Source organism: Melopsittacus undulatus, chromosome 1 (assembly GCF_012275295.1).
Source record: "Melopsittacus undulatus isolate bMelUnd1 chromosome 1, bMelUnd1.mat.Z, whole genome shotgun sequence".
In the NCBI taxonomy this organism is placed as follows: domain Eukaryota; kingdom Metazoa; phylum Chordata; class Aves; order Psittaciformes; family Psittaculidae; genus Melopsittacus; species Melopsittacus undulatus.
Window position 1 is genome coordinate 104,334,831 of NC_047527.1, and position 63,966 is coordinate 104,398,796.

Consider the following 63,966-nt stretch of genomic DNA (forward strand, 5'->3'; position numbering starts at 1 on the left):
GATTCCTTGTATGAGATCTTGGATGCTATCAAAGTAGGAATTTATCTCCTATTAGTAGAAGTAACCTTGTCATATATTGCCAGTTGTGTGAGGAAATAATCTCTGTCTCAGACAGGATGGCCTTACTTTGAATGGAGTTGTTATGCTGTGGGAGAGGCAGGTGCCTTGGGTTGTAGTCAGGTAAACACAAGGAGCCCAATCCTGTTTGGAGCTGTTTACTTCAATAATACTATGGATCTGAGTAAGAAGGGCAGAATTGGGCTTTTGGTTTTTGAATCTAATTACAGACAATTAATGGGGATGTGTCACCTACATGAGATCCAGCCAGAATTCAGTCCTTTACTTATGTACTAATGTTTTAAACCAATTAGCTACATACCCATATGGAAACAATAGTAGAGCCTCCACAATCAAGGCTACACTGGGATTCAAAATTACATATATAATAAAGGCTGTGCATGTGTTTTCTGGCTGAGAACAATGCTATATTTCAGCCTCAAGCAGGAATTTTATCCAAGCTGTAGACCCTCAACAAAACACACTTTTTAATGAAAGTCCTGACACCACCTTAATTACAGTGCAGCAAACATTACCATCGTAATCCCATTTCATCCCTAGGCAAGGAGAGCATCCCTGGGGGCCTCCCTGCTTTTCTTTGCTAGTGATCAGTTTTGCAGAAACAGCCTTTTCCCCAGTGCATGTTTTTATTTAACCTCTACTGTGCTGCCTGGGGGAAGGTGCATGGGGAGCTGCTAGTCTTCATCTCCCTGTCACTCCCTGCAGGCCTGGGCCCAGAGGAGCAAACAGCACCCAGGGATGCCCAGCTTGCAGCTGCCAGTTTGGCTTACCCACAGCCCCTCTGCTTGTCTCCCATGGGAGCCCAGCAGGAGCCAAAATTCAGGTTCAGCCCCTTTTGTACCATGAGTTTCACTCTGACTTCTTCCGGCACCTTCCAGGCTGGCCGCTTTGTACATGCCAGTGGCCAGACACAATCCCATTTTTTGCTGGCCTGCCACACTCCAGCAAAATACCTGCTTTTGATCCAGTAATGCAGGGGGATGGCTCTCCCTGTTGCAGTTCCCAATCCGGGTAGGTGAGAAGAAGGAATGTGGGCACACATGAGCAGCCTGCAGTGCGCCCAGTTGTAACACATTCATTTGAATCAGTGTTGCAGTGTCTCCTGGCTTTCCCAGCCTTGGGATCGGTAAGTAGAATGTGATTAGTTTCTCACTACCATATTGATTCAGTGCGTGTATTTTGTGTGGGGACTGCCAATATTCACTGGACATATCTGCAAGGCTATTCAAAGCTGGGTTCTCTTTCTAACAGAAATATTGGGAAAAATATATGTGCATATATAAACACAAGGGTATACTTGTGGTTCTTAACATTTTTTCTCCTGCCTTCTTAAAGTAATACATCTGTATGATCAAAAGAGCTAGAATAATCAATCTCTCTTTACATAACTGATCTGAAAGTCCTAATCAAGGCCAGGGAAAAATTAAACATAGTTCTCTCTACAATGTTATTAAGCAGTACAGTCTTCTATTATGGAACTCCTACAATTCTTATGTACAGACTAAAATAATGCAGCTGAGATGCTTCCCCTAAAGCCAAATAGAAGCCCTATATCTGCTGGGAGGACATTTCTGTTATCCTGTTCCCTTCTATTTACGTTCTCATATGGTGTTAATCACCATGGTATCTTACAGCTTTATAAAAATACAGTGCACCATATGTGATAAATCATTAATATTAAGAATGAAGATGCTGGATAAAAATATTCTTCATAAATATAATGCAGAAGACGTGCATTAATGGACATTCCCAGACAAGCAGCCCAAGTAAAAGGAGCATGTTTATGAACACAAGAGATATGGTCAAAATCATTCCTTAGGTATGTATGTGAGTGTGAATGGTATACTCACTTCTGTCTTCCCTAAACTGTGCTATAACACACTAAAGCAGAAGAACTGCATGCAGCCATATCCTGGTCTCTGCTTGCACTGCAGAAGAGTGTCTGCCTGTCTTGCAGTGTTCAAGGTCATCAGTGAAAACAATTTGCCAATAAATGTAAAGTAAGATTATGCATTTATTGTTAAATAAGCACACATAATCACAATCTAAACATAAAGCATAATGAGGGACTATACTCCCATGGACACAATGCACTAGAGTGGTCATAAGTTATCCCCCCAGTTGGTAATCTCAGTTACATATTTTCTCATGTTTTTCGTTTCCCACTTAGTTACAGCCAGATCTGTTTTCTATTTATATTGTGTCAACACATAAGTAATTTTTTCTGTTTTATCCTGCACTACTAAGTTCTTTTTCTTGATGGAATAGCAAAAGTAATTATGTTTCTAAATGGAATGCCTGTTTTGCCTAAGTACCACATGTAATTCCCTTCTCTAAGAAGGATTTTTATAATTCCTTCAGAAATGTCTTGGCAAGAACCAACTCATCAGTTGGTAGTCTGGGTCCAGCCTTTTGGGACAGAACTCGGGATTCTGATCCCTTTGGCCAACAGTCAGGAGGGCACCACAGAAAAATGCTCTAGTTTGAGAGAATAGTGCTGATGTTAAGTATGTGCGGTTATTAAGCACCCCAGAAAGTTGCTTCCCACCTATGGATTTCGCTATTCAGCCCAGAATTATTTTGACAACTGGAACATTCTTCATTGTGGACGGCTGTGAGAAGATATTATGCCTACTCTTCATTACTCAGCGGTCCAGTCGACATGTTCCACCTTTACTGTATCATAGTGTGAAAGGAAACCAAACAAATCCCAAGTGAATGGAGGAGTAACCTTGTGGCCTTATTATCCCCTTTCTACCTTCTTTTTCAGTTGCTTTCCACAGACAAGTTCAGATGCCTTGCTGAATAGCAGTAGAGCAGAGGAAGTCTTTTGAGCCCTGTGTTAAGCGAAGTTCAGTTTTTCATCTCTGGGCACTCCCTGTAAAAACCTCAATCAAAATCATTGTATGGGGGTGGTGGATCCTAGCCATGAGCAGTTCACAGCTTGCTTGCTTGCTGGATGGAACAGTGATGGGCCTCCTGCAGCTTATCAGCATCTGGGGTTGTTCAGCTTGAGGAAGAGAAGGTTCCAGGGAGACCTCAGAGCAGCTTCCAGTGCCTAAAGGGGCTGACAAGAAAGCTGGAGAGGGTCTTTTGACAAGGACACGTAGCGATAGGAAAGGGGGATGATTTTAACCTGAGAGTGAGTACATTTAGATTAGTTATTAGGAAGAAGTTCTTTACTGTGAGGGTGCTGAGGCGCTGGCACAGGTTGCCCAGAGAAGCTGTGGCTGCCCCATCCCTGGCAGTGTCCAAGGCCAGGTTGGACAGGGTTTTGATCAAGCTGGTCTAATGGAAGGTGTCCCTGCTCATGGCAGTGGGGGTGGAACTGGGTAATTTTTAAGGTCTCTTCCAACTGAAACCATAAATTCCATGATATTACAATGTGATTCTATGAGGAGAAAATAATTATTTTCTTACTGGGTTGTGCTGTCTGTATATGCATTTGTATTCTTCTGTTATAGTTTCTGTACTATTTCCTTTGGTTAAAGGTTATTCCAGGACACCTACAAAGCAGTGAGATACTCTGTTCCTACAGATGTGGCAAGCTTGAGGAAGGTTGTATTGGAGCATTCAAAAGCCATGTCCCATATGGTTTAGAAGCTTCAAATTAGGGGTCTGTTTTTAAGAGACGTGGCTGACATAAGACAAGAGGTCCTTGGCCTTGGTGAAAAGAGTATGTAAGCCCTCTTAGAGTCGCATGGGGTTTGACAGAGGACCCTTCAGTGTGGTTAGCATTTCCATGGGTACCGTTCCTCAGCTGCTGGAGCTTCTATTACCCAGTTTTGACTGAAACTTTAGTATGATCAACAGAAAAAAACACATGCTGTTCCTGAAGCGCAGCAGCTCTCAGTCTGGTATCTTTAACATAAATCAGTTTAAACTAACAGGGAAGATTAATACCCACATCTGTGACTCAGCAACTAGCACATGTTTGCATTTACCATCTCTGCAGGAAGGGGTCGTCTGCTAGAAAGGCAGGGATGCCACATCTTGCCACTGCAATGAAATCCATAAGGGTAGTGAGTGTGAGTCCCAGGAGTGCCCATGCTGCAGTGCCCTAGTTTATGCAGATGCTTTGAACAAGCTAGCTCATGTGCCTCTTAACAGAGTTGTTCCAGCAGTGTCAGCTGCAGAATCCATCAAACTGGGTATGCTCCTGGGTCATTAGTCCTAGCACTCCGTGGCTCTATTGCTCTCCCTGTAGTAAGCCTGACTTAGCTCCTTTAAAGCTCTGGCTACAAAAGCTGCAGTCTCTGAAGTCCAAAGAAACCCAGTCCATTCCCACTTCATTATATATTTAATCAGAGGCCTCTCAGAAGTTTTAGGCTGTAGTGTTTCCTTATCCATGTATACTTTTGCTAAGGGTTTATGTGTATTTAAGATTTAACTTTATGAGCAGTTTTCCTTTATCTCAGTATACACAATACAAATTTGGTCTGTTCCCTCAGCTTTTGTAGTCAGCTGGTTTGAGTGATCTAACATTGCTGATTTCCTAGTATAAATCAGCTTCTCTGAAAAGAAGGAAGATCGATGTTGGCTGAAATAAAATTGTGAACTGCCTATGGTGTTTTATTGCCCTAGATTTTTGAAATTGCTGTTTATTTTAAAAAGTAGGCAGAACTCTGACTTTAGATTTTAAGGAATGCCTACATTATGTCTGTGTTGCTAATTCTTTGAGTCAAGTCATTGTGGTTAGCCGATCTTGTTTTCTGTCTCTGTGGTAAGATTTTCAATCCAGAAGGCTAACCTCAATGCTCCCCCAAGAAAGCAGGCAGAGATGACAGTGCATTTCCTTCTTTGACCTCTGTAGTCGAGTTTTATAGAAAGATGCAATCTATCAAATTGGACCGAACACCAAATCACCTGCATGAGAATGAAAGGGTCAGATGTTGTTCCTGTAGCAATATGTGGAACAAAGATGTACTGAAATGCATTTCTAAAACAAATTTCTCTTTTAAATTGTTTTTCTACTAAATTTCAGCTATGAACTGCAAAATTCTGTCATGCTTATGAGTTACACATGGTTATGTATCACATCAGAACAAATCTACAGTTATTTGGATTTTTGTGTTGTGCATTTCAGTACTGCAAGGTTGTGCATATATACTTGTCTTGAATTTCCTGAGTTTACTGATGGCGAGGGGGGAATAATTGTAATATTCTGATTTCTTTACGTAATTCTGGCATAACATCCTTTCTTTGGGGAAAGTTCTTTGCTCAGTATACACTTCGGATACAGGGAGGGGAGGAGGAAGGTTTAAGGGAGATGCTCCCCTGCATCAGTTTCTGCCTTCATCCTCTTTCCGAGCACTGATCCTAGTTCAGAGTACAGAGTTACAGCTCTGTGTGAGCAATGACAACATTGTAGCTGAAGGGGTGGGCAAAAATGCACCTTGTAGAGCCCCTGAACAACCTTGCTGCCTTCACACTGAGTGTGGTGCAGTGTGAGAAACAGATCTGTTCCTGCTGCGACAGCCCTGGGCTGAGTCACTTCTGCTGTGGCAAGGGCCACATTGCAGACCCTCAGCACCTCCTCTCGGTTTACACAGGGGTTGTGTTTCTCCCTGCAGTTAGCAACATAATCATCCCTGAGTGTCAACTAAAGAACTCAGTCCCACCCACATGGGACTGGAGGCTGTTTAGTGAGTGGAAGATATATAAGATCAGCATTACGTCATATAAAAACTTGGCTTGTCACCATGAAATTCACTTGCATGCTCTGTTGTGCATGTAGCTGATGTTGTACAAAGTAGCTGAAGTGAATTGGCCATTTGGACCAGGCTTAACTCCTACTTTAAATCACAGGATTATCATGGTAGAGCAGGAGTATTTGTTGTGCTGGAGCTGCCTCCTAACTGGCCACCGTGCAGCCCTGGCCTTTTTCAGATCAGTGACAGATCAGCCCAATGACAGCCAGTGGGTGGCCAAGAAAACTACTAATGACAACCCTTTGCATGTGGTTGAATGAACCAGTGAGTATATTCTAAGTAGTACATTCTAATCCCTCTAACTGCAGGATTTCAAACAGTAGAAACACAGTTTGGAAACTAATAGTGGAAGGACAGCTGACCATTTTGTCACTGCTGCCACTTTGGCATTACTTAAGACTGACCCAAATTCCTGATCTGGCCAGTCTGTTGATTTATAGTCATAGTGATCTGTTAATTACTTGGCTTAATTACAGCAAGTTTATTCTAGTGAAAGGTTTACCGATATACAGATGTGTAAGTTTCCATGTTACTCTCCACTGAGATAATTTTGAAGCATAAAAGATATAGCAAGCAATGTCTTGTAGCAAAGAATGTGGATCTTTACTGGTAAATTCTTGATACTGTATTCTTCACTTAGGCAGTAAATATCATGGCTGTGAGAAACATCCTGTATTCTTCACACACATGCAATAGGGAACTGGAATCCCTCTCAATACCATTTCAGTCATGCACTTATGACCTGTACTTCCATAATACCTCTTTGCTGTGGTAATAGCACCAGGTGTACCATCAGTACATGTACCTTTTCATGTTATCTCACATAGAAAGATGCAGTTAGCAAATGGCATCAGGTATTAATGCAGAAGTGACCTTTTAATGTCATGCACAGCTACATGAAGAAAGAACTGCCACTGAAAACTTCTGATTAAAGATAAAAGTAGGCAGGCTGTAAAAACATTAAGATAAAAAGTAAATCCATTTGCCCTGAGTTTCCCCTGCTATCCCACCTCCTACTCTAAATTGATGTTGTCAGCACTCATGATTTTATCACAAGTCTTGTGATGTTTGATGTTTCACTTACACTCTAGCTACTAGAGTTGTGTAATGAGGTTAGAAACTCAGCTTTCCTCTTTCTTTAATTTAAAGTAAGTTTCTAGTCCTAATGGTTAGAGTAAAAAGCTTGCAAGTGTGACCCAGGTGCACCCTAACGGCTCAGAAAACAGAAAGCAAAGTAAAAGAGCTCCACATTTATCATTTTACAGACAGGCTTATGATTTTGAGGGTCAAATGGTAATTCTTGAACCTTTGGAGCAGGCAATAGTGGCTTGGGGAAAAAAAGTGCCTGAACAAAGTATAACACTATGTTTCATTTTCCAGGGAAGCATAGGAGTCGTTGTATCAACAGTGATAATTCTCTTTTCAGACATGCATATTTTCCTGTTTAATTTGTTACGTAGCATCTCAGGTATACTGACTGGGCTGGAGGGGACCGTGTTGATGGTATGGTTACTGATATGTAGCCATACTCCTTGGTGTTGGAGAGCTCATACTGCTTCCTTGTGCTAACAAAGAGGAAAAGTCTTGCAGCACTCCTTAGTCCCCTGGCACACCTGTGCTTAACATTTGTAAACCCAGGGATTTTCTGACCTCCAGTCTCAGAAGGTGATCTGCCTTTTGTGAGGGTCCAGCAAGAAGCTAGGAATGCCCCAACCCTGCCAGTCCAGCAGCAAAGGAGAAAACCAACCAGGCAAATACAAAAATGTAAATACAGTAACACTGGAAATGTTTGGGTTGACTTAAGAAGCCCCAAATGTACCAAGTGTGAGGTTTGATGTACAGACCAAAAATACTCAGCTGTTGGCTTTGGAAAACCAAGCTCCACAATAGCAACAATGCAGAGTTGAAGGAGGCACAACATTTAAATGGGGTTCCAAATCATCAGAGACTTAGCAGTCTATCACTAAAAATATGGATTATACCTAGAACTGAAAAGTTATCCAAAGAAATGAGTGGAGCCTGAGTGTTGTATGGGCACATTGGTCAAAACTTCTCTGCACCCACAGACTGGTGGTCCCAAAGGTACCTTTCTGCTTGCCCTACATTATTGTGTAATCCACTCTAGAGGTGACAGAATTACAGGTAATTGTGACAGTCTAACTGCAAAGAAAAGGTGCAACTCTCTGAGACCCAACTACTACGGGGATGTCATGTTTCACAAATATAAATGTATATGACAATCTAAAATTTGGTAGTATTTTCAAATAAGTAGTATTTGAAACTGAACTAAAGAAGCTCAATTGATCCTACACTGACTCTGTTATTAATTTGGATGTTGAATTGAGCAGTTATTTCCATGTTGCAATTTCCATGAGGCTGCCACATTGCTTCTAAACTGCTTCCCCTGTAGAAAGCTGAAGAAACCACTACTGAATCTTGATCACTTTGCTGAGTGTTTCAAAGGGCATGTACATTTTTGTGCATGATGACCCACTTTCTTTTTAAGGCTATGGGTTTTTATCTCCATATTAAAGCACTGTGAAAAATCCATGTCTTGCAAGAGTTGCATTCTTCAGCCTTAGGAACTTCTAAATAACTTGGAAAAGGAAACCTAAAATTAATTTACAGGGCTTGCAAAACATTGGAGGAGGCTACGACTTTCTTGTGTTAGTTTCTGTGAAGAGGAGGTGCACTTTCTTTTTATGCTCCCAATCTTGCTTTCTAGTCTTTCCCAGCTTCTTTCTAGCTCGATTATCTCTAATTACTTTCAAATACACCCAAATCATCATCTCTGTATTGAAATGAACCTTCTCCTCAGCTATGCAGGCCTCTGCTGCTGTGATACCAAAGTCAGGTGTATTTCTAGAATCTAAAATGCGAAAGGATGAAAAGATTGTCCCACCTGTATTATTCCTGCTCTTATTGTCGCCTGTGGCAGGACATCTTTGGCTCTGGCAGGACAATTTAATGCTTGCCATGGATGTTTCTAAATAATGGGAAGCATGGTACAGCTCTGTTTAGATAAAGCTGCCCTCAAGCCGTTGATCTGACTTTGAAACTCCACATCATATGAATTAAAATGCTAGAATTGCCATCCTTATGTCTGTCTCCTTTTCTGCCTCACAAAGCATCAATTATTGTGGTCTTGACACTCTGTTCTGCCCTTTTCTTCTCTTTCCTCCTCGCCACTGTCACTCCCAATGGCTGGGGAGTTTTCCCAGCAAAGCAGTCCAGTTCATCTCCCAGTAAAGGGCCATCAGCCAACACATTCCAGGCCTAAATTCATCTCATAAATACTGGTACAGGCTTAAATAAATTCAGTCCCTCAGTTAATGTACTAGCTTTCAATGGAATTACATGGGGAATTAATTTTCCTCTGTCTGTAGTCTGAAAAACAATAAAATAGGGAAATGCTTAGAATCTATGGCTCAGTTTTCCAAAGTGGTTGAAAGACTGGTTCTTATATGTTGCTCATCTATACAGACTGTAGCAAGGTACTCCTGCTGTGCATGTCTTTTCTATACAAACATATAACATGTTAGGCCTTTCTGATAACAAAAGCACCCCTAGTTAGGCGCCAACCCAATTTGTAAGTCAGCCTGTAAACCTGTAGGGTTATTTGTGACAGGTCATGGCAGGTATTTTAGTATGTGTGTGTAATTTCTGCTACATGTGGCAACACCTATTGCTGTATGCTTATCTCTTTGTATAATAACAAGAATTATCATTTATGTAGCACTTTACAAAGAGGTGTACCAAAAGCAGTTGCAGGAGTTAATCTGACAAGGTCCAGCAGCATATACAGTTAGTCTGGCATATGTTAATTCTGTGTCTTGTGACTTACTATAGTACCTAAGTGAAAAGCCAAATATCAGGATTTTCTAGTACAACTAGATGGGAAGACACACAAATAAGGATCTTGTGATGAACTTTTCAGTTAAAACTTCATTCCCTTTTCTTATTCTTATTCCATTCATTCATGTCCCATCCTTTCTGTCTGCACATTATATGCTGTTCTCTACCAACTTTTCCCCATTTTCCTATGCCTTTTCCTTCCCAGGTGAAACATCCCTCTTTTTCCTATTCATTGCCCTTAGTAGGTTCTCTCCATATAGTTCATCATTTCTATCCCTCACTTCCTCCACTCATCAACATCTTCGGCAGAAGTGATTGAAGCAATGGTTTCTGAAAGAGCAAACCATTCTCTAGAGTAGCATTTCTCTCTCTCCAGAGAAACACTGCAGATCATTATCTTTCTCTCTCTGTTAATGGAGAAACAGAACATGTATGAAGTCAGTTGATGATAAAATAGTAAATGTGTAGATGAAAGTCCTTTTCTGCAAGAAGTATCATAAATAGAAGGTACCTACAGGTATTTGATCTGAGCCAAGCCTTCCTCGCATCTTAGTATTCTCATTCCATATCTATGTATAGCTGATGTCTGTAGGAGCACACTGAAAATACAGATCTGTGCATTAATTGAATTAATGGGGGGTTTAATGTGGAAGATGCATAAAAATATTTTTTTTATCTCTTCCAGAATGGGCAGCACACAAATTGTAATAATTCATATGCCGATTTTTACCATGATAAAACTGAATCTGCCCAAGAGCCTTTTGCTGACTTCATGGATTGGTTAGATCTGTTCTTGTAGTGGAAAGTGTTTGAACTGTAGCATTACCATTTCAAATTATTTTCTAACTGCTCACTGAAAAGAGAAGAAAAATAAGAATACAATAGTCAGGACCCCTTATAAAATCTTCCTAGAGGAGTGTATGGACACTCACCATTGGTCTCAATGGAGCTTTCACACATCCTTGAAAGGAATTCATTAAGCTGGAAAAGCTGGCTAGAAACCAGTCTTCCTATAATGTCTTCCATAATTTGCTTCAAGGGACACATTTATAGTCACTCAGCCTTTTTTATAGACCTTGTGCAAGATGAAGGGCTGGGTCACAATTGCAAGTCTTTAATGAATAAATGTTTGTTGCATGCCACAACCCAAATAATTTTTCAAGCATCTCAGCACAGTACAATCTTTTCAGTTTGGACTTTCCCAGGGATATGCGACAGGATGATGGCTGCAGCCTCTGGAATCACAGTGGCACAGTGACTGATTCTGTTGCAGGTGCTCCTTCTTCCATGCTGACCCATTTGAATGCAGAAGGAAAACATCCAGCAACTGCAATTTCTACTTTTGATATTTTTTTCAAGGACTTGATTTCAGTTATTTCCTTTTATTCACATTAAGTTGTCTACAGGCTTGTATGGAGACAGGTTACAATAGAAAGGTTACTCCAAATAACAAAACATCATTGAAATTTTACTATTTATCAGACATGACCAGATCTCAGGGTAACACACTGCTTTTCAAATACCCTGGGATCTTCTGTGGGAAGTCTGTTTCATTTATGAGAATTGTTTGTCATTCTGTCCTGGTTTGAGCAGTAGCAGTCATTTTTCTCCTTCTTGGTAGCTGGTGCAGTGCTGTGTTTTGACTTTCGGGCTGAGAACGGTTGCTGATAGTAAGTATGTTTTGAATTACTGCTCAAATGTTTGGTTTTGTCCAAGGCCTTTTCTGAGCTTATGCTCTGCCGGGGAGGAGGGGAGGCCGGGAGGAAGGAGAGACAGGACACCTGACCCAGGCTAGCCAAAGAGGTATTCCATACCATAGCACGTCATACCCAGGATGTAACCAGGAGAGACCTGGAAGGGCTGGAGCTCTGGGGGGATGGAGGAGGTATCACTCGGTGCTCGGTTGGGCAGGGTGGAGTGAGTTATGGGTCGGTGGCTGGTGAGGTGTTGTATTCTCTTCACTTGTTATTGGCTTTATCATCATTATTTGTAGTAGTAATGGCAGTAGTGATTTGTGTTATGCCTTAGCTATTAAACTGTGCTTATCTCAAGCCGTGGGGGCTACATTCTTTGAATTCTCCTTCCTAACTCTCCGGGAGTTGGGGGAGCAAGGGCGGGGGGGAGTGAGTAACGAGTTGTGCGGACTTGGTTTAAACCACGACACATTCCCATTCCACAAAATACTGCTTTTGGATTATAACTTTTAGAGAGAGAAGGAACAGACAAAAATAAGAGAGATGTTTCTGGTGTGTGAAGCTTATGGGAGTTTTGGAATAGGGTTAGATTTGTTAGATTTGGTTGCTGAACTTTTATTGCCTAATGCAAATTCATTCAGAAAATTTTTGTCTGAAAGTAGCCCAAATGAAGAACTAGCACCCTTCCTAATTCTCCTTATCTTTAAGAGAAAACCGGGCACACCAACACTGGACTTTTTTTTGCTGGACATTTACCACCTGGTCACAAACATTGGAAGTTATGTCTTAGCATGGTAAGCCAAGTAGCTATTGCACAAAGAAACACTGAATGCACTTACATATTGCAACGGGAACAGCCTTGAATCACCATATTGATATACAAAGGATCAGATAGTAAACCTTTAATTAGCAGCCAGGAATTGCTTTTGAAAATGATTCTTTTTCTTTGACATCCCTACATATGGGCTGAAGGATGCTGGTACAGTTCTCCTTCTATCAAAATAGGCTATAATGTGTGACTATGTTCTAGGAAAGTGTTACCTTTTTTAACAGATTTATAATTTTTTAATGTCAGACCACCATAAAGCTTTCAAGCAATAGCTGCTGGCCAAAATTACATTAGGAAAGTGCACATTATGCTCCATTTCCCTCAACGAAGGGAATGTAAACATAGGCAATCTGGGCTTGAAGGGCCAGAGCAGAGGTAAGGATGTGGCCAGCTCCCCAGTGTCTTGGCTTTTGCAGTACTCTTCCTAGGGTCTCTGCTGGATTCATCTGTGGCAGTTTCAAGCAAAGATAACAGGCCCTTACCTGATATCATCAGTCCTTTGCTTTCTTCCCTGTATCTGTATTTAAGAAGAATTTGTCTGTTATTCAAGAGAGGTAGCTGGTCCTCAGCTTTCCAGGGCAGGCCTGTTAGGCTCTGTGCAGACAGACACAAGCTTCCCCTGCCCATGCCTCTTCAGCAGGCGCATTAGCTCGGGCACTGAGCCATGCTAATACAGCTCTGTGGCTCCTAGACAGGGGCTGGCACAAGCTCGGTTGGCTTGGAGTAGGGGCTGGGTGAGCTCACATCTGTCTGCACCTGACTGTGCTGACAGAATAAAATTTGGGGTGGAAAAAGAAACAGGAGAAACCTAAACAAACACTTCTGAATCCACCTTGCGTTAGCAGCTGGAGTGCTGAAGTCGGGGGGATGCTGGGGTGCAGCCACATGCACAGGAGCTGTTGGCTGGATCTTGCCTCTGCAAGAGAGACAGAGGCTCTGGAGCCTGCTTGTGTCACATTGCCTGCAGGAACTCAGCAGGAACGATAGCTCTTGCTGACTTTCTGCAGGCAATCCAAACACCCATTTCTTCCCAAAATGGCAATACAAAAGTAGCAATGCAAAATGCCAGAGAAGGGATACAAAAGGACTTGGGGGTGTTGGTTGATGGGAAACTGAACATGGGCTGGCAGTGTGTGCTCAAAAGCGTGAGCAGCAGGTTGAAGGAGGTGATCCTGCCCCTCTACTCTGCTCTCCTGAGACCTCACCTGGAGTATTGTGTGCAGTTCTGGTGTCCTCAACATAAAAAGGACATGAAACTGTTGGAACAAGTCCAGAGGAGGGCCATGAGGATGATCAGGGGACTGGAGCACCTCCCATATGAAGACAGGCTGAGAAAGTTGGGGCTGTTCAGCCTGGAGAAGAGAAGGCTGCATGGAGACCTCATAGCAGCCTTCCAGTATCTGAAGGGGGCCTACAGGGGTGCTGGGGATATTCATTAGGGACTGCAGTGATAGGACAACAGATAATGAGTTTAAACTAAAACGGGAAGTTCAGGTGAGAAGGTATAAGGAAGAAGTTCTTTAGTGTGAGGATGGTGAGGTGTGGAACAGGCTGCCCAAGGAAGCTGTGAATGCTCCATCCCTATCAGTGTTCAAGGCCAGGTTGGACAGGGTGTTGGGCAGCCTGGTGTAGTAGGAGGTGTCCCTGTCCATTGCATGGTGGGGGTGGAACTAGAGGATCATAGAATCATATAATAGTTAGGATCGTAAGGTCGTTTCCAACCCAAGCTGTTCTGTGATGCTATGAATCTGTGAATACCACCCCAAGGAATGGGCAACACAGTGTGATTGTTGCATTCTGAAGGAGAGATTGAGACAGCACCCACAAAGGGGGAAACAATATTTATGACGAATGATCATTGTTGACAGACATAAGTTGTACATAGGGCTGGTGGGTGCTGTTCCTTCAATCTGCAGGGAAAAGCAATGCACTGTAAAGCTCAGTGGCATTTTGAAAATACTTGTAAAAGTCTGTGCAGCAGAACCTGAAACTATTATTATCCGTTTAGTCACAGTGCTGCTAGTTGCAAATCGCCTTATACCAGGGAAGTTGGGTTGAGGAACTGAGCTCAGGAAAGAGCCCACCTCATTAGGTCCCCATTAGTCATTGCAACAGCTGAAACTATGTGACTTGACTCCAGCGGGTCAAGCCAGGTCACTTAGGTTAGACATTTAGGCTTCATATGCAGAGAGTGAGTCAAAAAGCCAGTCTGCTTTCCTAGGTGAAGGAGGTGGTGGTGGGATGTAGCCAGTGCTAAATGCTGCATTTGCATTCACTCCCCAGAGCTCCAGCCCTTGCCTCAGGGCTGCCCATGGGAGCTGCTATCCTTTGGGCTCTTGGCTCTGGAGGAACCTCTTCTACTGGATTCCAAACTGAGCTAGGTTTCCTCTTTTCTAAGTGATGAGTGGCACTAAGCTGAGCAGAGCCCACAGGGCACTGCTCCTGCTTCCTGAGTGCGTGTCCAAATGGCTATGAAGAAAATGGGCAGAGATTTCACCTTCATCACTGTGTTTCTGCCAGCATTTGCCAGTGTCTTCCGTGTATGTCCCTCAAGTGATTCGAAGGATTTGGCCTAAATCTAGGTTGCAGAAGAGGTTTGGTGGGATACTGACCAGGCTCTCAAGCTGAGCAGAAGGGCCTCTTGAGGATTAGACAGTTCTGCCTTTGCACCTCTGGAGCTAAAGGGCCTAAATTCTGCCTAAATACAGAGGTTGAGGATAACACTCTCAGTACCTTTCTAAAAAGCAGTCCATACAGAAACTGCTTCTCCTGCCCACAGTCTGCATTGTTTGGTTCAGTGGCAGAAGGAAGCGGGGTCAGGTGTTTCTTTTGTGTTCAGTGAAATGATATCTGTGTGCCTGAGAAGCTGGAAGGGATATCTGAGGTCACCGAGTTCAGCCCTTCACTACTGCAAACAAACATGATGTAATCTCTTTTATTACATGAGCAAACTCCCATTCTAAAAGTAGTTTGCTCTGCTTGTTTTCCTTTTTTTTCTCCACTTGATTTGCTCTCCTGTCCTCCTTGAGTAAGGTTAGGCCCAACCTTACTTTTGATTTTGGAGCCTATGTTTATTCCAGGCTAGTTTTACCTATTATACTCTTGTGGCTAGCCTTTGTCTCCACATTTTTTGTGTTTCTGGTGAGTGGAAGTGGAAGATGAAATCCACAGAAAAAGAGTTCATAGCACTGTATTTGTGCATATTAACTACTCAGCCCACTAGTGCTTGATTAAACTATTTCGAGAAACAGGCAAATGGTAATTACATTGGTCACAATACATTGAATTGAACATCTGAAGTAGCCATTAAAAAGAAAACTCTTCTAGAACAAGAAGAACTTCTATTTTATTAAATGATTTATAATTCAGTCATATGGCTCTTGAAGATACTTAGAGCTAAATTATAAAGTAGCTTATTTCACTTAGTGTCACTTTATATTTTACCAGTTGGAAGATCTGCAAAGTGCTTCACAAGGCAGAGATAAGTCCCCTGGAACCTTCCAATTGCATCTGAAAGAGTTGGGCTCCTTTGCTCTTCCTTACTCTGGGCACATTCCAGCTACCAGTGATGTCCCAGTCAGCCAGAGCCCCCATCAGCAATCTGTCCTCTTCATCTCTGTCACATCTTGAGACAGGATTTGAAGCCAGTTTTGTAATGGAGGTAGAAAAGAAAAGCATCGGCGTGGGAGCAAAATGATGAGGGTAGAAAAATGTTCGCTAACAGTGTGCAGGTGACTGTGGTTAAAAGGAAGTGTGAACATTTGCTGGCTTGCCTAGCACAACAGAACACTTTGAGTGGCCTTCCCTTGTGATACATTCAAGACAATTTGATTTTGAATTTCTTTCCAAGTAAAATTTGAAAGTTGTTTATTGATCACTTTAACACATTGGTGCCTGGGACATTCTGCTCGATGCCATCAAGACTGCTGCTTCTTCCTGTACATCCTCAAAGTTTGGCTCTCCCCCATCAGCTATAAAATGTAAAAGCTTGGATAGGTGTAATCAAAAAATACATGTATTGATTCTCAAGAATACAAGACCAGCTGGAATTTGTATATATACGCAATCAGCACTATATGTATTGATTCACGATAACACAAAGTGAATTTGAATTTATGTATATGTGTAATCAGCATTGCATATATTGATTCACAATAATAAAAAATGATTTTCAAATATGCATATACTCCTGAATTGCACCTAGCCATTTGGCTGTCTTGACTCATAGTTGGTATGGAGTAGTCAGCTTTGTATGCCTATTCTCTCATGTGCATCCAGACCCTGGGGCAACAACAGCCTCTTTAAAAACCTCATCCTGCCTCTGAGTGGCTTCTGGTGATCAGGCCAGCTCGGATGCAGTACAACTGCAACCTGGGAGCAGGCTGCTGTGCATGGAGCTGTGTGAGATGAACTGGGAGAAACCCCAACAGGGGCTGATCCCTTTGCTCAGGTTCTGCCTGTGCTCCAGCCCTACCCTGGGTCTTTGCCTGGGTGATGCTGCAGCTACATCTGAGCCTGGCAATGTCCCTCACCTTCCTGGCTTGCCCTTGGAGCAGCCTCATCCTGTGCCCAGGCTGGTACTCCATGACCCTGTGCACAGGGTTTTCATCTGCGTGAAGCCAAGAGACATGGTCTCCTCGCCTGCACTGGGGCAGTGTGCAGTGAATGCTTTGGAGCAGGGGAAGCACAGGCACATATTCCCCACATTCAGGATTAGCAGTACTCGGCCCTGTTCCTGAGCAGGCACCTGAGTGCTGTGGTCATGTATCTTTCTATAAATAATTACTTCATCACTCGCAGCCTCTTTTCATCACCTCTTTTCCTTCAGACTGATGACTGTTTGGGGATGGAAGGCTGTTTTGGGATGGAAGCCTTTTTTCCTCTCTAGCTGGACCAAGGCCATTCAATGGAGTCAGCAGCAGGAGGTACTGAAAGAGAGATACTGTTAGCACTGTTTCCACATACCCGAAGACTGATCTTTATGCAGCTGACACTACAAGGGATATCCCTTAAAATAAAGGCCAGCTTATTACCCATCTTCTCCAACTCCTGTGGAACTAAATATCCTGAAGTCGAGAGAAGCTGTGCACAAAGCTTCTTTATAACTCTCAGTGTGCCTTCTTTGCTGGCTCCAGCTGCCCCTACACTCTGTTTTTCCTCAGTCTTTTCTTCAATATTTTTTCCAGTTGACTTAGTTATTACAGTACATGGACCAGACTGAGGAAAATACACTGAAGGTTGGAGCTGGCAGAGCGGGGAGAGCTGCGAGGGAAGTGCTCTTGCCATCCAATGACATCATCCGCGCGCTAATTGGTCACATTCCCGGGGATGGGAGGCACTGGCCAGTGTCCTTGGGCTTACTTCCGTGATACAGAACAGAGACGGTGCCTGTCTCCTGCCAGCCTCTTTCATTGCCAGCCTTCTGGCAAAGCTTAGGACATTTATAAAAACAGTACAGTACTTTATTTAGCCTCTAGTGAGAAAAAGTCACTTCACAGCTCCAGTTTAGGCACAAGGCACTAACAAGCAGATGAAAAAGAAAAAGAAGAAAAAAATCTCTTACATAAAAACATTTCAAATGAATACACGAAAGTTGATTTGTATTCCAGATGACCTCGCAGATCAGGAGATTGAGCTGTGCCTTTTATCTCCAGAGAAATGGGTTCAAATCCTGATTAGCCCATAGAGGAAATTCCATTTAATGGTCTAATTTTGGTGGGCTGAAAAGCTGTTCCCTGCCTAGAACCACCATCTATTATGGTGTGATTGGCACTCTGTGTTCAAGGCAGAACAAGAACTTCACCTCATCTCTACTCCTATTACTTCATCCTGCCATCAGCTCGCACTACCTAACCCTCCACTTCCAAAGAGCCTGAGAAAATCAACAGGGTTTGCAGCATGAACAGAATCACCACAGCTGTGCTGGGCAGAACTCTTGGAAGGAAGTTTCAATGGGAGGAGATGGAAAGAAGAACATGGAAAAAACACGGAATGAGGATGGACAGGGAAAGAATGCATGGATAAGCAAAGGGTGGGATGCAGGTACACCCAGAGCTGAAAGCAATGAGGGAAAATGAGTATAACTCTGCTTAAACAGCAGAAGGGAAAATCAACTGTGGGAGGCATTCCCTCAGGGTTACTTCCCTGAATGGTCTCACTGTGTCTGGTGGTCCTGACTGGTGTAGAAATGCCTCTAGTCCTTGGCTTCTGCTGTTCTGTGACAAAAGCATCTTAGCGTTGTGGTTTTCCCAAGCCTTCATTCTTCAGAGCACGAAACACACTGTTCTGCAGAGCAGCGCAGAATGTGAGCAACTGATCCACAGCCAGCTCAGACCGCCATCATATCTTTGCAGGAGCCACAGGTTGAGAAAATAAATGCTCATCTCCAGTCTTACCAGTACAGTATTTCCAAGTTGTTCAGTTGTAGTTTTCCTGCCAGGGTGAGAAGCCCAGGTGGTGTCCTGCTGAGTGTTCTCTATAGGCAGAGCAAGTGGAAGAAAGCAACAGAAATCTGTGTTGTGACACTGGTAAGCCTTATGAGTCTGTTGTGTGCGGTGCTGTGAGCAGGCACAGAACCTTGTCACCATAAGATGCCTGCAGAATTGGATGAGAAACTGTAGGTGAGGGCTATGAAGGTATTGCTATCACACAGGGATGGCGTTTCAGCCAGACTCGCTGTTGTCTCTGTCCTTTTTATAATGACCTTGGGTGTGAGAATGTGCTTACAAAATACCTCTTCTGGGTATTTTGGGGTGGTCTTACTCGGGATAACAAAATCCAAATCTAGAATGGCATTGACAATGGGGAAAGATGTTGCAAAATCAGCCTGATGATTAAATGCAAACTACTGCACTTAGGAGGAGAGATGCAAAACGAGGACCTCCCAGCTGGGCAGCAGCACTGGGAGGGATTGGGGGCACAGTGGACTAAAGGCTGGATATAAGGACAAAAGCAGATATCCTTTCTGGCTGCAGCTGCTCCAGCAGTGAAAGCCACTGCCCATAGCCCTGCTGCGCATCATCTCTTCCTACATCAGATCTCAGTTCCGTGGAATCACAGAATTGTAGAATAGTTTGGGTTGGAAAGGACCTAGTTCCAACCCCCTTGCCATGGACAGGGACACCTCACACTTCTTCATTCATGCTTATACTTCGGTCCTACCTGGCTCTGTTAAACTGAAGATCAGGAAAGACCTGTTATTTGAATGATTGACTGTAACCGGGATCCTTTACCCAGATTGTGTTAGGGAGCGATTATACGGCGGTTATGCTGGTTGACCTGGGAGGGGGAGAGCCTGCAGCTGAGCGGTGGTGATAAGCAGCTGGAGTGAGTGAAAAGAAATAAACTTTTCACCCAGCTCAGCTGCAGGCAGAACAGGAAGTGCGACTGCAACCTAAGACATAGGAGATAATTATTCTATTCCACTTGGCACCGGTGAGGCCTCAGCTGGAATACAGTGTCCAGTTTTGGGCACTGCACTGTAAGGAAAATGTAGACAAACTGGAGAGAGTCCAGCAGAGAGACACGAGAAATATCGGAGGCACAGAAGGAACAACCTAGGAGGAAATGTTGAAAGGATTGTTTGTTTAGTCTGGGAACAGCAGAGTCTAATGAGGAGACATGATAAAAATCTTACAATATGTTAAAGTTTATTGTAAGGAGGATAGCGATAAATCTTTCCCTATGGCTATGGGGGATAAGGAAATAAGGAACTGCTTTCATTTGCAGCTAGTAAAATTTAGGTTGGACGTTAGGAAAAACTTGCTAGATAACAGGGTGATGAAGTAAAGCTAGCTAGGGTGTGCATGGCTCTTGCTAAAATTCATAATGACCGTGTCTTAGTTTGATAATGAGCATAAGATGTTTCTTTAAATCACTATTTGGGGCTAATGCCTGGGACTGGATTTCCACACATCAACAGTACAGCCATGTGGATGCGCTTGCAAGAAATAGCTCTTGGGCTGACAGCTTCAGGGCATAGATCCTCGTTTCATGATCAGTGTGTACAAACCCCAGCATCTTGTGACCGATCTCTCATTGCAGGATCTCTACATATTGCTGCAACACAAATGAACCATCATGTAACACAAGGGTTGGTATAAAATTTTACAAATGCACGAATAACCTTTCTCTTGTGATTTCATTTCTGGCTCCCCTGTATTTTTCCCTTGCAGGTTTGTATCCTATATCTCTAATCCCTTCTTTGTAGATTTGCCGTGTGTGCACAGCTAGAGATATATCCCCTGATTGCTGTTAATCCTTTGAGTGTTTATACATTATATGGCATATGTCTAGTGAAAGTTCTGTCGTATGGTTGTAACGATACTCACCCTCCAGCAACACTACTGGAAACAGAAGATCACACCGTTGTGTTTCCAGCCCAGGGAGTTCTTGGGCTGTGAATTGGGTTTTCTTCCACAGGAGAGAATCAAAGAAACTCTGAATGTTTTCAGAAGTTCAGCCTAAGGTGTTTGCAAACTTAGGGAAGAAGCAGAAGGTTGGTCTAGAGGCTGGATGCAGGGGTAGGAAGGCAGCACACAAAGGTCTCACACTGGATCTTTGGACTTGCTTAAGACCTTGCAGAGGTCAAAATCCATGGCTGTAGCTGGTCAACATCTTTTCTCGAGACCTATGATAGAATCTCATGAAATAAACTCTAGCAGGGAATGTATCTGCTACAGAATGCACTTCCTAATCTTAACTGGTTTGCATTTTAAGTGTAATTTCAGCTATGAGAGCTTTTGGATTTTCTGCTGCTTGGTTTTAGTTTGGTTGCAAAATCTGCCAGAGGTATTTTACTTCCTGATATATGGGCCTAACCTTCATTCCACCTTGAGATCATTTATCCGTAAATGAACAGTAATCAAGCAACCTGAAGTCATGGCTACTGTGGGATACTTATAACATTTTGAAGATGAGTAATGTTAAGCCTAAATCCCATTTAAAGAGTACATTCATTGGAGTACTAAGACGCAAAATCAGCAAAACAAAAGAGCTAGTTAAGCTGGGTTTATAGTTGCTTTGCTTTCCATAAAAGCACAAAGCAGCCATGGGGTATCCATTACCATATTAATTAATACTCTTTTTACAGGTCTTTGCAGAAGATAGGTTCTGCAGCATCTGTTGCAAGGAACCAGAATGCAGTCAGTCTTGTCTATTAACGTAAGCTGAGAAAGGAAGCCCTGTCTCATGAACCAACTCTTCTACAGGATCTCTGGGTCACAGGAGAGCTTTTGGAGATGGTTTGAGCCCACATCACCATGGTGAGCCTTGTAACCCCTAATTCTGGGTTGTTCTGAAGGGGACTGGAATAACCGTGTGCTTCCAGGCCTTCCTGTTAGAGCTGTGACAACATGAGAGGTTTGCTGGGATAGAAGGAGAAGACAGGAGAGGGGTGGAGGGAGGAGAGGCGGACCTCATCTGCCCTGATTTAGATATTGAACAGCTGGACTTCAAAGACTGTGTTAGTCACCCCAGGCTCCATGTACAGTCAGTGGAGAGGAAAAAGGACTCAAGAGAGATATTTGTCTCCTTTCAGGACAGGAAATGCCTGTTTCTCTGCCGCATGTATGAGACATCTAGCTACTTGATATGAGAAGTTAGCCGAGATGACCTTACATGGCCTATTGGTTCTATGATTCTATTGGTTCTGGCACTCTCCTGAGAGGAGTGAGCCTGAGCTCTGGCCTCTGCTTTAGGGACTTTTGGTGGAGTTTGTGCAAATAGCTGGTCATACAGGCACTAGCAATGACAAACATGGTGTCTCTCTACCTCCTGCCCAGGACAGGGCATTGTCACAGGGGGTCAGATATTGCTGAGGAGAGTGGGAGATGCGTGTCTGAGTGTCCTCCTACAGGAGAAGGAACTTGGCCCATGTGCCACTTTCTGGAGAGTGCTTTTACTATTAAGCCACTGCCTAAAAGTGGGAACCACATCCTCTGCATTCCCTGCTCTGTCTGCAAGCAGCAGTGACTACCGTTACCTTTCATAAGGAGGAAGGCTCTACCAGTGAGGTCCTGCCATGCCCTAGAAGCCCTGACAGACTGATTGCTTTAGGGGTTTTAGGCTGAAGAACAATTTCAAAGGCACAGACAGACTTGGAAGTGAGCTTGGTGCTGAATTTTTCAGGCTTGTCAGGCCTGGGGCTCTACCTAGGCAGGACCATAAAACATCAAAGGTAAAAAGATGCCTCTTCACTCATCCATACCTAACACCTATGCAAAGCAAACCTGACACCCCTCACAAAAGGGTATCAACCCAAGCTCTTGCTGGCCTTCCCCTGGTTTCCTGACAACCCTTGGATGATCCATGGTAGATCACAGGGGTGAGGCACCAGCTGAGGGGCTCTCGGTGATGGCTACTCCAGGGCACTAGGTTTTTTCCAAAGCTTTGCAGCATGCCACCATAAAATGCAGAAGGCCATGCTGTGGGCTGGTGGGAGGGAAAGCAGGAGGTGGAGGAACAACTCAACACATTACAGCCAGAGAAGAGAAAAGGATTCTGCATGAGGGATTATGCAGCTTTTGACATGTCCTATATATCACGATCCAGTACGAGGGAGCAAGTGCTGTGCCGTGCCATGTCATAGAATCATAGAATAGTTAGGGTTGGAAAGGACCTTATGATCATCAAGTTCCAACCCCCCTGCCATGGGCAGGGACACCTCACACTAAACCGTATCACCCAAGGCTTCATCCAGCCTGGCCTTGAACACTGCCAGACAGTTGTTGTTAAATGACATCCTTGTCTTGTCAGAGGTTCACCAAGTCCATGTCTCCTGCATCCTCATGGAGCAGCTCCTTAGATAATGCCTGCTGCACAGCACCAGTGTTTGTGCCCAGACTGTGGCATGGGAAGTGACCCTTACCTCCTGCTTCAGCTCCTTGCAGAAGCAGCAAGGCTGATGGATGAACCCTTCACCCTGCTGCAGACCAACACCCATTTGGACATAGTTTGCATTTAATTGCAACTTATGGATAGGAATCCTCATCGTTTGAGAAGCAAAATCCTTTGGCGCTGTAACCAGACCAAACCCATCTTTGCCTGCTGTACAGCTGCTGATGGCTTTTCCACCTTTCACATGGGACCGGGCTCTCATATGCTTTTTACAAACCTGACCAACTCCCTCCAGTGTCTGGTGGGGTTTGCCTTCCCACCGATACTTCCCTTGTTCCAAATGAACTCCACACCTTCATTTATTCATTACTTCGTGTTTGCTTCAGCAGAAGGACAGGCGAGGGAAAACACCTCACGTGCACCCAGGCAGCCCATGCAGGGGTTTGGCACCTCACACGGCAATGAGCACATGCAGGTAGAATGCTATCCCACGGCTCCTGCTGCGTTCGGCAGCACGCTCTCTGCTGAAGCCCAAAGTCGAGCGAAAAGCAGCTGGTTAAGGTGGAATCTGAAAATCAGTCATAAGATAAACAGGTTGCAGCATTAAGCTCTCTCCGAGGGGAAGGCAGTGCGCAGCATATGTTCTTACTTTGGAAGGTATTAAAAAAGAAGTGGCTTTAATGGACCCTTCACTGGCTTATGCGAGTGGAGCTGTTAGTTAATTAAATAACTATATGTGAATGGCATCCATTGGGAAGGAGCCTCACAGCTTCCAGATGCCAGTTATTGGCCCCATTACGGGCCTAAAACTATTACAGTAAATCATTGCATGCTCCAAGATGAACTGGCACATGGTTGCTGGGAGGAAGGATGGAGCTATTCTCACTTGTGCCATTTTGTGCCAGTTTTTATCTAGCGAGATTAATTAGTACTTTTAGACGTGCGAGTCAGAGCTATAAAATATTAAAGGATATTCCATCAATGGAGTGGAGATATGCTTAAGCAGGGCTTTTAAAACTTTTGGATGTTGATGGATAGATGGGAGTTGGAAGACTGTTGGAAGATAGTGAGCAACATCTGATTTTGAATTTTTCCTTAAAAAAGGTCGGTTTTATAGCTAGTGGGACTGCACACAGTCTCCATTGCGTGTTGTGGGAATACTCAGAGGAGGACATTAAAGTTTATCACCGAGGTTCAGGTGCCAGGTAAGCAAACAGTTTCTTAGGCCAAAACCAATCATTTAAGGCAGTTATTCCAAATGCAAAATCAACCAGAAAGTATTAAATAACCTTTTAGCCTGGATCCCCTGCCGGGAGAGGAACATTTCCTGACATTGGATGGCAGCCCAGAATCTATGATCTGGCCTAGAAATGGTGCTTTTTTTTTTTTCTTTTTCCCCTTTTTTAATTAATAAGCTATAAATTTTCACCCCAAATGACCACTGTGGACATTTCTGTCTTTTTAGGCTGTGAGAGATAAAGCCACTGAGTCACCTACATCATCCCTTGCTCTGACAGGCAGTCTTTGCAACTCTTCTTGCCTGTTTGGCCTGGTTTGAGCCCAAAAGCTGAGTACTGAAGAGGCACTCCAGGGGCTGTTTATACAGCTTACCCAATAATTAGTTCTTAGAGACATTAATCCATGGGGAGACGCTTCCTCCGAGAGATTACTCCACAGCTGCATGGGGCAGGCTGAGCACATGGGCCCGTGGGTTTTACAGACCCATCAGACAGAGGTTGGGAGGAACAGAGCTGAGGGGCATTTGTGCTGACAACTTCCTGCTCCAAGCCCTCGTGCAAACCTGCACACCAGTTTGAGTGAGGTGAAGAGGGAGCCGCAGAGGTGCCTTTGGTGATGCTGATAACCAAAGATAGCTCTTGCAACAACCTGTTCGCCTAGAAGGACAGATGAGATCTCCCGTGGCTCAGTGGGAAAGCTCCAGCACAAAGAACCTCTGCATATACATCCCTCTCCTATGCCATGGTGCACAGGACACAGTGCAGACCACAATCCAGCACCATTTCACCACAGGTAGAAAAATTAGGTCTTTATTGCTTGTGAGGGGTCACAAGAGAATTGATACCTCAGGAAAACCAGTCTTGCTGCGTCTCCTGAAGCGAAGGCAAGGCCACAGTCAGAACCGCATTCACACAAATGCCACTGGGAAGTATAACTTATTTACTGTATGGGAAATGCATGAGTAAGAGTTTGCTGACTAACCCTTGGTTAAAGGAAATAAATTGATTTATTACACGAGCATGACAAATTAAGGCACTGGTCTTACAAGCTGAGCTGCGTGAGCTGAGCTCTGTGTCCACGTGGCTCTGATGGGGCCCAATGAGGCTGAGAATGGAGTGTTGCAGTTGCCAAACCAGCACTATAGCTGGCTTAGTAGCAAAAGGTTGGAAAGTTTGTGTTTATGCTTTTCTGACATGCCTGAGATTTGGGTGGGAGCCATGGGGCCTACGGCTCTTGGACATGGACGGCGTGGGACAGCTGCTTTGTCAGCAGGGCAGCCTTCCCCAGAGTGTGTGCTGGTAAGAAAGCACCGACTTTACTGGTTTTAACCGAAAACAAATTGCTTTTGGGACGTTGGAGCTGATGAGGGGAGTGGCACCATGTGTCCAACACAAACAAAAAACGCAGCCGAGCCAAGAGCAGCCCAGTGCTTGTCTCCCATTCCCTGGCTGTAACCACAAGAGACTCCTCTTGGCTTGTGTGAGAGTGGGAGGGAATGCAATCACCGAGCAAAAAATGCTGTTTCTACTTGGTAGTTTAATGTTATGTAGGCAGCAGTTGTGCTTTTCCACTAAGCTTACTTCTCTTCTCTATTGACTCTTAGACTGGCCCAGCCTTGCAATAGGGAAAAATGGAACTGGGATAGGAAAAATACAGCTACTTTTTTACCTGTGACACAGATTGTTATATGTTGTTGGGTTTTTTTTCTGACTGGAACATTTATACCAAAAGATTAGTGTGCTGTTAAGCCATCAACACGATGACTGATGTTTGATGTGATAAGTGACTGGGCCATGAAGGATACAGGGGATTGGCAAGAGAAGATGTCTAGATCATTGATTTTGATCCAGAACAAAGTGGGAATGGGTGTAGATCATCCCAGTCTGGTAACAGGACACTCGGTGCTGTGAGCCCATCCGTGGGCCCCACCACAAACCTCTGAATCACAATGTGGGACCACAGCAACTGCCAGTACGGCCCACCTTCCTGCTCCAGTCATCATCAACTGGATCTGTCTGTGCTCATGCCTTCCTACCCATCACAGTCTTGTTTTCGTGTCCCATGTTCTGCGCATTTGGGGAAAGAAGTAGGACAAAGACCAACAGCCATGTATGATGGTTGTAAAAGTCAATGGTGGATTTTGAGCTTCTAGATGGAGGAACAATGGACTGGTGTTAGAAATCTGGTTGTGTTATGTGTGTTCTGTCAGACACAGCTGGAGAAAAGCTTTAGATGCAAAGTCCAGTTTGACTTTACAAAGATGTGTGAACACCCTTAACTTTAAAGATACAAATTTTTCCATTGACTCCCATTGAACTATTCATGCATTAAACGTACATATGAGCCGTTCTAGAAATAAGGAATACAAATGAGACTACCAAAATAGTTAACCAGAAATACTTCCTGTACAATGAAGTAGGAAATTTTACAAGGGGTGTGCACAGAGCAGCTCTCAGGAGTAGATAAAATCTAGGCTGCATTGTTAAACGTCAGGCATTGTTGGTGATGTACGAGAGGGTATTTCCAGCTACCTCTAGTGCAGACTGGAGTGGGTTCGCATTCGTTATGTTGATTAAGCCAATTTACTGGAATTTAGCATGTGGTGGATTGGCAGGAGGCATCTTGAACTTGGGGTGCACGGCTGAGATCTATCCATTGCGCTGACAAACCTGAGTCGTGCCAGCAGAGCAGCACGCTCGGCAACGCGTTTCTATCAGTGGCTTCTGTGCAAAGTCAAACTCAAACAATGCCACCAGGGCCTGACAAAGGGAACTGATAAAAATCAACTGGAAAAAGATCTGGATTACTTAAGCAGTCTGTTGTAGGCAAGATATCCACAGCCTGGTGATAAGTAACGAGTTAATCATTCAAGGAGTAGCTTAGCTTCTCACTAGCAAGACTTGTATTAGTTTCTATTTTTATTGTCTGCATCTATTTCTTCACATTGTTTTCAAGTCTGTTTTTCTTGATAGGTTTATTGTTTTCCATCTGCTGTAGTCATTATCATTTAAGGCTGTAGGTGGTTCTGGAGTAACCATGGCCTGTTTGTGAGTGTTAGCTACACAGACATCCAGCAAATACGCAATAGTGTCACCCAGCCGCCAGACAGCACTACAGAACCTATTCTGTGGCCACTTGTTGCAAAGCTGCACTATACCCAAGCCTTTTAGACTTGTGTTTGCTAAATCGTCTTAAACAGACCTTTAAACTGCTGTTTGGTGACAGAAGTTTTGTCAAGCTGCATTCTAAACTATCTTCTATGTTTCCTTTCCTGCATTAAAAATGGATACTTGAACAGGGCCATCAGCTGTGCCTCTACAAAAAGGTAGTACTTAAGTACTACAAAAAGGTACTTAAGGCTTTTACACAGTTGCATAGAACTGGAGAGTTTGGTTCTTCGTATCAAAACCACTCTGACCTCTCCTTCCTTTTGTTTTCAAAATCTAACATCACCCTACCCAGGATTATCAGTATCTGCTTTTGAGTATCAAGACCAATGAACTAGTGAGAAGGAGACAAGGCAAGTCCAAAATGAGATGGGGCTCCAGCCTCTACTCCAGTATCTACTTGTATTTATTCTGGTTTACAGTGCGCTTCTTTCAGCAAGGGGAGATTCACTGCCCTGAGCTTTTGCTCACAGCTTCAGAGAGGGAGGAAATCTGGAGCAGGAGGCCACAGTGTAAGAAAAGGTACTTTGCATTCAGTTTTCATGACACATGGCCAGAGCTGAAAGGTTTCCCTATTTGAATGCTCTGTTTTGAATTGTGATGGCTTTGCAAGATGAAATGCCTTCAGTCCTATGTGTGTGTTGCTGCTGTTCACAAGAATCCTAGAGGCAGATAAATGCATGGTTTAGTCTGTTGATGAATTAAAACTTTAGTTTTAGTACATCCTACCCCATAATTGTACTGAATGTTTTTTTTTTTTTAAAGAGAGTCTGAAAACCTACTGGCTTCCCAAAAATAATGGGTTTGACTTCAAGTAAATGGCAGGACAACAGTGACACTGAAATGCTCTGGAGCAGAGATTAGCCAGGCATCAGCTCTGAACACTGGGAACCCAGCACATTTTGAACTTTTACACTGGTATTTGGTGATTTCTTATCCTAACATCACTTTCATTTGTGTTACCTTTATTTTCCTAGAAGCTAGACCTTGCTCCCAGAGAAAACAAGTTGTAGGATCAAAAGACCTAGGAAATGAGCCGCATTGTCCTGTGCCTGCATGTTCCCATCTTCAGGCTCTAACTCAGCCGTGCTGTATATGTAAAAGTGCAAATTCAAAAGGAGTAGTTCAAAGTTTTACTCTTGGGTTTCAGACACTGCAGAATTCTGTCCTCTTTATATCCACTGTGTTCATTTAAATACCTCTGTTTGTAGCTCCACCTGCACTGTCTTCCAGTACCCCCTCCTCCCATTGCCCGTGATATATCAGATCAGTCCATAAGTGGAACAGCACTGCTGTGTAATGCGCAGTCCAAACTGCAGCATGGCTTCAGTCCAGAAAATAAACCCAGAGGCTGTATCCCTTCCTTGCCTTTGCCTCTTAGATCTCCTGTGGGTAGGATACCACACACGCTGTATGACTTACCAGAAAAGGAAGTATTGGGAAATTTTGTTTCCTGGAAGAGATATTAGTAGTTGCAATAAACCCCAAACACACAGAAAGAAAAGCCTGCTTTGAAATCTCAACATTCTGTTATGCGGCTTTGACTCGTTAACATTCATTTCCAATTAACATTCAATTCCAATACCTAAAGGGGCCAAAAAGAAAGCTGGGGAGGGATGGTTTTACAATGGCATGTAAGGGTAGGACGAAAGAGGGATGGCTTTGAGCTGAAAGGTTAGACATTAGGAAGAAGCTCTTCCCTGTGAGAGTGATGAGGCCCTAGCACAGGTTGCCCAGAGAAGCTGTGGCTGCCCCATCCCTGGCAGTGTTCAAGGCCAGGTTGGACGGGGCTTGGAGCAACCTGGTCTAGTGGAAGTTGTCCCTTTCCCAAGTGTTTATCAGCCAGCAGTGCCTTTGGGAAGCTGAACTAATCATGGGCATTCTCTGGCAGGCAGTGGGCCTGCCTCCAGCCAGCACTGGCTGCTGTTTTACTTAACCACACCTGTGGGAGCAAAGGAGAAAGTTCAGCCAGTTGTTAGGATGCTTGTGGCATCCCACAGGACATTTCCACATCAACAGCTGTGCTAGCAAATCCTTTTGTGCATCTGCTCTGAGAGACAGGGATGTTTAAGTTAATTATCTTCAGCGAGGGACTTCAGGCTTAATACACTGAGAGCCCTTGTGCAGGCCACATCAATCAACGGGAAGGGTTGTGTGGCATCAACCTGCAAGGTTTGTTGTGAACAGGACAGCAGAATAATCGTATTTTGAACACCTCCATCGATTTTAAAGACAGTGAGCCCTTTCCTGTAACTGCATGGGCTATTCAAAGCTCTGCTGGTTTCTGTAGCCTCACTGACTATGCAACTGATCTGTATTGTTTGCTTAGGGTATTATAGATTTTATTAATAGCGTAATTTTCATGGGTGAAATGATCATGTGTGAAAGTAGGAGCACTTGTATAGCTTCACAAAATGGGACTTTCTTGTCAGAAAAGTACCACTGATATATATGGTGATCTAAGTGCAAACACTGGCATTAGCCTTGCTGCAGAATCGCAATGTTAAGGTATTAATGTAAAGGATGAGAGAAAGTTCAGCCATGGGGACAGAGCAGCTTCCCATCAGCCTTCCGCTTGTCAGAACAGCTTGAACTCTCTCCCATCCTTGGCTGGAAGGAGCTGTGAGAGGAGCTTGGAGTAGCAATGAGCTGTTCCCACCAGGACATGCAGGGACAGACCTGCACCTCTGGTGGTGTGTCCTCTCCAGACAGGTTTGCTTTGTCATGGTGGGCACTGGCTGCTCCTGCAACCTCCTGACCATTTTGGAGTCTGTTTGCTGTTTCTAGTGAAGCCATTCCTCTCCATTGTGGGCATTTTTCACAGGCTCTTGAGTGACACAGAGCCCTTTGCCTGCCAACTTCTGCTGACCATATGGCTTTCCTTTTTCCCATGCTTTAGCAAAGCCATGAGAAGCTCCCCAAGCAGCCTCCCTCTTCTCTATGCTTCCCCCTCTCACTTCCTTACGCAGTCTGGGCAGTAGTTAACTCCCCAGTTCTGGATGGTTTGGCTGTGTGAGTTGATAGCTTTGCAGGCTGACAAATTACTAAGCTCTGACATTATTCACCTTTGCAACAGACAGAATTTATTAAATACTTTTCACAGTTTTATACCTCAGAGCCTCTTCCCACCTGGGGCACAGCTCTGCCTTGGAGACTCTGTCCCAGCTGCCCTTCCATGGGTTCTGGACATGGAGAGGAAACCTCCATCATTTCAGGGGTGGCTTTATGTGCTCAGGACAAGCCGTGCTATTCCTCTACTGCACTGCTTTCCACAGCAGTGAGGCAGGATGTGACCAGCCACAGACTAACTGTGTGGAGAACCTGCTGAGGACTTACATGTCATCATGTCCTTACATGTCCTGCTGCAGGCAGGACATTGGCCAGAGGGCATGATCCCATCCATGAACCCAAATCGCAAAGGCATGCTGCTTTTTGAGGAGGGATAAGGCAAGCCCAGCAGGTGATGTACTGCTGGAAGTCAGCAGAGCAACACCTCCGGATGCTGTGCAGCTGGAATGGCACAACTGCCACTGTGCAGAGAGAGGCTTCTTCTGACCTTATAATGTTGAGGACACGCTAGAGTAATTTCTGTACCTAAAAATACTGTTTTTAACAACTCTGAAGCTGCTTTTGACTTGCAAAATATTAGCAGTTTTGCAAGTCAAAAGCAGCTTCAGAGCTGTTAAAACTGCCTGATATTTTACTGAGCAGAAATCAGCCTGCTTTGACAAGATCTCTGCTAATGTACACTGATTTTCTAAACCCATTCATTGCATTGTCCAAATATGGCATGGATTTGCTACATAACTGTGGGATAATACCTGGAGCTGTGCACTTCTGTGAAAAGGATTCCTCAGGGAAAACACAGCACAAGAGATTGGGATTCAGCTGGGGGCTCAGCAGTGGTACTACTGAGGTGCTGACTGAGGGCAGAGGATAGGTTTGCAGTTGGAAGTCTGGCTGTTCAGAGGGTGTGGACGTGCTATTGCATTTTCACTGACCAGTGGCATCATGTCAGATATGGAGGACTGTTAAAGTTGGAAAGCGTGGCTCAGACCTGCTCCAGATGACGATGCCCAACACACACAGTGTCCCTCATGCCCAGTAAAGGCAAATGTGATGATACTCACTTATCGCTGCAGCACTGCTGTTAGTTCAAGGAGATGGACACAGAGTCCACGGAGGTGTTGGGCTGGGGACAGGACTGTCAGTGATGGAGTTTGAGAAGGGCTTGAGATTCACTTCAGAGACAATACTGCCCACCATAGCATGGTCTTCTCTCTCAGCAGTATGGTAAAGTATGAAAGTATGCACATAGATTCTAAGTCAAAAATCCTATTCATCCCTTCACAATATGAGCAGTGCGGAAGGAAGATGTGGAGTCTGTTCCTTTGGTCTGTTCCAAACCACCTTTTAGGCCTTGACATCTATCAGCCAGTACCAGGAACCTCATGGCCTTGCTTGGCCTTTCTATAACAGTGGCCTAAAAATCTTGTAGTTCTTATACTCAAAACGCCCACGATTTCTTATCTTTCTTATCTCTCCCCAGGGCTAGGAGGTCTTTAGCACAGGCCTGGCTTCTGTATGAGAAAGAAGCCTGGCAAATGGTTTAAAGTAAAAACTATAGTGGTTGTGCCAACTCCTGCAGGTTGAGGGTGCCAAGATGCAGAACATGGCTGTTCCCCAGCATTTGGCAAGGCAGTGACATCTTGTCACTGCTATCCTCAAGCACTGTGGCCCACACAGGTACACCAACCAGTTGGTTGGGGTAGGATGCAAAGCAGTGCGGGAAAGCAGAGGGAAGACTGCCAACCTTTTCCCAAGGAAAGTCACAGCCACGTTTCTTCAAAAGCATCTACTCCAATGTGACATTACTCCTGACTGCATATAGAATGAAGTCTCCAAAATTATTTCCCGCTTACACTGATGTGCCACATGGGTTCAGTCTTCTGTATTCAGCTCTCCCAGTCTATGCTGATCATAAAAAGTGTACACATAAACTCTCAGCAAAGGAGAAAACTACCCAATTCCAGTAAAGCACAGGCCTGACACAGAAAGCTGTGAGTGCTCTTGGAGCTAAGTGCTGGCTCTTGGGAAGGCGCCTAGAGCTGGAAGGGAGAGAAAAAAGAAAATATAACAACATAAGTAAAGGAAGTCTGTTTTTACATTTAATTCCTCCTGGGTCCAGAGAAGCAGGGTTTTATATCTTATTATAAATAAGATATATAGCATCTACACAGTGTTATCCATCACTACCTTATTTTCGGTGGGAAGAACCTGCAGGTCAGCTATGGCCAACTTTATATTTGAAAGTATTACCATGCTAGACATGTTAGTGAACAGTTCTAGAGTCCTTTTGTCATACCATAGGTTATTCATAGCCCAGTGCCATTCTCCTGTCTTCTTTTATGCGCAGGGATGGCCAAACCTTTTATTTCAGAGACTGCTGCAGGGCATGAGAGTTTTCTACCCTGAAGATCCTGCAGACTCATGGTACGGATGCTCCTTTCTGTCTGGAAATTTTCTCCACTGCCAAAGCCTCAAGGTCTTCCAACCTCTTCCAGTTTCCCCTTCTTTACAAAATGCCCAAGTCTCAGGCTGCTGCACAGTTGTTGGAAACATTAATACTATCTGCAGTTTTTATGCAGGTGAGTATTCACTGCAACATCCTATACAAGTTCAAGTTTGGTGGCTTGGCTTTCTCCTGAAATGGATATTAAGTCTGGCATAAGGTTTGCTGATTGCAAAATGGTAGGGCCACTGCCCTACTATGATACCTGCATAGCAGAAATACATTTGGATAAGGAGGTTCAAGAGACAATTATTAGAGCAGCCACAGAAAATAACTAAATTGTCATGTTCCTCTTCAGGACATGGTCTAACCCTTATGGCCAACAGCCATCAAAATAGTGTTGTCTTCTGCCTTTGTTCATTAGCCTCCAGTGAAAACACAACTGCAGGTATGTTTCCAGATGAGAACCTTTATCTTCTGCCATTTCCAAGCTCTATAGAAAATTAACTGTCTGGAATCAGTTATGTAAGAAAAAGGAAATTTGAATTTTTGTATGCAAGTACAAACTTAAACCAAGCAAACCATTATTTGTATTTTATTTGCTCTATAAAAAGGTCTAGGAATACAAAGAACTTTGTGCTGAATATAAAAATGATATTTTCCTTCCAGGTGTCCATAGAAATACTGGTTTAATTTGAAAATAAATGTAAAAACTTGATTTTGTTTTGCTGAAAAGCTCTCTAATTATAAAAAGGATGAGGAAAAAAGGGTGAACTAGTTTCTCTTTGTTTCAAGCTCACTGCTTTAAATCCATGTTGCATATGAAGCAACAAACTAAAATCCTGAGGAATGTAAGAAGTTCCTACACCTACAAAAGTCTCAATAATACAACACCAAGCTGCAGAACAATGACACTGACATGAAAGGGTTTTCACTTCTAAGAAATACAGGGAGAAATGGGAGCTGAGTAATACATGTGTTCTAGCCTCATACCTAATGACATGCATTTATCTTTTGCAGGGCTGATTTCCAGTGGCACAGACCTGCTAACACAAAAGGTGCTTCCTCCCTGGAAGACTGAGCTGTGGCAGCACAGGTTGCTCCAGGTTAGACAGCAGGCTGGAGGCTGGGTAGTAATTTAGGTCTAGGTGAGAGAGAATAATATGGATTTAATACTATAAACTATATATAATGCTACATTTAATATACTGTTTCTGTTCTCACAAGGAGAAACTGCATTCTCCATTAACTGCAATTTTTACAGTTTTAATAAAGATAATTCACCATTTAAAAAATGGTAAAAACCCATTTTTAATATGCACAGTTCATTAAGGTATGAACAAAATTGCTGCTTTCCCAGGCTCTTTATCACTGCATCTTTCCTAGACTTGTATCCTCAAGGTTCATTTTTCTAAATGGCATAATTTTAGCAGAAAGTAAGGTCAGTGCACTCCCGGATTGCACACTGCCTATCCCTGCAAATGTAAAGGGATATGCAGATGCTCAGCACCTCTGAAAGCCAGGCTTGCGGTGCTGCTAAAGCAAACGTGCAGAGCATGAATATTGCAATTACCAGAGAATTGAAACAAAAATAATTCTTTTTTCTTTCAAAGTAAAAATAAAACTGGGAAATAAAAAAATTTCCTGAGGTGCTCTTTTTGATCAGTTACAACTTTGGCTTCATTTCCATTTAGGCATTTCTTTTATTGTACAATGCAAAATATCAACTACATTGTAACATAAAAGCTTTTCTTTCCAGACAGGAATGCCAGAACACTTCCATTGCTTTGGGTTTTTTTTTCCAAACACTTTTTTTAGTAAGTATGATTTTACAAAGCAGTTAAATCTCGGTAGAGCTATATTCTCCAATAGAAAGGGGGATTGATGTTTTTTTTGTAATAGAAATTATATAGTCTGTTAATTTTCACATTTAAAAGTTCTATAGTTCTACTTAAATCTTTCCAAAATTTTTATGACAAAAAAATCATGTAAATCTTTGTAATTAATCTGAGTGGAAGTGTCTACTCATGTAAAACCATCTACCTTGGGTCCAGTGTAGGAATGGTTAAGTTGTATGTTTTAATGCATTTGTGCACTTACAGAAGTTCTGAAATAAAGTAAGTACTGGTGTTGATGGAAGAGAAAGCACAAATGAAGTGACAGTCTATAAAGTTATCACCTCTGCAGAGATGGTGAAAAGGCAAACTTTGCTCATGTGTCACAGTAAAAGAAGTGACAGCATGAGGAAGCATTCACATGGAAGATTTAAAATGAGAGGGGAACAAAAAAAGGAAGTTTTCCCACAGAAAGAATAATTAAACTGAACTCATCGTGAAAAAACACAGTGGAACCCAAGAGGGCAAGTTAAAAATGGATTGGATGAACTTATGGAAGATAGGTCTGATCAACGTCCATCAAACACAGGTCTGACCACAGCTCTGCTTAGGAGCTCCCTGAGCCCCATCCTCAAGGAGGCCATGCCATTGAAAACCAGTGTGTCTCACACTCCTTCCCAAAGCTTTGGTACTGGCTGCTGTCGGAGGTGGGACAATCATTGCCTGTGGAGAAATCCAGCCAAATCATAGAGATGCCACATTCTGTGAATAACAGTACAGATACATGGTCCTAGCTCTGCATAAAGAGGTCTGGGTATGCACACCAAGCTACACACAGCTGGGAACCCACATATATATTCAGCTTGAAAAAGCTGGCTTCAGAAGTTAGGAAATTAAAAGGTGTCTCACAACAGAGTTTTTCAGGCATCCTCCTCAAAAAGATACTATGCTAGATACCTCTTCTTAATATGCATTTTTGTTAACAATCTGTTCAATCTAAACTATGAAACAAGCTGTGCAACATGACTGAACGAATATTGCTGTGAGAAATATTTTCCCCCTTGTTTGAGTAATTTAAATTTGTAAGCTAATGTAAGTTTTTGTATTAAATAATGTACTGTGTGCAATTTTCTTTCTTGTAAAGCACTTTGAAGCTTTCAAAGGGCACTCTAGGTTAATAAATAATATGCTATTCTTTGCCAGAACTGTAGGGCATTTCCCATAAGTTCTGAATCTTCTTTGCCAGAATTGCAACATGTTGCATGCCAAATCCTGCACACAAATGTTCTACATGTGGCAAATACATATTGGTGAAGACCAGAGGCATGGCATTCCTGGATTTCTTAGAGAGAGTGGGAAAAAAGAAAGAAGTGGGAAGAAATAATGAGGGAGGGCAGAGAAAGAAAACACAAACATATGTCTGTGCATACATCTAAAGAAACCAACAAAAAACAGCCCCCCGCACCCAGAACAACCCATAACCCACATGCCATTATTTTCAAAGCCTAAACTGTTTGCAGCATGCAGCACAAACTCACAGGTACCCAGAGCTGGGTCTTTAGTTTTAATTCATGGCTCCTGAAGGCAATCAGGCCTCCATTTCTATGATCACTGTAAATTCTTCAGACCCAGAGGTTTGTAAGGGTCAAAACACCTGCAATCCTTACTTCTCCAAGCACACGCTAATACAGAGAGGCTGCGAGCTTGGGGAAGCATGGTCAAGGTTACCACTGTTTAACAGACTGTGAAAATGAATCCTCTTCTTCAGGCAAAGTTGTGAATGCATTTCATATGTCCCAGGCTACTAGGAATAAACCTAGATCAGGATTTCTAAACAGTGAACACTCGCCTTTTTGCAGTCTCCTCCATGGACAACAAGGCTCCTAGTTCTGTAGTTTGGAAGAGGAGTATAAAGCAGTAAGACACAGAAATGAAGTCAGTGCATTTGGCCACATATCACATAGGTTAGATTACTGAAGGATACCAGGAGTTCAGAATGTCTTTGATTACGGTTTTCTTGATTTCATCTCTTCATTCATTAAGTACAAACAAGTAATTTCAACATTCCTCACTAGTTTGAACTGAACGTATACAGTACTTCAAATAGGTTAATGCTTCCTGCCCTTCACCAAATTAAAATCTTGTGACAGAATCGTGACAAAAATTCTTAATTATCCAGCAACAACCAACTAGTTTAAAAGGTACTAAAAGCTCCCTAGGCCCAGTGAGGATTAAGCACCAGGATTTGCTACACGTTTAAAAAACAAACTGAAATTAAAACTGAACTCCACATTCTGCAATACTAAATGAACGTTTTACTACATGGTTCCTTTTGAGGTGGCAAGAAGTGACTGTGAAACCTTTGCTGTTGTCAGAATTACAGTGCTTAGAGAAAAATACCCTGTGGGTTACCATTTGTTGCCATGATTTACAAAGATATGGTCTATAGTCTGTATCAGTTTCGTGTGTCAGTTTTAAAGGGAAAAAGCTTTCTGCAGAGTTTGCAGATTTCTGCATAAGCGTCTGTGTTGTTGCAAAGAGGGCTAAATGATGCTTGCTCACAAGCTTTTCAAGGAAGTTAGCACATTTCTTCAGATTCATTTCCTGCAAGGTGAGACTCTCCCCTCCGTTGCTTCTGTCTATCCAGTAAAAAGCTGATATGCTATCTAAAATCAAAAGGCAGAGAGAGGGGTGAGTGCAAAACATGTTTTCTAAAGAGTAGAGAGTGAGGAGTAACTCAGTGCTACTACTGCAGTTCACCAGAAAGAGCCTTCCCAGGCATTGCTTGATCATTTCTTCTGTCCTTTCTGCCAATCTGTTCTCAAGGATGGTAACTAGACGAAGCATATCAAAATGGTAATCTGTATCAATGAACATGACTTCCACTTCCAGACCTCCTCCTGATTTTGGGATGATGCAGCGGGCTACTAGGTGATAAAGCATTTCTGTTTTTCCTGTTCCTTCTGGTCCATGGAATTCAATGACATCTCCTGTTCAAAAACAGAGCAGTAGGTTATCAAGCAGCAGTACTTACTGCTCAGAGTCAGTTTTCAGTATTTACTGAACCAGTACTCACTATTCCAGAAATTAGAAAATGCACTTTAGAATCACAGCACAGTTTGGGTTGGAAGAGACCTTAAAGCTCATCCAGTTCCAACCCCCTGCCATGGGCAGGGACACCTTCCATCAGACCAGGTTGCTCAAAGCCACATCCAACCTGGCCTTGAACACTGTCAGGCATGGGGCAGCCACAGCTTCTCTGGGCACCTGTTCCAGTGCCTTACCACTCTCACAGTAAAGAACTTCTCCATCATACCTCAACTAAATCTCCCCTCTTTCAGTTTAAAGGCACAGAAAATTTAGTATTCATAAAACTGTTTAAATCCTGGTTAGCATCTGCCAAAAGAAATTTCAATTTTCAAGAAAGGCCTCTGAAGTGGAGAAAATCAACTGGGAACAAAGGTTGGAAAAGTCCCTGCATATAGCATCTAGTACACCAGTATTGGTAAAAGGCTGGCAACTAGATTTCATCTGTATCATTACAGGTAAATGAAGACTGAAAAGGAAGCTGCTACACAAGAGTGGCTAAGAAACCATCTATTTATCATACACGCACAAAATGAAGAAATAAATAAACAAATAGAGGACAAGCAAACCACAAAAGGTTGACATATTAGAGGTCCAAACAATGTTGGCACATGTATTTTTACAGCACAGACTGTCCTTCAGCATTTCATGTGCGCTACATGCTTGTTCAGAATCTGTGCACATCATGAGGTATCAAGGGAAATCTGTGACCAGTAAAGAGAATGCCAGTATATTTACTTAGCACTTATATTCTGTGGTGATCATAATATGGAACTGCTGGTTTTGACACAGGGGACTTAGATTTCTTCAACTCCAGGCAACAACTCTCCTGTCTGGAGCACAGGATCTCTGTTCATAAATGGACTCAGCCTAACCACCTGTTCCACATGGGTCAGTAAAACACAGCTCACATTTAAAATGTTAATTAAAAAAACATGATGCTTTACTAGGAAAGCAGTTTTTTGTTGGATGTGAATGCAAGATACTTTGGTCTTTTCCAATGTCTTCTGATGTCCTGTATCAGAGCAAGACTCTAGAAGAAGTTGAATTACTAGATGCTCTTTATAAATTCCTAATTTTGGAAACTGGATTATTTATTTCTGACATTTGGGATTTCAGGCAGAAGGGTGAAGACATGCAGGAGGGAGAACCACAGGACTGTAACTGCAGGAAGGTGAGAGATTTCTATGGCCTTGGCAAGTGCAAATGGCATAACAGCTTTTCACAGGGGGGATGCAAGAACAGAGAATTAATTACAACTTTAGTTAAACATGTTTTTGCCTGCCTGAGTTAACAGGGTTTTTCAAGTCACTACTCAACTTCCAGAGGACATCCTTGTTCTTAAGTGTGTACGATGTCAAGATACACCTTGGGAAGAGGGACAGAGGGTGGTGGGGTTTAGAAACTAAGCTCTTACTTGACCCGTTGCAAGTGCTGAAAGCAATTTACACCTGACGTGACAGTTCTGGCCATTCCAGTGACACTCAGACTGCTTGCCATTATGGATAATGAAGTTCCTGCTGCGCCACAACTGCAATTCCATTTTATGAACTTCTGATACTTTGAAATTTACAAAAAAGCTTGATTGACTCTCAAACCCTCACTTATCTGTTCTGAATGGCTCTCCCCACTTTCGAGATGAACAACAACTAAACTTCCTATGACATAAATCTTCATTTTCTCTTCCTGTTCACAGGTTGCAATGTCCAATTCAGCCACTTGCAGCCAGCAGCTGCTCTGCTGCCACAGACTGTGCCAGTAACATAACCGCGCCCTGTTAGGATAAGATACCAACTTGGAAGAGCTCCTCTTAAACGTGCTGGGTAGGTCATTCCCTCACATTTCATCTATTGAAATATTTTGGAACAATTGCATAAGGCACCTCTTGTTAAGGAACAAAGTACATCTGTCTGCCACTAGCTTTGGCACAACACTTCTGCCAGCCAGTGACTGACTTGGCCAATCCGCAAAGCAGATTGCTTCATCTACCTTTACAGCAAAATATGACTTGCTTAAGACTAACCTGCAGCTACACATGGCCACTCAGAAGCAGCAGTGGGCAAATCTGAATTACTGTTTGGTAATGATTCAGAAAAGCTTTTCCTGTGAAATAGAAGAGGTTGCCCAAAGAAATGGTAAATGCTCCATCCCTAGCAGTGTTCAAGGCCAGGCTGGACAGAGCTTTGGATGACACGGTGGGGGGTGAGGCATCCCTGCCTATGGCAAGGTGTTGGAACTAGATGATCTTAAGATCCTTTCCAACACTAACCATTCTATGATTCTATGACTTTTTCCATCTGAAGACGTTCTGTCAGGATATCTGTGTGTTACAGAATAACACTGGATGAGCTTTTATGGGCACAACTAACAGATTTATTTAAGTAAAAATACTAAGTTAAATTAAAAATCATTGTTAGGAGTTTTTGTGGCTGTGCTTTGTAAATTGTAACAGCAAGACAGTTAAGCACCCTTCAAAGCTTGTTCAACACTGCTGAACAAGACACATCTGGGCTGTAGTTTGACCAAAACACTTAAGTCACTCTGAAAGGAGTAATAGCTCGGACTTTAAGAAAACCTCAAGAGAGTCACGGATTTCTGTGCCTTCATGATTATCAAAGAGGCTGCCCACAAGAAAAATGGGTGCAAACCAGAAGCCATTTATAGCAACATCTATAAATGTAGGGTTTCATTAAATTAGCAACAAGGCTGTTAGAGTAAGATAACAGGGAAATTTCATCCTTCTGGGTCTAAGAGGACAACCCATGATACAGCAGAGGAGGAAGTGTGGCTAGCAACATTTCCAAGAAGCCTTTGACGCCCTCGTAGCAGGTCAGTACTGGCATCATCCATTAATGTCAAAATAACTTGAAAGGAAGATTAGTAATAAATTACTGTTACAGGATGAAAACAGTCTGAGAGACAGAGTAGGAACAGATGCTTTAACATGGAAGAAAGCTAATGGGAAAATTTCCTCTTAGAATTGGTGTTGTCCTACTACCTCTCGGTAGATGTGTGTTCCATTAGCTTGGCAAAATGTGTGAAAACAAACTAATGGGCTAATAAAGACTTAATATAGTAAAGATTTACAAGATCAAGATTGATGAGCAGAATGATTTCCTATGAAATTCAGCACTGAACATTCAAGAAGTACTTTTTAAGGAGTCACCTCACACATTGCTTGGCTCACAGTAGCCTGAACTGGCCCACGAATAAGACTGAAGGGCACAATAGTACATGGCTGATCAATGGCCTACAGGATAAATTAAGTGTTGTTGGATTTTTGACTGAAACCATGTTCAGTCCTGGACATCAGTTCAGTGTTCTCTTTTGAATTAAGTTTTGTATGTCATAATTACATTAGCAAACATTGGTTTTCTGATGCTGCAGTTATAAACAGGCTATTAGAATATGCAGCAGTAACTCTGCAGGTTTCGCATCATCGGATACCTCGAAGTTACTGGACTAGTAATTTACAATACTGTGCAGAAGCTGTCACTAATATTTGTACCATTTATCAGTAAAGTAGAAAGGCCTAATATTTATTTCAAGTTAATTCTGGGTGTCATACTATTGCTGAATTATCAGAGCCTTATACTGACACCCACAACTTCATACAAGTGGCACAGGAGAAATACGACGGCCAACAGTGGAAGATTATTTAAAGCTCGTGTCACTTTTGCTCCGTTCCAGAAGAGCTTAAATGAGATGTAATTAACATGCTTATGTGTTCTTCAATATGCAAATCCATCATAATTAGAAGCAGCAACTAGAATATCAACAGCAGTACCTATATTAGCTGTTCCTATTTTATAGTACTCTGACATACATGTTATGAACACTTAACTATGATGTAACCTTTGGGCAATTTATTGAAACTTCATCTCTATGTTTCAAATACCATCAGGAAAAAGAATAATTTAGGTCTTTGCAATGCTTTAATCACAACATTTTAGATTAAGAGCTGTTCAGTATGGCTTTCATGGGCAATGTATTACAGTATTCCACAGTGACCTACTAAAAGTCAAGTTCATGACAAATAGAGAGGCAGGTCTTCAACAGGAATTTAAGACTGAATAATGAGAACACACATCAAAATAGCATATGGACTCACATGAATACTGTGGTATTAAAAGACAAAGCAAAATGTAATAAAAGGTGAAGTCCATTTATGTATATGCAGCTAAAGGTCTGGGCTAAAATGTTACGCAGCTTCATTAATGCCAGCCAAAAAGCACAACCAATATGGGTAATAATTGATGCCATTTGTTAAAAGCAGAAAAAAGAAGTGCTTCAGAAGCTCAACGATCATGTTGGCACAGAGAAACCAGTGATGAATTTAGAAGGTCTCCAGCCATGCTAGAACTAAGGTTCTGGAACAGTCTTTGGATAGACATGAACAACCTACGCAGCTTTTAAGAGCAAAGCTGATAATTTGATGATGGAATTACGTAACGCTGTGGGCTGTGACAGCAAAGGCAATTACTAACTCCCAGGAAGGCTTCTGACAGTCTGTTCTACCAGAACATGGCCAGTTTAGTCTCAAACATTTGCTTCTTGTGGTACACATCATAAAAAACACAAAACTTCCAATTGCAGCGAAGTATGTTGATAACCACTGCAGCCACGTTTTTCACATGAAATTCATTCATTCATTCATTCATTCATACATACATTCAACAACTGTAGTGCCTCACAGCACAATACCTACTGTTTGCCACTCATACACCTTTTCTACTATGCATTTCTAGTCTCCTCCATTGTGAAATCCATGAAATTTTACACAATCTGAAAAATCAGTCTGACTTCCTGAATAATCAAGGAATTACTAAGTGTGTTTTCTCCTTAGCTCCATAATTTCTTTCATTAAAACATCCAATCTTGATCTTAAAAACTTCTTGCTAGAAAAATCTACCTTAAACTTGTACTGGTGTCACTGGGAGGTAGCCTGATTCCTCCGATGTGAAATTCTCATTTATTCAGTGAAGGTCTACATAAGCCATTTTGATCCTAACATCATCTGCAAACTCATTCAGCTGATTAGTACCTATATTCATAATGGAATTGATTCCAAAGTTCCATCTCAGTATAATCAAGATTTTTCAGGCCAAGACTGAATAGCTTGATGACTTGGCTTTATTGACAGTGTTTGCTCATGAACCCTTTTCCTAACTGATCCATACAACACTCCATACAACTGAATTCTTTGCTGTTTATTGATACTCAGGTTCTTTCCAAATTTATGACTTTGTGGTGTTTTTTTTTAGACTACCGATGAAAAAAAAGGTTAACTGATATAATCTAGAACAAATTTTTGTAAAACTACTAGAAAGAGACCAACATATTAGGTATTTACTCATCTACACCTGTGTTTTGATACCCAGAAAGTCGATTTTAAAGTCCATTTAATAATGTGCAGAATAGTGACTCTGCATTACTTCATTTTATCTAGTCTGCATAAAACTACATCAACAATTGAAATTCTGAATCCAGGGAAAAAAAACTACTTGTATGCTTATCTCTGTGCTACTGTTCTGAGCATACTTTCACACCAACATTCTTCCATAAATGGAATAAAAATACATTTTTACCATGAACAGGAGATCCTTCCTCAGCAAACAGATAAGGTTCAAGATTCTTCAGAGCACTTCTGCCCTCAAGTCGTGCAAGTGGCTTTTAAAGAAAAGACAGGAAGGCATGCTGTTAACTCAAAATCATGGGCCTTGGGAATCAGATGTAAAGGATTCTGAGAACTGAGAGTTTTCCATGACAACCCTATCAAAACAGTAGTCTGATGTAAAAAATGTTTTCATAAATACATATGGAAACCTATAGTCTGGACTACAGCAACAGAAGGTTCCATCCTTACAAAGAATAAGCACACAGACTCAATGGCAGTAAAAGGTGGATATACAGTAGGGGAATAAAGGTTGAAAAGAAAAAGCTGCACAGATAGACTAGCAGGAGGGATCACCCCAGGTATACAGCAGTGTTGCCATTTGAACAGAATACAGGGAAAGAAGTTAATTGGTAATAACCATCACCTCCACAACAAACTGTTGCTCTAGAGGTGAACCATTACCCATCATTAGCCTCCTGAGTCAGTCCCTCTGAGCATTTGTAAGTAAAACCATGCACATTTCATCTGAAAAGTTATGCAGGTCTCTTCTGGACTGCAACCCTATTATATCATCGTTACTTGTTCAAACAGAGTGTGGATTAAGGAGGATGAAAAGTAATTAGCCACCAGTGGCTCTACAAGAACCTTTTTAAAGCAAGCTTGAATATGTAAAGCAAGTTCCTCCAAAGCCCCTTGTAAAACAAATTAGTCCAAAGTTCATGGTCAGTTTCTTAAATTGACAGATATTTGCATAGGAAGTAGACAGGTATTCACATAACTTGTTTTATTTGTAGCTCTGGCATATGTTTGTAAACCAAGAATGCACATTTTACCCAGTGCTACAGCTATTACTCCCTACATGTATTAACACACATGGGAAAGGAAACCATCAGGTTGCTCAGAGCATTGCCGGAGCACGCACCCCAATGCCAAATATTTAATTCTACAAGACACCCAGTTATCACTTATTGATTTAAATAAAACAAATTCCAATCAGTTTTATCCCATCCTCCTTAAAGCCAGTCACAAAAGGAGCAGTAGGTATACACCTTTAAACATACCACTGCCTTATCTTGCTTTCCTCCCTGCCACGTTTATGAGCAACATCTGCTCTGAATGTCTTGCAAGTTGTTTAAACAGTTGTGTGTGTTTGCCTTTTACAGAATAAAACTCCATTAAATGGCCCTGAATTTACTTCAAGTGGTCACAATGGGAATCTAAATTTGACATTTTCACTGACATTTTAACATTCCCTTCCATTACCAAAATGTCACTGTGCTTGCCTTTGTTTGCCTGTTCACACATATTCAGGAGAGTTTTCTGACAGGTCCACTGAAGGGCCATAAAACCACCCGAGTTGACCTTGCTCTGCATCTGCAGATACACCCCCTATATTTCATGCATTTGTGTGGCACAGAAAACCCTCACAAGGTGAGCTCTTGAGTATTTTGGGAAGCAGCAGGGTCCTGGGACGTGGGCAAAGTGATAGTCCAGATGGCAAGGAGAGGTTGCACCACCACAGAGATGGGCTGGGAACCTCTCACCCCCACCAGCCAGCAGTGGAAGTCAGGAGAAACAGGAAAACCACCACAGGCTGCTGCTTTCTGATGGTCTTAAAAGGAAGCACTGCTCAGCGATCACAGGGGCTCGATGATGGGTGCTGTGAGTCACAACTACTGAGGGTCTAAACACATTTCTGCAGCCTCATGCTTCCCAGTTCATTAGCACATTAATGAATATATCTTATGTAGCTGGGAAATCATGAGACCCTGTCTTCTTAGACTGTCACTCCTCTAAGCACACTGCTAGAGCTTTGGAAATACATAGTGGATCAATCACTATAGTTTAAATATGAATCTGTGGTTATTTAAATGCCAAGTTTATATATTCATTTTAAGTAACTACAGGTGCTTACTCCAAGCACTGCTCATGTAGGTAATTTATGCTAATTCAGTGATGATAGCACACCTGTGTTTTTATCAAACTTGTATTTACTTCCGAGTTCTGAAGCAGAATCTCCAAAGGCACTTGCCTCATTAGTGTCATGCTGGGAGCAATGGGGTTCTTGGCAGAAACAGCGAACAGATTTCCTTCAAATCTGACAAAGGTTTGTCCATACTACAGCAGAAGTGATGGAAGCAAAGCTGAGATGAGGCACTACACCAGCATCCCTCACCTCTGCTGATACTAAAGAGGGACGACTTGAGTTTCCCCAAAAGGGTGACCATCACCTTCGTTCTGCTCCACAGAAGGCATTTCATTTTGCCTTCTTGCATTTTACCTGTAAAATGAGGAGGAGGGAGAAAAATCTACAGCACTAAAAGGGTAATCTGGGGGTGTCCCTGCCCATGACAGGGGGATTGGAACTAGATGATCTTAAGGACCTTTCCAACCCTAACCATTCTATGATTTTCTGGTGGACATGAGGTGTCACAAGCTTTGTCACAGACAGCATATGGAACAGAGCAGCGCAGCACCACTGAGGAAAGCCTCTGAACTGCAGTGCTTGGGGAAAAAACCCACCCAAACAATTTCAACTCACATATTAGAGACTTTAGATTCTATAATTGAACTGTAGATGCTCATTTCTTCTTTCATAATGCTCTTTTTGCCTTCTTTTATACAAAAGGCCACCTCTTAGCAACCTGCTAGTGGTAGATCTTTTGCTCTTAGGTGTTCTCAGAAGTGTAATTACACTAGCAAGAAACTGCATATATGTGCAATTAGGTACAGAAAACTAGCTATACAGCAAGAATTAGGCAACAGCAGGGTTAAATTCCATTAATGACAAGGCTGACAGGACTCAAATATTTCAACTATGCCTTTTATAATTTATCAATTTAATCTTTTTAATAAAGAAATATGTGTATGGACAGTCCCACTATCACATTACATGCTTAAACTGTATTGGTTTCAATGAAGCTATGCATAAATGTAAGGAATATTACCTCATTAAAATGTTAAAGAAATTCAAATGAAATACTCCAGCTCTGCTAGAGGCTGCGAGCTACCCTACAGGCTATTTACACATGCAAACCTATCTTAAGTACAAGGCACAATTTAATTTTCAACCACTATAACTGCTCTGACTGAGCTTTTGTAAACTATGGGCATGCAGACTTATGCAAGCAATTTATCACTTATTTTACTGTGATATACCAAAGGTGTTTTGCAAGAAGTTCTAATTTGTTGCATTAATTATATTCAATAATAAGAGTACAAGACTGCGGTCTTAGCGTAACTCTCAGTGAAACCTGACCTTACGCACAAGGCTATTTGAGGAAGTATTGTTTTAAAATAAGCATTTTCTGTTTCAAGGGCTTTTACCATTTTTTCTGGACAACGTACTCTTACATTAACCTTCCTTAAGCCATCAGTTATCAGTTCCTCCCTTGCTCAGGTTTGGTTATCCACCCCACTACCGGTGCTGCCGTGCACACTCCCTGTTTGTACTGCTTATGTGGACAATAAATGCATTTACCCACTTAGACACAGAGCACAACTCACATCCATCGTATGTGCACACGTGCTCACTGTAACACAGCTGTTACTGCATTTTCTTTTAGGTGTGAAAAAAGCTTCTTACTGAAAAAACATGGAGCTTTTGTAAGTTATCACTCATTTCTGTGCTTGTATGTGTGCTACTTTGAATATTGACACAGTAACACGTATCTTCAAGCAATTAACTTGCTGATTGCCAGGTTGGATGGGGCTTTGAGCAGCCCGGTCCACTGGAAGGTGTCCGTGACTATGGCAGGGGGGTTGGAACTAGATAGTCTTAATTTAAGGTCCCTTCTAACCCAAACCATCCTTATTCTGTGACTGCAAGTCGCAAATAAACCATCCAGCAGGGGAAAAAAACAACAAACCCCCCAAACAAACTAAAACCAACATCCCAAACTAAAATCCCTTTTCTCCGAAGAAAGCAATTCCACCGTTTTTGGTTAAATAGCCTGTTTATTTAACCAAAAGCTTCCCTCACGACCCTTCGTTACCGCATCCACTCCAGTGTGTGGGAGAGAGCGAGAAGGCGGCATTTACAAAGGAACTACAGGAACACCCGAATACCCCTCCCACACCCCCGCTGCAGGGGAACCCACAACACGGTTTCAGCAGGGCTTTCTGCACACAGAACCCGGCCGGGGCCCCACGCTGCCCCCCCCAGCACAACCGAGGAGTTCCGGGGCGGCCCGACACCCGTGGGGGCCTCAACTCAGCGTGAGGCGCGCCCGGGGCCTGCTGACAGGGCCTCCGCTCCCCCCGGCTGCGGGGAGGGGGAAGGGCGGCGGAGGCGGGAGGGCGCGGCTCCCTTTCCGTCCCTCACACACCGCTACCCCGGGAGGCTCCGCAGCCCCCGGGCGCTCCTGCTCCCGCCCCAAGGGGGTGGGGATGGGGTATAGCTCCGCTACCACCGGGTGGGCGGAGAGCAGCGCGCAGCGCTTCCCCTCCCCTCCCGCACCGGCGGCCGAGCCTCCCCTCGCCCTCCCAGACCGCCTGGGCACGGCCGCCACGGGCAGGCGGTGCCCGGAGCCCGGTGCCCGCGGCGGAGGGGAACCCAAGGACTGACGGGGGGTGGCAGCGCCTCACCTGAGTGCCCGACTCCGCCCTCCGGAACGGGTCACCCATGGCACGGCGGGGGGAGGGAGCGCAGCGCACGCTGCAGGGCCACGAAAGCCAGTACACATGCGCGCTGCCGCGGGCTTGCTGCGCCCCCGAGCGAGCTCGCGTGGGCCTGAGCAGCTCTTTGCGCATGCGTGGCTCGGCCCCAGGGAGGGCAGGGTGAAGGCTTTGTAATGCGGGTTCGAGGCCTGTTTCGGGCTCATGTGGTGGTGCAGGTGTAGCATCGCGGGGGGGTCCTGAGGGACTGGTCGTTGTAGGAAGGTGGTGCGTTATTTACTTTTATTTAAAGGACCGCTGTTTTTATAAGTTTGTGGGGTTTTTTCTTCTCCCCTGATGAAATGGAGGCGGGCGGTTTGGTCGGTGTGACTGACGGGGTGCTCATCTGTGACACAGCAGTAGATGTGACTCAAGGGAAGCTCATCCGCGTGGCCACAATTAACTCTTGACGCCTGCGAAATTGCACTTTGCAAAAGCCAGTTATCAATTATGGCTTAGCTTAAAAGGGCTCTGGAACATTTTAAATACGCACTTTGAATGAGCTGGGCTCGTGTGATGCTCGATGCTCAGGGCAGGGACAGACTGGTGAGTCCCGTGAGTGCCTGTGGCCGGCAGCAGGACTGGCTCCTCGTGCAGACCATGTCCTGTCCACTGTGGTTGTGCAACCTGTGGCAGTGAGAGGGATGGGCACAGGGAGAACACGGGAGAACCTGTCTTTGTTTTCCACAGGCTGAATGCAAAACCACCAGGATAAGAATAGCAACCCCTGTGTATCTGCATATCAAAGAGCTGTAATGATACCATCCCTTTGGGTTTAGTGAGGTTATTGGTGATACTGCACGTTCTTAGTAGGGGAAACTGGTGGTGGAGTTCTTTGTTTCCTCAAAGAAGTCGTGTTTGTGTGTATAAAAAGTTTTTACTGTCTTGGTCCTGAATGTACCACAGATCAGATAAATCTAACCTCTAGTGCAAGGCTGTGGCTTTGTTTACTTTTCCAGCTGTCTTTCAGCCCAAAATATGCAGCTCAAATCCAAAACACCCTGCTTTTGCCCCTAATTGGAAGTTTCAGATGGGTGCCGCTTGCTTCCACAAAGCCAGGTTTAACCCAGCTCAAACCAGTCCTTTTTGTGTCAAATCCTAATACTGCTCATTAAACTACAGAAAGGAGATAGTTTCTTTGCACAGCCATAGTAGTCTTCCTTCTCTGTTTATGGATACACATACAAAATTACCGAGAGCATGGAAGGTGGTTCTCTAGTGAGAAGGACTTGGATGGCTGCAGGGGAGATGGACAGACACGTGGCATAAAAATGCAACTACAATACTATTGGTTTAATTTTATTAAAGGCTGTCTCCACCTTGCCTTCTGGAAGAAGTCAGTATAAGGGAAAGAAACCTTAAGAGCTGCATGTCTGACTGTTGTCATATTACCTTAGAGGTGCAGACCATGCTCCCTGGAAGAGTTCAAACGATTTGTTAATTAGAAGTGATTGTGCTTGAAGCTGACTGATGACTGAACCTGACCTAAGAGCAGAGTAGAGTCGCTGTGACTTACGACAAAGGCACTACTCTGCATCAACCACACGATATGGGTTTTTTTTAATTACAGGTTCTTTGTTGCTGTTCTCTAATTAAAGCCTCTGCACTCATGTTTTAAAAAGTGATTGCTACTTGAAGTTGAAGACATAAAATACATAGCACACATAAATGCCAGTTGACTGAAACTCACTCCTACCGCATCATTTACCACTGCCTGTATCCCAGGAGGGTCCTATGGGAGCTATTCTACTGCATGGGTGAACACAGTTCTGGTGTTCCAATCTAACGCAAGATGAAGCATCACAGTTCAATGGAGATCTAGCAACAAAGATTCCAGAGAGAAGGTAAAAACACTGAACTCACTGGAACAGGGAAAAAAAAATTAATTGCTTGACATATTTAGTACATAACAGTTAGGAAAGTGTAAATCTAATACACTGGTCACCTTGACAGGCAGATTGCCACAACCGCTTCTCATATGTTCCCTTTGCATCCATTTGCTCCATACAGTGTAGCTGATATTACAAAGTCAGAAAACTGATACTTTGACAGGACTCTTCCTTCATAGAGACTCACCTTGCTGCTTTTTTCATTTGTTTGTCAGTACTATCGCTTCTCTCCTTTGCAGATCAAAAGCTAGATTTTGGCCATGATGCACACTTAAAATTTTAATCCCAAACCAGCCTTATGTAGATCTTTGTCTGTCTAAACTACCCTCTCCTCTGCACTTATTCAGTCAGCATCACCAACATCTCAACAAATTTCATATTGTAATAAGCTCTCTATGTATTTCTTACCCATTTATCTTTTTGTTTTGGTTTTCTATCTGCAAAACAAACCTCTGCGTTTACATTGCTCCTTTGGAGAAAAACAGTAACATACCTAAGCAGGAAAACTCTTTACCATTGGCTTCAGCAGAGCCAGGATTTTACCATCTGTTTTTAGGTTTGTGTTTGGGGTTTTCCCCTTCTTTTTTTCCCCTCTTTTTATATTCTGTCTCCATTCTTTCAGATTTCTCTGTAGTGTTTCTGAGTGATAGTGTGGGATCCAGGAGTGCAGGATCTTACCTTCTCCTTACTCTTCCTTCTTAAATAGCAGAAACCACCCTAATGCAGAATCCTCCATAATGCAGTATAGCTATAAGTAGCTTATAGTATCCAGGGACTCTATATCCCAGCACTCCTTTCTACAGACAGAAAATTAGTCTTTCTTTGTGTGGCATGTGGGGAGCCTGAGGGTGCCCCTGGAGCCACAGGCACTGTTCATGTAGCAATCCAGCAGCAAGAACACTGACTTTTGTAACAGCAGAAAGATCAGACTCTAGGGGTGTGAATCTCCTTCCTTACGAAATGTGTATTGTGGAGAAAATTGCTGTTTCCCAATCTTGATTTTGAACATCTTCTACCCTGAGATGCTGTGCTTTCCACTGCGCATAGTTAAGATCTTCAACATAGGGAGAGAAAATGACAGTACAAGAGAGAAAGGTATTTAAAGTGGAGTTGCAGCCGTGAGCAAAATGATTTTTGAGTTTTTAATTATTAATATTTGCTCATTCAGATGTTCATCACTGCTAATTTTGGTCAACTTGAAGGAAACTAGGTTGGGTTCTGGGGAATGAAGGACTAGCCCAGGTGCCCTGAAGCTCTAGGGAACTGAATCTGGTGTTTATAGAAATGTTTCATTTCTTTTTAAGAAGCAAAGTCCTAACTTTAAATTACCAGTTGGTCTACAATACAGAGCCAGTCTAAAGAATTAACACACAAGGAACAAGGCCTGAGGGTAAGAGCTTAAACAAAAGGGAAAAACATGAAGAAACTCAATGTGGTGACAAGAAATTTAGATTGTGTGAAAATGTTTGTAAAAAAATAAATCAAACTCTTATATTTAATTAAATAATAGCTAAATTAGAAACTGGAACATAAATGTTTCCTCCTTTAAGCATTTTCTTTCTAGCCACAGAGATTTTGCTCCAACAGAAGCTTCATCATTTTGAGCGTATTGTCACTTAATGTTCCCTTGCAAGATTTGTGTGGGTGACATTCCAGCACTAACCAGTTCCAAACAGATCTTCTGCGTTGAAAACAGTTTGTCTCTGTTCATACAGTTGAATCAAACTCTCAGTAAAGTCAGCTGTTGTTTTTCTAATTAACCTCTAGACTTTTAAATACCCTCACTCCAAATGTGACAAACTGACTCTGAAAAGTCATTAAATGGAAGAATCACTCCAAGACATAAAATAGAAAGGTCTCATTTTCCAGTTTTGTCTTACCTATTCCTTTATGTAGTAATGCTCAAAATCCTGAAGGTTTACCAACTAAAGACCATCTCACAGTCATAAATAGACCTCAAAAAGGATTATTAATGGTAAATAATATTTATTAATATTTATAATATTACTAATAATAGTAGCAGTAGTAAAAATTAAGACTTGAGGTAGATGCTGGATGTTACATGTGGCAAAGCAAATGATGACCTGCCCACTGGATCATTTGCAAGCTCTCTGTTGTGTGACTCTTCCAGATTCACATTGCCGATTTCAGCCCCACTGTTCCAAGTTTCTCTCAGTGAGTGAAGTGATCTGTCACTGAATTTTATTAGATTTTATTTTAGAGCAGATGGCTGATTCTTTTTACCTGGAGAGCTGCCACTGTCTTTAGATACATCTCAGTTATTATGGTACTCTAATTTATCTATTTACTTGAGAAATAAGTAACTTAAATTACAGGGTGTGTTAATTCCACTGACCTCACAAAAGGTGATAGATTTGCTGCATGACCTGGAAAAAACAACACAAAGAGAAAATAATTCAATCCATTGGCAGGTGGACTGTTAGCTGTGAAAAAAACAACCCAGCTCATTATTAAGTTCCGGCACCTGTGATTTGAGTTTCATAGCTGGCTGCTGGGTGTTCTGCTTTACATTTCAGCTTGCAGATTTACATCTCTCTGTAGCCATTCACCTGTATTGATGTCTAGATTTCTTATTTCTGCAGGCTGCCTTTTATCAGCTTGTATTCTTGAGCTGGAATTACTCCTTGCTTTGGAATTACTCCTTGTTTGTTTTTACTAGGTTGTTCTTTTCCTGCTGGTTCTTCTGTCCTGTCTAAATAATCCTGTAGTGGCTCATTGCGAAGCTGCCAGATGCTCCTTACTCAGACATTAATCAGACAGATAAGGACTGACTTTGTATTGGTGACTTGGCCAAGGGTATTTTCTTGATTGTCTTTGGGGCGCAGTTTAAGGTTAGCAATAAATAAACAAATAAAGGCTTACAGAGAAGAGCACATGATTGTAAAGACACCTTCATTGCCAGTGGTGACTACAGATGAGTTTTCATTTTGAGTACTTCAGCTCTGACCTGCAGCCCCCAGAAGGAGAGGTCTTGTGTTTGACTTTGTGAGCCTCAATTGCTGCTAGTACCCCACTGACGGGAATAGTGCAGATTTTGCCCTAGACAAACATGCCTGTGAGAATGTTCACCTTCTGCAGAGCCATTCAATGATGTATGAATGAGCTTTCTAAATTCTACTCTTGTGAGTTCCCCTTTGCTTGAATGTTGACTCAAGCAAACCTTTACACATTCCAGGGTTTACAAAGAAGCCATGCAGGCGATGTGACCTCGCTGAAAATATTAACATAAATCCTAGGCCTGTCAATAGAAATGAATCATTATTTTTAATTAACCAGCTATATATGGCCCCATGGGTTAGCTGATAAAAGACGTGTGCAGATAGCTGGTGCCAGGTTTAAACTGACTGGTATTCCTTGGTGAAAGCAAACTAGAATTTGCCCCTGTGGTACAAAGAACTAATGGTACAGTTCAAGCGTGCATTTCTAGCCATGAGATAAAACCCAAGAAGAATAACTCTGTAATCCAGGGATTTTTTCTTTTTTTTTTTTTAACTGCGTAGGGAATCTCCATTTTACCCTTTTTACACAAATTTAGCATTAAAGTTTCTGTTTTCTGTTATCCCCATGGACCTCCTCTCAGTGTGGAATATACATCTATTCTTTTTGTTTTGATCTTAACACTTGTAAGTAATAAATAATTGATTGCCAAAGGAATTGTGGGAATATATTCTGCCTTAAATTGAGCACTAAACTATTTGCAATGTGCTTAGGCAGTAGCCCAAAAGATACATCAAAGGAATGTCAATCGGATATTGGGAAGTGAAGTGTCATCATATGTTAGAATTAGGAAGCATAAAATATAAGTAAAGAGATATAACAGCTGTCAGATCTGCTACTGGTAGTAATAGAAAAATGTATGTTTTCAGAGAAGGCTATAAACTTGTGTTCAAGCTATACCACACTTTCACCTCAGTGATGACACTCCAGACCCTGTTCAGGGTATGACTCTTTTTTTTTGCTTGTTGTCTTGAAACTGGGCCTTGACAGTACATTCACCCTGGAGGTATATACAACTTAGTCTACATGTCTGTGAAATAAATCTATTGGAAAGAACTGTAGTCTGTTTACTGCAGTGAGTAGCCATCTTTGGTACTGAAGACAGGAAAACTTATTGCAGCAATACAGACTGGGAACTTACTGTGAGAACTGGAAACCGAGGGCAAACTTGAGGGCCACAGTTTGCATCTTAGGAGATTCAAACTGGACAGTAGCAAAATTTCTTCAGTAGAACAGTACAGCAGTGGAAGACATTATTTGGAATCTCGATCCTTGGAGGTTTTCAAGACTCAGCCAAATAAAACTGTGGCTGATTTGGAGTTGGTGATAGTCTGGCTTTGAGTGGGAGGTTGGTTCAGATGGCCTTCAGGTGCTTATTCTCGTTTCTCTGATTCTAGAATCTTTGTTTCCACACAACATCTAGAAGAGTCACAAGCAAGTTTGCTTGTTGCCTCCCCAGATCTGTTTGCTTTTTCTTGCTTAGAAGTTTCTTGCATCTGGACATCTGTGATCATGAGTGTGAATCAAAGATGGCTTTACAATGGCTTTATCAGAAGCCATTCTGTCTTCTGGTACTATGAAAAACTATACTATTCATGGTGTATGTTACATCAGCCTTAGAGGTTCTTTTATGCAAGGTGACTTGCAGTGACACTTATAAAGTTGCACATGTAGGGTGTTGCAAAGAGAGCATGCTGTACCCATGTTCATCTGCCATGCTCATCGTTCTTCTGTCATGATGGTGGAAAATGGTTGTGAGAAGGACACAGAATTGAGTCAGTCAACAGTTCACTGATCAGTAGTTATGCTATCAGAGAATACAGGCTGGTAGGAAAAATAAGTTCTTGTGGACTCTCTTCCGATGAATGATAATGGGTTGGATGGATTTCTAATCTTCAGAACTTCAGTGGAAGGTTTTCTAGAGATTGTTATCATAGGTTAACAATTTAAATGTGAAAACTGGCCTGTGATCTTACAGTTAATCATACTGAGATATTTGAATGAATAAAGGGCTATAGTTGAAAGGAAGCATTTTAAAATGTTCTTGTTGGTTCACTGGTGGATTAGAGTACAAGACTTTGCTCTTTTGGTTTTGAAATACCAACACTCCCCATGGACGGTAAACCTCTTTCTACTTTTGTTAAATGAAACAGCCATCTAACATTATATTAGGTTAGGGTGGCACAAAATAGCTCTATTGTGGCAGGGAAACATCATGCTGTATTTTGATTTCCTACATTCACTGCTTCCTGACACTAGTGCAAAAAGTCACTGTGCAATAACCATAATTTCCCTGATTTTAGAATGTATTCACTTTGCTTGTGTTCATACCTATTTCAGTGCTTGATTCTCTGCAAGTGTCCTCACAATAAGCTGCTGATAGGAATGTCCATTGAAGCAGCAAATTTGTATGTGAACATTCAAGTATATCTGCAGAAAATGAGTTCTAAAAATATATATATATGAATATATAAACCACAAGTTTTTTCATCAACTGTATGATCTGTGCACTCACATAAGCAGCAGAATTTTCTGAAGATGCATGTGGGGATAGGTTGCAAAAGACACTTCTTACAAGTCTGAGAAAAGCTTCAAACTGAGACCTTGATAATGATAGTCTCTGGAGAAAAAAAGTATATGATAACATTCTTTCAAATGGGGTTTTCTGACATACTTTATCAGATCACGAAAACACAGTCACCTCTTTCACTGCCGTAATCTTTGAGAAGCTCTGCAGCAGCGAATAGTGTTATATTGGAACCTTAACTGTGAAAATTAAGCACTTCATTAAACAAATCTGAGTAATTTAAGATTTTCAGTGTGCAGACTAGGGCTGTAATTGCCTGATTGCTTAAAACTGACATAAATTCAAGTTGCTCCTGCAAGACATGATCCCTCTCTGTGCTGCATGTTCTTGCTGCCTCCTTTGGGCTGTGTTGCTGGTGGGGTACTGAGCGAGCTCAGGCCAGCCACCCAGCTGGGAGCTGAAGGAGGTGGGAGGAAGGAGCCTACCTTCATTTTCAGTGGTCAATTCCCTGACGTGGAGATAGCAACATGAAGCTGGAGATGAAAGAAGGCAGGACTGTCTCATGCTGGAAACTTGGATTTGGGTTGGCAAAGGTGACTACCGAGCCAGTTACAAGAAAACCTCAAAACACTGCTCAGTCTCAAAGTTTAATTTGTTCTCTGTGAAATTTATGGTCTCAAGAACAAAGCCTGAAATTCTGAAGAACAAAAGTAAGTGTGCAGAAGAAAACACCCTGCTGCTAGGCCAAACAGAGGTGATCTGTTCAGTTTTTGGTGCCTGACCCAGCACAAGGCAGAGGGCAGTTTCTGCCCTTTAATTTGTGAGGAATTAGAGTAATAGAATTGTGAGCAATAGCTCTGTAGGCTAAAATAATTTCTGTAAAATCCTCTTAACAGCACAAGAGTTTCAACAAGAGTGATTTCACCCAATGTAGCAACTGCAGCAAGAACTGTGTTACAAAGACCTGCAGGCAAGCACTAGCTTGGATTTGTTTAATAGGTGGTCAATATGAAAGAAGATTGTCTAAAACAACGTGGAGATTTTGTCAGTGGCAGCAGACTTGTGGAAGCTGCACAGCCCATGACCATGGACTGATGAGTACTTTGCCATGTCCACGTGCCATTTCAGAAGTTACCTGTAATACTAAAAATAACTACAAGGACACATCAAGAGCAAGCTTTCTGACACGTTACAGCCATCAGCAAAGGTCTGCATTTGTGAAAGGCCACTGCAATTTCCAGCAAAACTTTCTGCTGCTCCTGGCTTCCCGCAAGCTGATTTGTGTCTGCTTCTTAGGATGAGATGCAGTTGTAGGAGGAGAATGAAACATGGAAACATCTAAAATATGTGTATCACTTAAGTGGAACCACTGGTTTGACTGGCACTAAGACTGCTGAGAGCAGAGGGCTATGAAAGAACAGAACTGGTTTGCAACAAGAAAGGGGAAATTGAGGCTGCTATGTTTAGGACTGTGAGAATTAACACCACAGCTTCTAACTGAATACAAGGGCCACTAATATTGGCGGTTGTTTTCTGGATTTAAGGATAACAAGGATTATTTAGAAAGTAACAGAGTTATGGGGATTCAGCTCTTCTCATCTTGTCATCTGGAGTCTTCACCTGACTGTTGTGTTTCCCTGCCCTTCTAAAGTGAACCTAACAGTTCCATAAAAATAGTTTTAAATAAAATACCCAGATCTGTCTCTTCATTCCCCTTTCACTCTTGCCATTGGCAAAAAAAGCCCTGACAGACAAAAGTCTTTACTCGTGTAATACCCAACCCCCCAAGTTAATTTAAAAGGTGGTGTGTAGGTAAAAAATAAAGTATGATCTGGGTGATTTTACTCATTATTATAGACTGAAGGCTGTATGAGCAAGTATTCACCTTCTCAAGAAATGGAGTACCTCTGAGGAATTAACAAAGCTAGATAGATGAGGATTCTCAGGATCCGTGAAAGGGAGCACAAATAGATTAGTTAGGTCCTTCCTTGGAAGCAACTCTGCTAACATTTTAATGCCGACATAAATAAGGTGCTTGGAGAAAGAAGGGGAAACAATCCTGATGTTTGCACAACTGTGGAAGAACCTTCTGGAGGTAGCATTCAGACATTAGCTGCATCTTCAATATTGTCCTCTTGGAATCTTGTCTCGGAGAAAACATCACATTTCACAATCCAAGCCAACAACCGTGATTTAAATCATTAATTACAAGCATTCTGCTTACATATGACTATGCACTGACCTCTATATGGCTATATGAACTCCTGTACCTGCCTTCTTGTGTCATTTTATCACCTCCTATGATGAGTCTCTTTCATCCTTATGCCATGTTGTCCTGCTGTGCTTTGACTGTGGATATCTCAAGCCAGGCAGCAGCCATGTGCTCCCCTCTTCGCAGGCAGTTCTTTGACTTGTGTCATTTTCCACTAGCACGCTCAGTCCTCAGTGGCAGTGGTAACTTGGCACAGAAAACAAAGGTTGGCAGATTATCACAGCACTGTTTTCACAGGGATAGCCAGGTGTTGACCACAGCAAGATAAATAAATGGGGATTTTCTTTTTCTCAGGGTCATCCACTCCCTCTCAGTTAAACAAGAGGAGACTCAGGCCCAGCCAGTGCTGAGCTGTCTGACATTCTCCAGCTGTGAGTTTATCATCTGCTTCTATTCTTTATTCCTCCGCACTCCGTTTTTCAGGATGAAAGTAATGACAATGTGGGATTCTAAATATATCTGAGCCACTTGCAGGTTCTGTGATTGTGCTGTAGGCTGTGTGAAATCTGCAGGCAGCAGTATGCCTGCCTGCAGTGTTGGTTTAGGTGAGAATCTGTTTAGTGCCCTAGGACAAAGTTAGAGGCATACAAAGGCCCAAAGGCTAACACACCGAAGGTGATGTTGCCTGAAACACTGTGTCTGTCAGCAGGTAATGTCCCTGCTAAAAATTACGAGTACATACAGTGGTAGATCTCCATTACAATGAATTACATACTCACTAGCACACAAAGATTCATCAAGTGAAATGTTTCAGGGAGAGAACACATCCATCTTCACAAGGACACCCTAGAAGTACTTGATTCCAGCGAGGAAGTTAAGTTTTCTTGGCTGCAGGTCCTAGACCCACTGAAGCTGTCCCTTCTGCTCCCTCACCTCCTCCTACATCCAGCCACTCCTTCCCACTTCCTTACTCCTCCTTCTGCTATGCTGGCACAAGCATTTGGGCATGTGGTGAAGTGCAAAGGGGGAGCTAATCTGGCTGAAAAAATCCTGGCTGAAAAAGAAGGGGGGAGGAGGGTTAGCCAGCTCAGCTCCCCGCTCCAATTTATTTGCAGCAATTTAGGAGGGACAAGGAGGAATGCTGTGGGAGCAGGGATTCTTTAAGCAAACAAAGCTTCTGAAAATAACGCTCATTGGGCTATGACAAGATTTCCTTTTTGTGATGACTTCTTCCTGCAACCTGCAAGGTGACAAGACATCCCTATTACAGTTTGCTGGGTGAGGATGTGGAAAAAAATAACTTGCTCACAAGTGCACTGAGGGGGAATTCAAAAGAAACTGTCAAGCAATAGTCAAGATCTTTTATATTCTTGTTTGCTATATAGTTCAGTTTAAAATAAGTTTTTAGCTAGTGAAGGTCTTAATGATATGAACCTCAATACCTTCAGAGGAGCTGCCACTTAGTTTGAAGCACTGATAAAAGAAGACAGTGGACCATCACAGAATCATCTACCAAAAAGGAAATGTCTCCCTGGTTTATATCAAGGAGTTCCTCATTTGTACTCAGAAACCTAATGGTTTATGTAATTTGTAAAATATCTTTCTATGCTTTTTTATTGGGGTGTTAAATATTATCATTATGTGTATATATATATATATATATATATATATATATCTTCCCTCTTCTATTTTTGATCCTACTTAACCTCCTGGCCTGAACAGGTAACTGGAGGCTGTAGAGAGCGTTTTCAATGAGTCAATTTAAAAGTGACTCTGGGGATCTGAGGTTGCCCAAGTGCTTTAGAAAATGCCATTGAAGACTTGGATATACCCAGTAGCTTCAGGCACTGGGCTGAAGTGAAATAATGCTTCAAAACCAAGCCTTTGCCATCAGGCAGTGATTCCAAGCAGCTGACCCAAGTCCTGTGAGCCTTCAAGTAAAAAGTGAAGAAAGACAGCTCAGAAAGCAGGTCAGTGTGCCAGGCATAATACTTCTCATTCTGTGTGTAATGAACTTACGGGATGATGAAGCCTGCAGGCTGACGAAGAAGCTCTTGAGCTAACCCATGAGAAGTGATGGATGAAGATGTGTCTGAAACCAGTTCCTGACTTGGGAATCCATGGGGGATGTCTCCATCCCTTACAAGATGAAGGATACCAAGCTCTAAGAAGGTAGGTAATGACAGGTGGACTCGTAAATAGAAAACTAAAAGCAGTCCCTGAGTAAGAGCCAGATTCTTGCCTTTTGGAGATGCTCATTAGTAAGGAGTCGGATTCATGCTTACTTTCTCACTGGCCCATTGAATGTTGTCTTCTTTGCAGCTCAGTGTGCCAGCTGCAGTAGGAAATGCCCAGGAGCAGGATTGAACTTTTCATATTCTGATGGCTGGAATGTCTTGCTAGAGAAGTGGGAGCTGTGGGAAAGAGAATTCTGGATCGTAAGCATCTTAGGAGTGTGCTGCAGACACTGAATTATGATACAAATAGCTCACAACCTCCACTGTCATCTCCAATTGTGTTCTGCAGTGAACTCCCATGTAAAGCTCACTTGGATATACTAAGATTTTTTTTTTTTTTCCAGGGATTTTTTGCAGGAAGCACAAAAGCTTCACAGGAATTTCTGAGGCAGTCCTTAGGGGCTCAATATGTTTCTTATTTTTCAGATCTCAGGTAAGTTTGTATTCCAGAATGATGACAACGGTACACACATACATGTGTATGTATACATTTAGTCCCTCCATGAGCTATTTGGTACTGCAGTAAATGGTCAGAATCACTATCTGAGAGTGCGTTCCCCTGAACTGCCTGATTTGCTGTGATGTAGATAGGGAGGATCTGGCTTTCTGGCTATTAAATCAGGCAGACTTTTTTCTTATAAAACCCAAAAAACTCCAACTGAACTGTGTTCAAGAAGTACAGTATAGAACAAACAAAAGTGTTTAGCTTTTTCCTCACTCCCGCAGGAATGGCTGGGGGCAGGGGTGTGATGCACAGAGATGAGCCATTAGAAAGTAAGTAAGGGTTTACAATGTGATGATGCAGTGGCTGTGTTCCTGCAGTGTGCCAGGCAGATTGTAACTGCCGGATAATCTTTAAACTATTGCCTCACTCTGTGTAACTCTGAGCTCCTGAATTAGATTAGAATCTCATATTTCATCCATAAAGCTGTGAAGCAGATACATTTTTCAAACAGCAAGAAACATTTTTCTTTCCTATTTTTTTCATGGCAATTCAATACCTTTCTTGAGGGAGCTAGAGTGCCTGCCTAAGAGGAAAGCTAATACTGGGTCTGCAATAAATAGATAAGATGAAAAACTTGCTCTATTGTAAAGGTTGCTGCTGCTTGATTGCATCTGCTTATTTTGTCAGTGTGTGATATCCACTTTCTTGTCAGGCTTTGAGATCATTAGTACTGAATCCTCACCTCATTGCTTGCATCTAGTCTTTCTGACTTTCAACCTCGTGATGTGATAGTCTCAGGTATTGTAATTATAGCTGACATTATGCAGCCTCCCCCACCCCAAACAACCAAACAAAAGCAGCTGAGGAAAGGCACACAAGTACCAGAGTACTTCTTCCTTAGCTGCTCCAAAGAGTTGCTACAAACCTTAATGTTTCTTGGAGTGGGAGTACAGGCAAGAGGAAATTTGGTATGCAAGGACTCACAGAACAGCAGAGTGGCCTGCCTCAGTTGGGTGTCTGCTTATAGAGTGGGTAAATACATTCAACTCAGCTTTGATCTGCTTTGCTTGGGCAACAAGCAGGATGAAGAGATTAATGGAAGAGCCACCCACTTGGTTAATCACCCACAGCACACTCCATGCTGCATCGTCACTGCTACCCATAGCTGAGATACATAGATTAGAACAGTTTATATATATTTACAGGTGCTGCAATTGTAATTTTTTTTTTCCAGTTGCAGAACAGACCTCTTGGTTTGTGGTGTATGTGAGAAGGTATTGTGTGAAACCAGGTGTCCATAGACTTGAAAGTCTTTGTTTTCACAAATACTGATGCTATGATATAGGAGACTTGAAACATGGAGGGTTGCCTTCATACAAGAGTAGTGTCAACACATTTTGAATTCATTAGTAAAATTCTGTACTTCATGGAAAAGACCTAGTTTGTCTGCTAGTTGACATCTCTTTCAGCCCCCAAAAGCAAGTGGAGCTGGATGCAGAGGTATTAATGGAGATACAAGAGCTGAGGGGGAAGAAGCATTAAAGAGTATTTAAGAAAGTAATCTTTTGATATAGCAGAAGATGAAAATACTAGTGTTGGAAGGTGGGTTTCCTTTGATATCTCGTGTAGAAAAATACTAAATTTTGATGTGACTAAGCTTGTATAATTTAGAAGTGCTGAGGCTGGCATAAACCTTTATGGTGCTTGAGGTAGGGAAGCAGAAAAACTGCACATCAACGGACAGTAGGACAACTACTGTAAGTGTGAGCACTCTGCAGTAGGTAACAGCTGTTAGATGTTGTATCTGTGAACTTAAGAGTCAAAACAACACACCATATTCAGCATTTTTACTGCTAAATGGATAAATACTTGCAGAGAGTTAAGTTCAACTAGAGATTTTGGGAATTCTTGATCACTTTTAATATGCAAATGCCCAATAAAGGTATATTTGCTTGAGTTAGCACTAACGTCCAGCTCCAGCTTTTGTGAATCTTTTTGTGGGAAGGCCTTGGAAAAGGAAACAGCTTGTTCCGCTGTTGGCAGAAAGAATATGCCAGGATTTTTGTGTTACTGAAGAGAATTAGCCCCTGGCCTCCATGGAAGCCTGGGTTTCCACCTCCAAGTGTTGTGTGCCAGTACCAGCCTCAGAACCCTTCTGGTGTGTGACTTGTTACAACCTGAAAAATTCACACAATTTTCCTCAAAAGCCTTTTTTTAAAAACAGTTCTGCTACTTGAGAAAGTTAAACACAGACTTGGAAGGATATTTGGTATAAATAGCAGGGTTTAGGAGATGAGGAATGGCATGTTGCTTATAATGGTGCTTCAGACCAGCTAGTGCCCTACTCCTATGGCAAGACTTGGTCAAACCCCTTTTTGTGCCTCTGGGGTCGATCCTGTCACATGCAGTTCAGATGCCTATGATTTTGGACAGCTGTGTTCAGCTACCGTAATTGTTTTCTTAAAACCTGGTTAGATCAAAATGATGTTTGTGTTATGTGTGACAGTGCGTGTGGTGACTTAAAGAACCAAAGACTTCATCTCCACAAAGAGGCTTCTTGATGCCTCTAGTTTGGCTGGTTAGCAAATGTATTTAGTAACTGGGAAAACATGCTTCTGCTTTGTTGATGTGTTGACTCATTTGATGTATTTTAAAAGAAAACAAACAACAAACTGCTTGTCCAAACAAGTCTACCTGACATATCTGCAGAGGTAGGCTGGGCTGGAGGATGTCAAGATCATCTCTCATCAGATTACTGTGATCTCTTGTTTGCTTCATGGTCTGTGTGAAGAAATCAGTTCTGTATTACCATCAACTCTCGTGGGCCTCAGATGAGGTTTCATATGGCATCATTGTGACAAACAGATAAACAATATGTTATGGGAAACTTACCAAACTATGAAATTTGAGCATGTTTGATATTGATAACAGCTACATTGCGCAAAAGCTATCCGAATGGTATTTTAATGACTCAGCAATTAATAGAAGAAAATATTCCAGTCAGTACTCAATATTCCATTCACAGGGAGACACTATGTGCAGTCTCTGAGCTAGACTAAAAGAGGGTTAGTTCAATCTGCAGGCAATTTTATTTAAGGATGGCAGCCATTGGAATGGAGTTTCTGCACGTACATATATGTGTGCAGTTGCTTTTGAATGACATGTTTCTCATAGCGGGGGTGGTTCTATATAGTGTGGAGCTGGATTATTGTTTGCATCCTGGAGGAGCCCTGGAGGAACTTGTATCTATTTCTTTTTTGGTATGTCTAAACAGCCTGAACGGCCATTTTTGGAACTGTCTGTAATGCATCTCCTTCCAATCACATGAAGATTTGGGTGGCCATACATGCTCCAGTGATGACAGTCATCACTGTGTTCCTGCATTCTGTGCAGTTCTGCTGGCTTTCTGCAGCCATTTTGGGCAATTAAGCAAATATTCCTTTAGACAGTAGCACATGGGAAGTTGCCTCAGCCATGTTAATTTGTGTTGTCTAATTATATAGTTGGGCTGATGCTGCAGTC

General features: G+C 42.5%; 1 protein-coding gene and 1 long non-coding RNA gene across 3 annotated transcripts; one reads left to right on the plus strand and one right to left on the minus strand.

The window, feature by feature from the left end:
- Nucleotides 1-30,532: 30,532 nt before the first annotated feature.
- Nucleotides 30,533-48,131, minus strand: XRCC2 (X-ray repair cross complementing 2). Of its 2 annotated transcripts, XR_004080714.2 has the most exons (4): nucleotides 48,048-48,131; nucleotides 43,432-43,513; nucleotides 33,915-37,746; nucleotides 30,533-32,517 (listed from the first exon to the last, which is right to left on the minus strand). XR_004080714.2 is itself a non-coding variant. In XM_005150035.3 (3 exons), exons 1-3 carry the CDS (start codon nucleotides 48,084-48,086, stop codon nucleotides 37,031-37,033), a joined length of 837 nt encoding a protein of 278 aa, XP_005150092.2. In that variant the 5' UTR covers nucleotides 48,087-48,131; the 3' UTR covers nucleotides 32,559-37,030. The 2 variants fall into 2 exon arrangements, 1 of the variants encoding a protein (XP_005150092.2); XM_005150035.3 differs by lacking the exon at nucleotides 30,533-32,517 and having other exon boundaries at nucleotides 32,559-37,746.
- LOC115946669 (uncharacterized) lies at nucleotides 33,839-39,880 on the plus strand. The gene is made up of 3 exons (XR_004080716.2): nucleotides 33,839-34,069; nucleotides 38,963-39,017; nucleotides 39,540-39,880. It is a non-coding gene; the product is annotated as an uncharacterized lncRNA (long non-coding RNA).
- Nucleotides 48,132-63,966: the final 15,835 nt, after the last annotated feature.

Coding starts and splice junctions, on each gene's coding strand:
- XRCC2 (XM_005150035.3), bottom strand. CDS start 48,086: ATGGGTGACCCGTTCCGGAGGGCGGAGTCGGGCACTCAG. Junction 43,514..48,047: donor GGGCGGAGTCGGGCACTCAG/GTGAGGCGCTGC, acceptor TTTCTTTAAAAG/CCACTTGCACGACTTGAGGG. Junction 37,747..43,431: donor GGAAGGATCTCCTGTTCATG/GTAAAAATGTAT, acceptor GTTTTTGAACAG/GAGATGTCATTGAATTCCAT.